Here is a 72,089-nt window from a genome sequence, read left to right as displayed (position 1 = left end):
AAGAGACTTTTACTGGGAGGAAATGACTGGAAACAGAGACTACTGGGCTAATAAATCACTTGGGATGAAATCTTCCAAACTTCTGGGAGTCTGCCTCAGGGCTGGGATTTTCCTCGAAATCCTTTAGACTGGGTGTCACATTCATTGTCTGTTACTGAGCTGCTGCAGGGAATCCAACCTAGTGATTAACAAGGATGGAGAGAGTCCTGCAGCAGCTAAGACAAACCATGGGTGCTCACAGCAAAAGCAGATCATCCAGCAGTAGCCTTGTGTCCCCTGGGCAAAAAGTCTATGTAGCTTAGCAACCATCAGCATTATCTCTCCTTGCTAATGCAAATGCATCCTGCAATGCCTCTGAGGGGATCATTAAGACATTGCTGATGCAGTGTTGTTGCTGTAACACATGACACCCAGCTGAGAGGAGCCTGCAGTGTGGAGAATCTCTGAAGACCTGCAGCCAGGAAGTACTATAAAGCATTACATCATCAGGTTGTCAAGACAACTGGCCAGCCTGCTTCTCTGGACTCCAAAGGTCCATGCTGACAAGTCCTGTAGACAAGGACTGAACCCAAGTGAGCACAGTAGAGAGGAATGGCATGTAGGCCTGAGGCCTCACCCTCTCTATTGAGAGAGGTGACTTTGTTGCCTTGACATTGGTGTGGAGCTGAGTAACATAATGAGCACATCCTCTCCATCCATGATGAAATGAGTGTCCAATTGCCAGTATCTCCAAGAAAATTTTTCATTTGCATCACACAGACAGCCTTCTACTCCTGGGAGCACCTGTCTCTGGCTTCCTTGTCCATTCAAGAATAGAATCTTAGAATCTTGTGTCAGTTTTGTAAGGTTATATAGTCAAGTCTCAAACTGGATAGTTTAAATATTTTCTTTTCTTCTTTTCTTTTCTTTTTTTTTTTTTTTTTTTTTTCTTTTTTTTTTTTTTTTTTTTTTTTTTTTTTTTTTTTTTTTTGCAGTTGTTAAGGCTTGAAGTCTGAAATGAAAGTATCTTTCATGGCATGCGCCCTCTGGAGTCCCTAGAAGTCTCTGCTAGCTCACATGTTCCTTGGATTGCATCAGTACCCAACTTCACAAGAAGTTCCTGTTCTGTATGTGTCCCTCATGTAAGAGTACCAGTCATCTTTGACAAGGACCCACTTGATGTCCTTCATCTGGTTATGTCTGTAAAGCTCTATTTTTAAATGGAATCCTATTCATATGTTCTAGGGCTCAGTGGTTCAGTGCATCTTTGGTTAGGGACATTTTCCCAAAAGTCAGATACAAACTAAACTTGGTCAAACCTATAGGAGTGTTCCCTTGAGGTTGCTTAGGTGATATGGCTGCATTTCTACCCTGTCTTCACCTTGTTTATCTTTTGAGGAACTTAGAACTGCTTAGAACTCAGAATTCCCTTTTCTGGTGTGCTAGCTCAAACTAGCTGGATTTAAGATGACTTCCAGACTGACCTCCAAATAATCTCTAGCTTCGTTATAATTTTGTCTGCATGCTAAGTGACATCCCCACCCCTCCTGATCTCCCCCACTATCACCACCATAAGACCTGGTAGTTGACATGACAGTGACCAGATAGAACCATAAAGGGAGAGGAAATGTTTCTGAACTCCCTGAAAATCTCTGCCATTCCCAGAAAAGAGCTAAGTATTTCTCAGCCTTATTAGGCCACCCCTTCCTCTCTTGAGTCTTCATTCATAAACTCCTGACCCCCTAGACTGAAGAAGTTGGTTTTATTGAGAAGTTTGAGTTTACCTCTCCCCTTTCCTACTCTTCTGACACACGTAAGAGTCTGCCTAGTTGGTGCTCAGTCTTGGTATTGGTTCCATGCTACTGAGGGGGAAAGAGGGCCCTGCTGACCTGGGGTGGGGGCATTAAGAGCAGAGCACGAAGAACTGGGTTCTCCTAACAGTGCTGCAAAATACACAATGCAAAGTCAAACCAAAGCCAGTCTGGTGAAATTGAGCCATAAAGGAGCCCTGTATCCTGGGAAAGTGATTTCAATGCCCTTTACACTCTCCACAGTCTCTGTCATTGCTCCTTTCTCCTCCCTGTCCTTCTGGTAATAATATATGCCACATTGATGGGTTGTTTTGAGCTAACTCATTTTAAAAGAAGCAAATGCAAGAAAAACTGTCACCCTGATCCTTTCTGCCAGAAAGTTGGAAATTGTCATCTCCAGAGGCACAGCTGAACTTTTTTCAGCCTCACTGCCACACTAGAGTATTCCACACAGAAAACATTTACAAGTCAACTTTTTACTGGCTTCCCCCATATATTTGCCTTCCCACTTCTTACCATCTCAGAAATACAAAGTCCTTGCTTCTGTGTGGCCACCTCTATTGAAAGCATCTATGCAGGTTGTTATCCCTACAAGGCTATGTAAACTCATCTCTATGTAAACTCATAGAGATGCATAGTTATATGCATGGGCTACCTGCATATAACTTTTGCATGAGTGGCTTCCTCTTGTTATTCTATCTTTTGTCAACCTAATGCATAGGGCTTTCATAGAGCCCTTTCCAGAGAATCTGAGATGTATAGAGGAAAGGGCCTTTTCCTGTTCCTATATAAAGACACAGAATGTCACCCTGGCAAAAGTTTCTCACTTAGTGAATCACTTGGCCAGAACACTCACGGTGGGATGGGCCTTCATTTGCTCTTTCTCAAGAGACACTGTTCCTGTCAAGTTAGCATTATTTCTACTGTCAGGAACCCACCTGAATTCTTTGGAAAGTCAATTCTTGTGCACTTAAGCAATTGGATGGGGAACTCATCTCTTAGGAGCATAGGCAGACCTGGAAGCCAAGGCAATTTACTCATGGGGCTTTCTTTAAGGAGTGTAGGATGAGGCTCTAACAGATTCTGCCAAAAACATTGCCATTAATAACTAGATTAAGGCTACTGACTCTGAAATAGATTTTCTTTCTGGAAATAAGAATTGGTGAATTCCAGGAGAGACAGGGGTTCTGTATAAGTGAAGCGGAGCTGCAAGAACATTCTGCCCACAGCTAAAGAAAAGCATTTGAGACAGGAGGTTGCTTGCCCATGCCCAACCCCAAGTCCTTCCCAGTCTGAAGTTACATCCCTTCCCAACTTGAATCCAGCTGGGTTCTATAAAAATTCTGACTGCATTGAGTCTGTTGCTGGGTGTTTCCCATATAATCTCATTCACTATGATCTTGTGGAAAAGAAAAACATAAAATCTTGAAATTCACAGTCAAATGGATGGGACTAGAAGAAACCATCCTAAGAGAGCAAAGGATTACCAGCCTACAAATCCACACCACCAGAGAAGTTAAGAAACAAGTAGAACTCTAAAGAGACATACATGCCCCCCCCCCTTAGAAGGAGAAAGAGACAAGAGCTCCTGAGCAAATTGGGAACATGGGAAGGAGGATGGTAGAAGAAAGAGAAGAGGAGAAGAGGAAGGGGGAGGAGAACATGAGGGAACAGGAAGATTGAGTCAGGGGAAGAATACAGGAGAGAAAGAAAAGAGATACCTTAATAGAAGGAGCCATTATAGGTTTAAAGAGGAATCTGGCACTAGGGAAATGTCCAGTGATCCACAAGGATGACCCCAACTAAGAATCTAAGCAATAGTGGAGAGGTTAGCTTAAATGTCCTTCCCTGATAATGAGATTGATGACTACATTATATGCCATCCTAGAGCCTTCAACTAGTAGCTGATGGAAGCAGACACCTATAGCTAAACACTGAGCCAAACTCCTGGTATCCAGTTGTAGAGAGGGAGGAGGGACAAGAAAAGGGATCAAGACTGTCCTAGAGAAACCCACAGAAATAGCTGGCCTGAACACATGGACCCCAGTCGTAAGACTGAGGAACCAGCATTGGACTTGACAAAGATCTCTGAATGTGGTGGTCAGTTAGGAGACCTGGGCAGTCTATGGGACCTCTGACAGTGGAACCAGTATTTATCCCCAATGCACAAATGGACATTGGGAGCCCATTCCCTATGGAGGGATAGTCTCTCAGCCTAGATTAACAGGGGAAGGTCTAGGCCCTCCCCCAAATGATAGGACAGACTTTGATGATCCCCCATGGAAGGCCTTAACCCTCTGAGTGGATAAGGGGTGGGGAGGGTTGGTGCGGGGCATGGGAGGATGGGAAGGAGAGGGAACTGAGATTGATGTGTAAAATAAGACTGTTTCTAAATAAATAAAAAAGACATGTGAAAAGATAAAGTGGCTGAGGTGAAAGAGCTAATCTACAGACATGCTGGAGAAATACCTTCTGTTACAAGGTCCTGTGCATGGTCTCACTTTATACAAGAGACACCCAAGAGCCTCAAAAGCTACATGATATTCTCTGATCATGCAACCAATTGTAAAAACACTGAACTGAATCCTGGGGCATCATGTTGTGAGACATTATTCCTGGGAAGACATGAACAAATAACTACTCGATCCCAATAGGAAACTGACAACATTCCCAAAGAACACACACCACCAAAGTCCAACATGATGAACTAATAAGTTTTTTGGGGGTTTTGGGGTTGAAGGGACACTAGCCCACTAAAGCACATCCTGTGGCTCTGGCAGGTGTTGCCTTTCTCCCCCATTCCTTCTGCCTTGCTAAAAACCACTATATTATATTCCTAAAGCTGGCCATCAAGGTCTATTCCCATATTTAGTCACTCCCTCCTCCTGAGGCTTACTACCCAGAATCCAGTTACCAAAGTATTGAAGTCCAGCAATTAAAAGCCACGCCACCTTTGACTCCCTAATTTACATGCCCAATTAAAATCAAACACCTCATCCCAACAGAGTTTCCCCCTTTACCTTTAGAAGCTGCCATTTGCCTTGGATCATGTCTAGTGTCCCCTCTATCCAGAGGCTGTACTTTGGCCCTCAGGGTCAAATGCCCCCTGCCCCCTTCCCCTTCTCCTTCAAGCACCATCTCCTTTACCACCACATCCTAGCCCATTCTAACACAGACCTCCTCTTCCTCCCCTCTTAAAAATTATACCTACAAGGCCATTTGTTGCTGTTTTTCTGCCTGAGTCAGAAAATAGCCACTATAACTTTTCTTCCCTGCTTAATAAAGAATCTCTCTATGAAAACAGGTGTTTGGGTGTGATTTGTGCCCAATCCAGGGCCTGGGGCAGGGGGTAAGGGTAGGGGCAGGGAGCCCCTGCTTGTGAGATTCCCTTTCAGGGGTTATTTGCAGGAATATAGGTGAGTGGTTAATTACAGGAGGAGAAATGAGTCAAAGACAACAGTCTAACCAAGGTCCACCACGGCATGAGGGACAGATCACAAAAACTGGGGACCTGGCGTGTACTGCACAGCCTACAGGCAGGTGAACAGGTAAGGAGATCGTCCTTTCCAGGTTGCTCAGTTTCTCTAGGCAGCTTGTTTGTGAAGGGGCTGGAATGTGACTCTGTCTTCGATACAAAGCATCTCCATTATAGAGAATGACCTAAAACTGAGTCCAGGAAGTATCCTAGCCAAGCTTAGCCAACCAGCCAAACAGTTTCAAACCTGGCCTTCTAAGTCTAGAGGGACCCAAAGTTACAGGATATGGCTATTACTCACCCCCTATGAATAAGAAGCCCACAATGGGTGGAAATGTTCCTACCCCCTCCAATCAGCATACACCCTACATAAGTACTCCTTGACTCACCAATTAAAACAAAGATTAGCTCACCATGGTTCGAATTCACCAAGTGCCAAGTTGTGGACGATTGGCTCCAGCATGCTGGCTATTTCTGCAGAATAAATGCTCTTTGTGTCTGCATACTATTTGAGTCTGGGTTCTTTCTTCAGTGATTCTTGGACCCTTTCACTCTAGTCTTTGTTTCTTCTTGGCAGTTGGAGGGGGGGGGGTCTCTGACTCCTTCAGGATGATTGGCCCATCCCTACTTCTTCCAGGTGGCTTGCTTTGTCTGAGAGTGACCCTGGGCAGGCTATTGCTTATATATGCCATTTGTGAGTAGGACTTAGTGAATCTGCTCTGTTTCAGGGACTTCTTGAAGCTATTGTGAGTTCTTTACTTCCTGTCTGTAAGGATTCAGGCATTATGCTGGCCTGCCCCTGGCACCTGGCAGAACGTACTCAGGCAGTACCCTGGTCAAGTCACGGTTCCATGATTTCGTAGTCTGTATACAGGTGCAAAGGACCCCTTAAAAGACAGACACCCACCCACTTACGCTCTCTTTCCTGCAGTTCCTCTGGGGCGGATAGGACTTTTCCTGTCTCCCTCTTCTCTTCTGCCCTCTCGCTGTGTCTGTATCTGTGTCTCTTTACCTCTTTTCTCTTTCCTTCCTCCCACCCTTTCTCTTTCTAATAGAACTTCTCACTAAGCTCTGTGTGCCTGGCGTGTTTGTACCTCCACTCAGTCACTCTTGCCTGTCATGGAATCTGCTAAGGTTCCACATGCTTTGCCATAACACTGTCCTTATTAGCTTCCCTCAAGTTGGGAGTGCTTTACCTCCATGTGAACACCCTATCTTAACATATCATGATGTTTCATCTTTCTTTATCATATGTCTTTATCATAAGAAGTTTCCCTTTGAGATGAAAGGCTTTAATGTCAGAGGACACTGCTACTCAACAATCAGAACATGAACTCTCTGCCTTGTAAGACGGTAGTGACTAGAAGACACAGTCACTTCCAGGTCAACAGGGCTATCACAGTTCTCTGATCACTTCGAGGTGAGGCTCTCCTCTATGAGTTTCTTCCAGGGCAGTGAGAGACTGTGTCTCAAAAAAACAAAAACAAAAAACAAACAAACAAAAAACAGAACATGGTAGACGGCACCTGAAGAAAAGCAGTACCCCAGGTTGTTCTCTGGCCTCCACACATGTGAAAACACAAACACACACTTGCATACACACAGACATACACAAACATGCACATGCACACACACACACACAGGTAGGTACAGGAAAAATATTTTTAAAACTTACATTCTGTACTAAACATACAGATTTTCTTCATTGTAATTTTGATAGTTTTTGCATTACTGTAACAAAATACCTGGGATAATCAGTTTAAAAACAGGGTGTGATATTTGGATCTTAGCTTCAACAATGTGTTAACCCAGTTGCTCTGAGGATATTGAAGGAGCCCCCCCCCCACCTCACCCCCTGCATAGCTGGTGTTCCCTCCCAGACTTGCAGGTTTCATTCTTAAGAAGAGAAAAAGGGAAGGTCTGTATTAGAGCTGGGATATGGTGGTATATTTTGATTGGACAAGTTAATTAGGTGAGACAAAGGGGGCTTCTGATTGCTGGGCTTCAGTACTTTGACAGCTGGACCTTGATAGTCAGCCTCAGGAGGAGGAAATGACCTTGTATCAAGGCAGAGGGGATGGGGGAGCAGGGCAAAGCCTGCCAGAGCCATGTTTGCCAGGTCCCCTGCTGGCTACAGTTCCTACAGATGTGATTAGACTGAACATCTTGGAATAATGCATGGCACAGGAGGCATGTTTACCCCAGTGCAGCTGGCAAGTAAAAGAGACAGAGAGGACTGAGGCCCTAATTACCCCTTTATGCTTTTCCATCAACCATCTTCCTCCTTTGCAGCATCACTTCTTAAAGAGTCCCTCACCTCCCAACATCTCCATTATCTTGAGACCAAACCTTCAACACATGAGCCTTTGGGGACATTTCTGATTCAAACAAAAGCATAGGATTTCCTAAGCAATACAGTACAAAAAATATTTCATGTAGCATTACATTGAATTAGGCTTCATAAACAATCTAGAGATGGTTTAAAATATCAAAGGAGAAAATTACAATAATTTAGTCTAATGATCTTAATTTGCTTCCTTTTCAATTCTAGAATCTAGCAATTCTAAATTCCATAAAATAGAATCTGTGTCCCCATGGGCTGAACAGAAAAGGTTGGTTTTATACACACAGAGGGACTAAGGCAAACAGAAACAAGATTTAAAAAAAAAAAAAAACCCTGAAGTGTCACAGCAAAGTTATTTTCTTTGTAAAGAAGGAACAGGGAAACAACAATAAGAAAATAATTGCGTATTTAACAATGGTTTCATTCAGATTACCTCTATTGTGTGAGGATTAAAGTAGAGGGAATTTCATTATCTTGACAAATGAAACTGGCCTGTTTGCAAAATTCCACTATTGTCCCTCTAAACCTGCTTTCTCAGAAGTCAGATACACAACTTAGTTCAGCTTGACGACATGGAACTTTAGCCTCAGTGACTCCATTTTGATTTGGGGCCAGGTCTGTTGGGATTTAGTACATGCATAGGTAAGAGACAATGTCTACTATAGTTTTTATTTAGCAAGAGTATATTGGAGTATATATAGGCTATATGCAAATACCACTACCAAGCCATGAGCTATAAGGGACCAAGGACTTTGGTACCTGAAGACTTGGGGTCAGCAGGAAGATTCTGGAACATCCTCTGTAGCTACTGTAAGAAATGTGCTGTTATGGTCCATTTTCAGTATGAGATGTGCTTAGAATTCACTAGTTGCAGATAAACAGGAGGTACTAAGTCCTTCTCTCCCTTAGCCAGTGACTAGTGCCTGCTTGTCTCCAAACTCTGAGGTGAGTTTGAAATTTACAGGCAGTATTGGGACCTTTGTGGCTTGTGTCCTAGAACCCTGACAAGGGACATTAAGGGAATGAAGTAAGGATAGACAAACAGACACATATACAGTAAAGTTGGGATCAGATGGAGGTCTCCTCCCTGCAGCTGTGAATGTCAGTGTGTGGATTAGATACAGCACAGTGGGAGGGATTAGCTAGACTTGGTAGGAGGTCTCTGTAGAAGAGTAGTCTAAAGCTCTAAACATCCAAGAGCAGGGAGCAGCAGCTGTTAGTCTTTGCACACACTGATAAATCCTTCCTAAATACTAATTTGGGACACCCCCCTCCAAGGAAAGCTTCTACAGGCTGGCCTGTATGGGTAATGGTTTTGTCAATGTCCCATGGACCCAAGGTTTTGGAGTCTACAGCATGGCTGCACCCATGTCAACAATACACATTCACTAGGGACTTCAAATATTTAAGGTTTCCTTTACTCCCTACAAGGCAGACTGGTATGTGACTGAGGCCTCGATGAGAAAAGGGGACAGTCTCAAGCCCCAATTTATTCATTAAATAGTTTTACCTACTAAGTCAATAGGATGAGGACTTTGATAAGGTTGCTATGATGGATTGTGAATTTCAAAAGGACCAGCCAATGGAGAAAAAGAGAGCAGAAATTTCTCATGTTCAAATCAGCATGCCAGCCATCACTGCTTTTCTCTCTACTGGTGTCCCTTCTGCAGGATGATATGCTTAAACTGCTTCAGTTTCACTGGTCTCTTAAATTTGTTATGACCTTATCATACACAATATGTAATTGTGTACTATAAGCCCTCCCTGGGCCGGGTTCTGTGTTGATGGTCCTATGGATGCAATCCAATCTTATAGTCCTGGTCCTCATGGACTGCAGATTTGGAGCTACGAAAATAAAATGTTAGACTTCTGGAAATGAAAACCAGCTCCAAAAGAGCATCATCCAGCTTTGGTCACAAAACCCACATTCTACCTTTGCAGGGGAAGGTATCTGAAGGCATCATCTTGCAGTTGCTTCAGTCTTTTGCTTTGTGGACAGTTAGAAGATGCCCATAGATTTCTCTTCACTTGAAAGGGAATCTCTGCTTTATCTCTCAACCTTGAGGTTAGTTATAAGCAAAGACTAATGAGCATTTAGAGGGTTTCTTTGATGCCTGCAGAAGGCCAACATTTGATATCTGTACCCCATCCTACCTCCCTAACTCTTTGCTGACTCAACAGTGCCAAGGTGAGGCTCCTTTAGCTGGCTCTAGAAAATTGGGTCAGATTTTGTTCAGAAAATTACTGTCATGTCAAATCTTCTTGGTAAATAAAAAGTGTAGAACATATGGGTCGGCACTAGGACTTGAGAAAGAATGATGGGATGGGGGTGGTATATGAAGTAGGTTTTAATGCCTATAAACACAGTCCTTCAACGCAGAGAAAGGGATGGGGAAGGATAAATAACACTGAGAATGTTTGAAAAATCCATAGAGAAGGATGGCTTTGCGGGAGACATTCCTCTGAGTTGCTGTAATACAATATATAAGACTTGAAAAATAAAATAGGCTGCTGTTACTTCCTCTGGTTACCTCCCAGAGGCTGCAGAGGACACCATACATTTCAGACAAAGGATCTGGATGAACCAAACTGAACCTGACTTGGAATTCTCTTCTCAAGCAGGATCAGAAAGTGCTATGTTAGCTGCCAAGGGAAAGAGTCAACGGTCCCACACAGCTGTTAAGTCTATGAACCACAACAATGACCAGCCAGCAAGATAGCCCCAAGAGTGCAATAGTAGCACATGTATCTCAGGATAAGCAACAGATGCCTAATTGGCGTTAGTCAGTTAAGAATTGGTTAGCTAAATAAAGGAATTTGTACCTGTAATGTAAACCCAGCCAACTGTGTGGCTAATGAAGTCAAGGACCCTAGAAGAGAACCTGCTATAGCCATTTTCTTACTTTCTCTTTCTTTTTTTGAATTTAAATTGAAACCAATCTTATTTTCAGGCCAATCTCATCTTCTCTCCCTCTTGTCCTCCTGTGCCCCCACCAACCTCTCATCCTACCCTCCACTCACTCCCCAGGGAGGGTGAGGCCTCCCATGGGGAATCATCAAAGTCTGTCACATCATTTGGGGCAGGGCCTACATGTTCCCCCATGTATCTAGGCTGAGAGAATATCCCTCCATAGGGAATGGACTCCCAAAGTCTGTGTGCTAGGAATAAATACTGGTTCCACTGCTAGAGGCCCCATAGATTGTCCTGGTCTCCCAACAAGAGACCTTGTTCCTGAGCTGTCCAACTGGTGTCTATATGCTCCCATTTCCTCGGGTCAGCTATTTCTGTGGGTTTCCCCATTATGGTCTTGACCCCTTTGTACCACCATTTTTTAAAAACACCTATAATCCCTAGCTGCATTCCACGTATCCCTTATGTCTAAATATATTCTAAGTATGCCCTTATATCCACAGATAAGTAGAGCTCTAAGCCCTCATCGAAGAAGTTTCTTTTACAGCAGATGGAGACTATTATAAAGATCCACAACCAGCCAGGAGGTACCCAATCCTAATTGATACATCTGAAATTAAGGCTCACAGAACATATGGGAAAAGGAGGCAAAAAGATTGTAAAAGCCAGAGGATCAGGACATCTGTGGTGAGATTGTGTCTTCTATACAGTACAGGGAAAATCTCATCAATATCTTTGCCTAAATGAGACTTTCACAATGATAACCAGATGACATGCCAGTGTGGCTGGGGGGGGGTATCTCACACCACCACAGGTGGAAAGCTGCTGGCAATTAATGGCTGCTAAGAGGGAGATGATCAGCTTCTCCATGGATGAAACCCTTGATAGGTTATCTGACCTTGACTGGTCAGCCCTAAACACATATACATGTAAGCAACACTATGTGATGGACTCATCAAGTTGTGTGTGTGTGTATATATATCATACACACTTGCATACATAATACATATGTGTATATGTGTGTGTAAGAGAGAAAAGAAGTATGAATTTGGAAAGGGAAAGGAGTGGGTGGGATGAGAGGAGTTGGGTAGAGAGGGGTGAAAATGATACAAATACAGTACTCAGTAACAAAATTCTAAAAAATGAAAGAGTTAAAGCAGGGAAGAGGTACAGGTGTGCATCCCAGGTGAACCTTGCCTACAGGAGACTTTATCTTAAAAATACAAAGACCCAATAGTTGCCAAACTTTACCTCTCCCTTATCAACTGAAGTTCCATACCATGCAGAATTCAAGGCTCTACCCCCAGAGTTTTGAGTCCAGTAACCCTGGGTGCAGCCTGAGAATGTGCATGCCTGATATTCCCTGGTAAGTTGAGGCTGCTCTTCTCAGAACCTCACTTTGTGGTTCAGACAGTTTGTGGAGAACTTATGGAGAAATATTTGCATTTAAATATGACACTGGTTTTTCCTAGGCTTACTAAACTCCTCCCCCTAGACCCTTGTCTCCCCTGCCTGTGCCCAGGATTACAGTACTCCATTTCATTTCTTTTCTTTCTTTCTTTCTTTCTTTCTTTCTTTCTTTCTTCCTTCCTTTTTTTCCTTTCTTTCCTCCCTCCTTCCTTCCTTCCTTTCTTTCTTCTTTCTTGCTTTGCATTTTCTGTAAAAGAAAGCTAGGTCCTGATGTGGCTTCTGGCTCCAGGTCACTGGCTTCCCCTGCTGCTGCTAATGGTCTCTAGATGTTTCTGGTTGTTGTTGCTACAGAGCATCTTAGTTCAGCTTTTCAACTCCTGGGATTAAACACAGTTTCTTGCAAGTGGGAAATGATCCCTTTTCTCTTCAGTTTCTAAAAGTCTCCTTGCAAAGACAAGGAAATGGTCTGGATAAAGATCCTGTGGTCTTATGCCCTCATTTCCACCCTTGAATCCATGCAATTGATTGAATGAATATACCAGGCATGAGTTTACAGGCTTGGTGTTGGTTCCTGGTCTACTTTGGAGCTTGAGTCTTCCAAAAGATCATATGCTACAAGTTAGGTTTCCAGTTTGACATTATTGGGAGACAGGGGAATGTCTCATGCTGAGGGACTAGAAGGAAGGTCTTAAAGTCAGTAAGGACCCATTCCCAAAAGGGACTCTGGACCCCTAGTCTCTTGTCTCTTCCAACACACATGTACATGCACAGACATACACACGTGCATGCACACACATCTCTTTATAGGTTGATTATCTCAGGTGTTTGCTACAGTAAGGAAAGGTTGGATAATACATTCCTTCTGTGTGAAATGTTCCTCCATAGAGGGTTCCCCCACACACACACAACACACACTAGCACATGCATACACACACACACACACACACACACACACACACACACACACTCTCCCCCCCATCCAGGTTTTCTCTTTCTCCACAGCCACCATCTCCTATGACATGTATCTATATGTTTTATTCATCTATTTATTAATGGTCTGAATTTTACCCACTGGAATGTAAGCTTCATGAAGACAGGGATTGTAGTCCACTTTATTTGTAGCCATGACCTTTAGCAGTGCTTGAGCCTATGGTAATTGATACTCACAAACTTCTGAATGATTTGACCACATTAGTTTCCCCCCACTTCAATGCATACCCTTCACATTTTATCAATAAACTTATGACAATGGATCTCAGCTACAGGCTAGATGTCATAGTTAGATAAAGCTAAGTCATATCTAAATTGTATGAAATATGACCAATACCCACACAAGGTGCTACTTAGCAAGCTTCTCTAGTCTTCCTCCACCAAAACTGTAACAGATCCATTCCAAATCATTAGGGTGACCCCATACTTTTTCAAGAATATTTAAATAAATTAAGCAGCTTTACTCAGTGTGTGCATGTAAATAAACTTTTATATGTGTTTAAAAAAATTAGGAAGAAATGTGAAAAATGTTAACGGTAAAGAAATAAATAGAAACAAGTCAAGGAGAAGATTGTCCAATCAACTGTGCTTGCTAATGTATAAGTGGGAACAAGCCATATTAATGTTGCAAAGCAATTCAGAAAAGATTTTCTCAATATGATCCAAGTAAAGCAATGGAAAAAGATAAATATTTATGAGTTTCACTAATGTATATAAACATTTCCCAAACTATTGACTAAGTTGAGATGACATTAACATGAATTCCTAGTTTATATTGACCTATATGGCTACAGACTCCTCTATAGGATGACAAGCTATAGGCAAACTTCTCCAGTTGGTCTAAAAATATCTAGACTATTTAGCAATGTGCTCGTGATTATTTCAGAGTTTTATGCTACCCCCTTCTTGTCGGGCTGTATCTACCATCTCCATACTCTGGGTGACACATGGTTTATCATTTCCTTATTGTATGATCCAGAGTTACATAACAGTTGAAGAGCTTGTGGGTCCTATCTGAACTGGAACATTCTGTGCCAGACTGAAGGATGAGAAAGGTAGTCATGCTCTGAGTCTTCTAGTTAGACACTGTAGATGAGCAGAGAAAGACACATACAAAAAAATCCACCATTTTTCCTTCATGTTTCACGTCACTCAGCTTAAGGCAACTCATAAAGTGGCTGTCATCAGAATGGGTGCCTGCACATGACTGAAAAACTGAAAAACAATCACAAGCCATAAATAGACTTCATCTCTGATTTCTTGACAACTTTATTGTGCTTTTAGTAGTGACTCTGATGAATTCCATTCAGTGAGAAGTCAGAAAGTACAAAGAAAGCAAAGAAATAAAATACATTTTCTGGCTTCAGTGAAAGTAGCCATAATTTCAGCTGGATGGTGATTTGTGGCACCACACACCCAGCTTCCGCCACAGCTTCCTTGGACTATTTGTTGTCTCCTCAGCACTCTTCAAACATTTGGCTCAGCTGTGCTCATGTCCTGATGTTTTCCTTTGACAAAAGGGCATTTGTGCAATAATCCATTTAAGTGGAAAAGAATGACTCAATCTTTGTTCCCTTTGATGGATGGAGAATAAAAGATCAAGAAACCCTGCCCTCAGGGGAAACACGGTAGAGAGAACATATATAACAGTAGTAAGAAAGAAGAGGTCATGAATTTGAGAGTGAGTGGGGGGGAACAGGAGAGAAGTTGGGGGAGGAGAGGTAGAAACAATATACATACAGTACTTATATCTATAATTCTCAAAGAACTAAATTTTAAAATGCAACAGAGAAAACATTTTTCTTGTATAATTTTAGACTTTGTGTAATTGTGATATTGCTCTCTCTCTCTCTCTCTCTCTCTGTGTGTGTGTGTGTGTGTGTGTGTGTGTGTGTGTGTGTGTGATTTTGAGGCATGGAGCACCAAGATAAAATCAAGAGCCTCCAACATGACAGACATGTATACCACCACTGTGCTTTACCAGTCATCAATGTGTTTTCCTTAATAATCCCTGAAGTACCATGGAAATTAATCTTGAATTGTTTAACTTGTGATCTATCTTGAGCATGTCCCTTTAGTACAAAAATGTATTAAATGCAATGTAATAAATGATTGCATCTCTTTAAGTCTGTCCACTTATTTTATCTTTCCACTTATTTACTTTCATTCAAAAGTAAAAACAAGTGGTAAATAGGGATTTTTATTTATTCGACTTATTTGTTCATGTTAGTTAAAAAAGAAAAAGGCTTCAGTGAAAAGAATTGAGTGTCACTGCAGATGTCAGGAGAGACGACAATTTATGGAAAATAATTCTAGTTACTGCCGTAGTTGCTGTTCTATAGTTGTAAGGAGACATCATAACTAAGGCATCTTTTCAAAGAAAGCATTTAATTTCTCTTGGTTACAGTTTCAGATGGTGAGTCCATGATCATCATGGCAGGATGTGTGGCATAGAGAGCTGAGAGCCCACATCCTAATATGAAAGTTGCAGCAGCAAGACTGGGCCTGGTTTAGGAATTTGAAACTGCAAATCCCACCCCACTCCCTACCTTGATGCTATGTCAAACAGAGCAAGCCCAGTGAAGAGATAGGAATGAAAACCTGGTCCAGATTGACTCCACCAGGCAAGTCATTATCTGCATATTTAAATCACAGTACAATTTGGCTGTGGATCTGTGCATCTGTTTCCATCAGTTGCTGGATGAAGCCTCTCTGATGATAGTTGGGTTACTCACCAATCTATGAGCATAGCAGAATATCATTAGGAAGCATTTCATTGACTTTGTTTTATTGCCATATGTGTTTGGTTCAATCCTGGGTCTTTGGGCTGTCCTGCTTCTGGATCCTGGCCCTCAGGGATGAGCTCCCTTTCACGGTATGGGTCTCAAGGTGGATTAGTCATTGGTTGGCCACTCCCAGAATTTCTGTACCACCTTTATCCAAGCACTTCTCATATGCAGGATAAATTGTAGATTGAAGGTTTTGTGGGTGGGTTAATGTCTCAGTCCCTCCACTGGAAGTCTTGCCTAGGAGATGGCAGGTTCAGACTCTTTTGCTGGGAGTCTTTGCTACGGTTGTCCTCATAGATTGCTGGGATCTTCCATTGCACTAGGTTTCTAGCTTGTCCCAGAGATGTCCCTAGATTCCACTTGTCTCTCTCAGTACCCTCTCCCTCTGTCTTCCCCCAACCTGATCTCTCCTGTTCCCATTCCCACCCTGCATCCAGACTCCTCCCCCATCCAACTTCCATTCTATTCTTTCTCCCTCACAGTGAGATTTGTGGGTCTCTCACCTCCAGTCCTTCTTGTTACTTGATTTCTCTACAAAACCCCACCCTTAATCTTTCTAAAAGAGTTCCAGTAACTGGGGACCAAGGAGTCAAACATACGAGCATATATTTAGAGTTTAATTATCTACAATGAGTTTAGTTCTCATTCAAACCACCATAGTTGCTGAGTATTCTCCTTTTATTGGTCAGGGACATTCAAAGAAACAGAACCAACAATTTCAATTGAAGGAGCTGAGACAACTGCAAGAACAGAAAGTATCAAATCTACAGATCCAGCCATAGGCTAGAAACCCAGAAACCCAGACAGATATTTTGTGCTACAGTTCTGAGAAAATGCCATCATCAGAAACATCAGCTTCCACTCAAGACCTTGAGCTCTCTGGATGAGGTTAACCTATGTAATGGAAAGATGGCTTATTTCATTTGGAGTCTGTCAATTGTAAATGATAACTTTAGTCATATCTGAAAAACACCTTCATAGTACCTTATTGTAGCCAAATTAAAATGTGATATTAGCCACTAAATACTAAAAGTGGGAGTATACTGGGAATTCACTTAAGAATGGGAACTACCTTAATTATTCCTTTACCATAAGGAACAGTACATATCATCAATATATCTCTCATAAGAGAAGACCATTATCCCCAATAATAAACTGTGTATATGTGTGTTTGTAAGTAGGAGTCATCAAAATAAAATATGGCTAAACATATCTTTAATAGCTTATACTTTCCACTGCTTTGATTTTCCATTGTATTTTTATTGTATATTTTATATTACATATACTTTTATTGTATTATTTTATGTGTGTGTTGTTTTCCTACATGCATGTTTGTGTGTCATGTGTGCACAGTGCCCTCCGAAGGCATTAGATTCCCTTGAACGGATGTTATAGGTTGTTGTGATCTGTAATGTGAGTGTTGGAAACTGAACCCAAATCCTCTGGAAGATCAGCCAGTGCTCTTAATCACTGAGGCATCTCTCCAACTCACATATTTTAAAGAAAATAGCTTTTATTCACAACACTTTCTTTTCTAAAGACAGCATATAAGTAAAATGATGATTAACTTATACTGAACTAAACTCATCATAGGTAATTAAATAAACTATATTTTAAAAACAGACACTAAGAATAGAAATGTGGGGCTCATGAGAAGGCCCCACAAGAGGAGGAGACTGTACAAGGTAAGGTTCACATTTATACACCATTTTATTTTGAGGACATTCTCTGGTGTGGGAAATGCAGGATGACTATAACTCACAGGAAGAAACATTGGGTTGGCTTGGGGTGCCAGAAAATTGTGCTCCAAACTATCAGAGAAGCTAGAAATTAAGGGTGGAAGTCTGGAGAGGAGGCAGCTGCAGGACTGAAGGGTACATCCAAATTCAACATCTTAACTACTGCCAAGCCCTTGGATGAACTCTGAACTATGTATGTCCAAATTAAACTACATTGTCCAGCAGGTATTTCATCTGGAAAGAAAAAGGAACTAAGCAGATGTCCTATCAGTGGCCCAGCACAGAAGAGAAAGAATTTGGACATGAGTGCTGTAAACAATCTCATTGTATAGATCCAGACTGTTAAATACTACAATCTTGCTTATTCAATGTGACTATGTTGTGGCTTCCCCTTTTACCCTAGGAGACTTTGTTGCCAACAAAGTGAGCAGTGTGGTCTGGACCACATTAGTGGAGAACTGATGTATTATAATTTGCTAGACCATGAAGAAAAATAACCACCACTAGATTTGCAGTGGTGATCAATTCATGCCCAGAATGATAAACATTTTTATTAGAGGGCAATCTAGTGAAGGTAGTGAGGGTGGGGAGACCAGTCATCCAGTGACTAAAATGGGAGAAAGAAAAATAATAAACATTTAATCGTCAAAATCCAGATTCATATGGCTACTTCTTACTGGGTATCTACAGGAAGCCTAATAGAACACATTTTAGTGAACTAAAACCATGTGCAGAGCATATTTATTAATAAAGACAATAAAGCAGGTAACAGAATAGAACAGAGATTTGTAAGACTATTTGGACATTAAAACACTTTCTTTTTCTTTGTAAGAATTGCAACAGTTGCACTAAATATAGCAAAGTTAAACTTATATTTGAAATGTATCTTATTAATTTATATAAACAATGATAATATTTAGTATTAATGCAAAGTGCACATTTTTGAAGAATTAATTAGTAGCTGGAACACATGGAAGTTTTTCTTAGTGTTTCTTTCCAAATCTCTTTAGCACTTGACTTAATTGAAGACAGAAATGGCTCATGCAGAATTCTTTATAAAATCTCTTGCAATACCATATATCACAGCCACTGCAAATTCTCAATACTCATAGAAAACTGTGAATGAAAATCTTGGAATGGTTATAGAAGTACAATGGCCCTCGTGGGCCATCTGAAATGGTGTCAAGACCCTTTGGGAATCATATTTGCAGAGAATTCACATGGAATATAAAACCCTCATACTTTGAGCAACACAGATTTACACTGACACACTTGTTTTGTGCTTTTCTTACCACCTAGCTCCTCTCCTCCTCTTCCTCTCCTTCCTCCTCCTGTTCCTCCTCTTTCTTCTCAGCTTTAATCCCATTCCCAAAGACTCATTACCAACTTTTCTCTAAGGTTTATAATATGCAACACCTCTGATTTCCTTTTCTTAGCAAACTGACAGATATATAAACTTGAAATTCTGATCCCAGGGGAATTCTCCTTCCTTGCTGCACTTCTGAGCTTTCCCATAAGTAAGTTATAAACTTGTACTATACTATTCTTTTTCAGAGTGGTGCCAACAGCTACATCAAAGTACCTGTAAATAGTGTTTGAGTAGTCTCTCAGTGACACTATATTTATAAAGTAAGGGAATAAAAGTCAATATAGTAGTAGCACCAGAAGTGGGTTGTGCTACAAGGAGGTTGCATGTTGTGTGAAGCACACTGATGCCATCAGTTTTTACACAAACATAATTTAGTAACTGATGATCAAATGTCCTAAAGAATCATTAACATATTGCTTATGATAAATGCTCGATTTTCAAGGCCACTTGAAATATCAATATCGAGACAAGGGTGATTTTGTAACAAGTGAATGTGTATTTTTTTTGTAGAAGGTATGCTGCCCTCCAAACCCCAAATGCTCTGCAGACAGCAATCTAAATGGAACTTTCCACAAGCTCCCCAGAGTGTTGCATTCTGACATAGAGTGTTTGCCCACTATGGACTTCCTTTTCACAATGAAGTCCAAGTAGGAGGCAGAGCTGCTTAAAATGCAGCCTAGTTTAACTGCCCCCAAATGTCATAAACTATTGCCTTCAAAAGCCCCCAAAGTCACTTTCTTAAGTGCTAGCTATTGAGTAATATATAGAAATTTGTTTTTCACTTTAGATGTAATATCCTGACATGCTCTGAACTACAGGAGTAAAGAAATTTCTCTGGGATGACAGACACATAAATTTCCTTGTGGTTTATAGTCTACCATGGACAAGCCTGTATCTCACCAGGTGCTTTGGTTATATGTTGTGTGTAACAAATTGCTCCATAGCTAAGTTGACTTAAAAGAACAACAATTGCTTTCCTGCCTCTTGTGATTATGAGTTAGATAAGCGGTGGGTGGCTAGGCAGACCCCATTCAGAATCTCTTGAGCAGCTGCAGTCAGAGCATGCCTGATGTTGGCAAAGATGGGCTGTAGTAACAGCTCTAGGAAAGCCTTCATCATAGCCATGGAACTAGGTGTAGTCCCTCTATTCCTTCCACTCCTCTGACTTTCTGTTCATACAGCCTGTGAAAGGCCTTAACATAAGTCTTCTGTTGAGTAAATGGAAGTCATTTCATGTCTAATGAAATCAACCTGGTGTGTTTATTTGGTTGAAGCAATAAGAAAAGTTCACCTAGTTAGATGAGGAAACAAGACCTAAGTGACAAGGACATAATCAATTTTTAAAGGAAGTTATATAGAGTTTATATATGGCTGAGACTGTCTGACAAAACATCATCTGACAACTCACATGTCAAGAACAAGGTTCGCTCTATGTATGTGTTTTATGGCCAGTGTGGTTCACAATTTTAAGTTGATAATTGGTCAGAGTGTGAGAGTTTGTAAGGTTGACATTGCCCTAGGTAAAATGACAACAGTACACTGTTCAGCCATTTACATGAAAGCAGTTTTCTTGCATTTTCTATTCATTAGAATCAATTTCTCTTAATTTTGTGGAAAGTGAGTAGTGTGTAGCAACAACAAAACATGGGGATTCTCTTTCATAATAAAAGACTCCATGTGAACTATGACTATACCATGAAGCATCACCCGTCTGGATTACCATTGTTGCTCATTCTCCTGATCCCCCTTCTGCTTGAAGAAATCTTTGTCTTATCTGGAATCAGAATCAGTAATTTAAAATCATTCATTTTTAGGAGTATGCATTCAGTCTATCAGGCTATTGCTGAAATCCTACTTTACTAATTATACGGCTGGCCTTACAGTGTTGCTACGTATTTTCTTGTCATCTATCAAGGGCATTTTGATGTTCTATAAGCCTAGTAAACTAAATTTCAATCTCCAGGATCTCCTAGATGGTAAGCTTGGTAAAGCTGAGCAGGGAATCACCTGTACAGCATCAAATGAAAACAAGTGCAGACATCAGCTACACACAAGTACTTGCCATTGAAGCCTGTACACAGGAAAACAGGCCAAGGCCTGGAACACTGAAACACTTCAAGATGAAGCAGAAAACTGAAGTTCCCAATATTTCCAAGTCACAGAAAATGAAAAGCAAGACAGTTATTTATAAGCATTAACAAATAAAATATTGATTTTAATTCTCTCTGTTTCATATAAAGCAGAACAGTATAGGTAACTCATGACATGTGAAAAGATGGTTTTGTGTTGGTTTGCTTGTTTTAAACCATTTATTGTAATGCTATGTAGTCAAAAATTAAGTAAAAGGCCACAAATGATATCATCCCAGCACTCAGGAGACTTACACAGAAGGATTAGGAGTCTGAGGAAGCATGTCTACACAGCAAATTCCAGGCCAGCCTATGTTATAGATCAAGTCCAATGTTCAACAAATAAATTATAATAAATTTGAAAATGGAAAACCACTGATCCAAGACACATAGAAAGATGCTCAAAACAAATATGAATAAGGCAGTAGGATATAAAAACAATCAAAATCTATACAGATATGATATAAAATACACGTTATACATCCATACATAGATACAGCTGTAAATGTTGTCTTTATTGGACTACTCAGTGTCATTGGGTGCTCTGGTTAGATTTCTGTTGATGTGATGACAAAGACCAAAAGTAACTTGGGAATAAAGGGTGTCATTTGTTTTACAGGTTTGTGTACCATTCATCATTGAGGAAGTTGGGGCAGTAACCCAAGCAGGAGCAGTGACAAGAGCCATTGGAGGGATATTGTTCACTAGCTTGCTTACCTTCTTGTTTTCTAGAGTCATTTCCTTCCATTTATGGGGTAAGTGGTTTTGGCAACTATTAAATGACAAATATATTAAGTTTTAAAAATTAGCAGTGTCCTCTTTTAGATAGAGAGGCATGATTAATGCATAGATACATAGATGTGATGGACTACGAGTCAAGGGGCCATGTGAAACTCATCAGACATTTGTATTGCACATTAAGCTTTCAGCTCAATGTCCAAATGTATAAGATCCTTCTTATAAAGCCAAGCCGTCTCATCTCCATAACCAATGCTTCTATCTCTCATCTCACAGCTTATAGTCTTATGATTAATGTGATGACATGGCATGAAGGATGATTTCTATAAAAATAATTCTAGAAAGGACTTAAAGAAAGAATGTAGGCCTTTTATATTAACTTAGTTTCATTAGCAAACATTGGACTAGGCCAGGTAGTTTTCTTAAGAAGCATCAATCACCTGAAAGGGGTGCACCAATATAATGCATGGACACACAAAAGGTAAAAGCATGTAGGCTGCTTTTCAATAGGCTTCCTTGCTTCCTTTAAAATGAAATTGCAATTGCTGAATGAAAAGAATAGATCTGTTTTTGCCTGAGCCATATTTTGAAGTCATAATTTGATACATTCTGTGCCTTAAGTGTCTCTTTCCCTCAGAGCCATGCATCTTCCCCATAGGCATGTCCTCACTTTGTTAATAAGCAGAGATGATGAATCTGAGAACCTAAAAATCATTTACCAAAATGGTCTCCTGCAAAGACTCTCAAGTAATAACAGGAAAATGAACCTTGGATATTAGAAACCAGGGATATCTAAAATGTTTTCAACATGCTCCTCCCAATTTTCCTCAGCTAGATTATTTCGAAGTGCAATGAAACGCTAAAACAAAATGAAGAGTTACCTTCACTAATCTAAAATAAATTAGATATTGGAATAGTGGACTAGTGGAAAAGTAGACACAGTGGGTAAAGACAATGCTCTCTCCTCCTCCTCCTCTGGAAGCCTAAGTAAAAACTAAAGCCTTTTATATATAAGCTGTTTTAGGTCATAGTGTTTTATCACAGCAACAGAAAATGCTCACACAGCCCCTCCTTCCAAGAGTCCTGGATCATTGTGGAAGAAGAGGATAGAAAGCCTGTAAGAGTCAGAAGCAATGGGTGACTACAAAGAAAGTGTTTCCCAGATATACCAGGGAAATTGCATGCATGGACTCATGGCAGTTGTGATAGTGTGCACAAGACCTGCTCAGGATCAAGGCAGTCAAAAGCACAGCACAGAAAGAGGAAGTGGGCAGAAAGTCCCACCCTTAACTAAAAATCTATTGGTGAGAGTTGTCAAGAGAAAGATAGTCAATTTTCTTTTAAGTGTTTGTCTCTTGGGAGGTCAACCATGCATTGTTGGATGGCCACACACCCAAGAGTATGGGCAACAAAAAAATGGATTTGAAGGGATTGTTTTGTTTGCTGTAATGTTTTGGTTTTGATTGTATAGGTAAGGGAGTATAGATCAGAGAGCATGGAGGAAGGAGTGAATATAATCAAAACATATTGTATGATATGTTTAATTCTTAAAGAATTAAAACAATTACCAAAAATAAAATAAAAACTTCATTTAAACATTTACATTTCAATAAATATTTTACTAATGTTAAGCAGAGATATTATTACAAAATTCAGGAAGGTGTTGATTTCATAAGAATCTTCTATTTACTACATCAATGTCAGGTGGGTTTTGTATTTGCCAATTCATGAATTTATACAATTAGCTACGAAGAAATGGCGAGTAGGTATTTTAATTTTCATTTTCCTCTGTGATTTGCAAAGAATTACAGTGAGGATACTGACCAGTTTTCCAAAATTTTATACAGTGTTTATAAAGAAAATAGAAGTTATTATATTAGCCACTAAATAAAGTAAAAAGACGAAAATTATTAAATATTTCTTACATATGCTATTATTTTGCTTCATAATGTCTTATAATAGTGTAATACTGAGCCTTTTACAATAGAGAATAGAACCAGAATTTGTACTTTTACTCAGGCCAGAGAAGAAATACTTCCTCCGGTTAGACACAGTGGTAGACAGGAGAGATGGCTCAGATGTTAAGAGCACTGGTAGTTCTTCCAGAGGTCCTGAGCTCAATTCCCAGCAACCACATGGGGGCTCACAACTGTCCATGATGAACTCTGGTGCCCTCTTCTGGAGTGCAGGAATACATGCAGGCCCAACACTGTACACATAGTAAATAAATCTTAAAACAAAAAGAAATGGTGGTAGGAAAACACTTTAAAAAGCAAAACAAACAGAAGAACAAAAATATTCACACAGAAAAATGTTGGGATGGAAAGCCATGGTACAAACTGAAGAAGCCTGTGCTTTGGTGAGATTTCAGGAGGTGATACAATTCTCTTTATAGACAAATGAGACATAACAAACGCCAGGAGGGCAGATGCAACTCTTCTGTGTGGCCAACAAGGGCTTCCTAAGAAGTCACACTGGAGGTCATGACAAAACAGAAATCTATTCTTTGGGTATCTCTCAAGACGCTGGCAGGGACCAGTGTCACTGAATGCCTTAGGAAGGACACTTTCTTGCTTTCTTGGTTTCTGGAAATCCCATGTCTTCAGCATTGTTTAGTTTGTACAACTAAGCCCTGTTCTCCAACTCTGTCTTCATGCAGTCTTTTTTCCATGGTTCCTCTGTCCTGCTATGCAAATCCATTCTCCTCCTCTCTCCTGTTGTGGAATACTCCTTTAAACCACATGAACATATGGTTTGCTTTAGTAAAGAGTTGAATGGCCAGTAGCAAGGCAGGAAGAAGTTAGGTGGGACTTCTGGGGACAGAGAGGTCTCAGGAAAGAAGAAAGGCAGAGTACCCAGTCAGACACGGAGGGAGCAGGATGTCCACTAAAGAGTAAAGGTAACTAAGCTACATAAAAAAAAACGTAGATTTTAAAATATGGATTAATTTAAGTTATAAGAACTAGTTAAGAACAAATCTAAGCTAAGGCTACGCTTTCATAATTGGTAGTAAGTGTTTGTGTCATTATATGTGAACTGCCAGTCAGAGTAAAGGCTGCAACCCCCTCCCCCTTCCTCCCTTCTCTCACTACTTCCTTCCTTCACCCTTCTCTCTTCCCTTCCTCTCTCTCTCTCTCTCTCCCTTTCTCTCTCTCTCTCTCTGACTTTGTAGATTTGTAGAACACAAAATTTAATCCACTCTACATAGTAAATAAGCCATAGTTGATAAGGGGCAGAAAGATGGTGAGAATCAAAAGTTCATAGTTAAAGTAATGACAAATGTTTCTTTTAAAAATTGTATTTGTTAATATGTGAGTACACACACACACACACACACACACACACACACAGAGAAAGAGAGAGAGAGAGAGAGAGATCAGAGGACAACTTTTAGGTAAGAATATTATATTCCCTCTCCACCTCTCCACCATGGGGTGTAAGGATTGAACTCAGGTCCATTATGCCTTTTCTTGCTGAGCAGGGAGTGTATTTCTCGAAATCTTTTTTTTTTTTTTTTTTTTTTTTCTATTTTAGTCTAACGATGATTGGATTGGGTTGCTTTGTTTTTTTAATTTAAATTTGAAACAGGTTTGTTTTACATGTGAATCCCAGTTCCCTCTCTGTCCCCTCCTCCTCTGTCCCCACAACCTGCACCCTATTCCCTTTTTGTTCCCCAGAGAGGGTGAGTCTGTCACATCATTTGGAGTAGGGCCCAGGCCTTCCCCTATGTGTCTAGGCTGGGAAAGTATCACTCTATATTGAATGGGCTCCCAGAATTCATTCATATAATAGGGATGAATAATGATCCATCACAAGAGGCTCCAAAGACTGCCCAGTCCTCCTAACTGACACCTACATTCAGGGGTCTCAGTCGGTCCTATGCTGGATTCCAAGTTATCAGACTGGAGTACATGATCTCCGCCTTGTTTAGGTCAGCAGTTTCTGTGGGTTTCTCCAGCCTGGCATTGACCCCTTTGCTCATCATTCCTCCCTCCCTGCAACTGGATTCCAGGAGCTCAGCTCAGAGTTTAGTTGTGGGTGTCTGCTTCTGCTTCCATCAGCTACTGGATGAAGGCTCCAGGATGGCATGTAAGTTAATCACCAATCTCATTATCAAGGAAGGGCATTTAAGGTAGCCTCTCCATTATTTCTTAGATTGTTAGTTGGGGTCATTTTTGTGGATCTCTGATCATTTCCGTAGTGCCAGATTTCTCTTTAAACCTATAATGGCTCCCTTTATTATAATATCTCTCTTCTTGTTCTCCTATAGTCTTTCCTTGACTCAGTCCTCGAGCTCCCTCATGCCTTCCTCTCCCTTCCTCTTCTCCCTTCTCTTTCTCCTAACTCCTTCTCTCCCCCCCCCCATCCTCCCTATTTGCTCATGAGATCTTGTCCCTTTCCCTTTCTAAGGGGGACCATGTACGTCTTTCTGAGGGTAATTCGTGTTTCCTAGCTTTTATGTTGTGTGGACTGTGGGTTGGTAATCATTTGCTCTCTCTGTGTCTTAAATCCATATATGAGTGAGTGCACATGATTTATGTCCTTTTGTGACTGGGTTACCTCCCTCAGGGTGGTTTTTTCTAGTTTCATCCATTTGCTTACAAATTTCAAGATTCCATTGGCTTTTTTCTTCCCCTGCTGAGTAGTAATCCATTGTGTAAATATACCAAATTTTCTCCATCCATTCTTCAGTTGAGGAGCATTTAGGTTGCTTCCAGGTTCTGGCTATTACAAATAATGCTGTTATGAACATAGTTGAACAAATGTTTTTGTTGTATGTATGTGCACCTTTTGAATTGCTGGATCTTGTGGTAGACTAATCCCCATTTTACTGAAGAACCAGCATACTGATTTCTAAAGTGGCTGTACAAGTTTGCACTCACACCAGCAGTGGAGGAGTGTTCCCCTTTCTCCACATCCTCTCCAGCATAAACTGTCTTTGGTGTTATTGATTTTAGCCATCCTAAAAGGAGTAAAATGGTATCTCAGAGTTGTTTTGATTAGCATTTCCCTGATGGCTAAGGATTTTGAGTAATCTCTTAAGTGTCTTTCAGCCTTTTTAGATTCCTCTATTGAGAATTCTATATTTAGTTCTGTATCCCACTTTTTAATTGGTGTTTTGGTAACTATCTTCTTGAATTCTTTGTATATTTTGGAAATCAGCCCTCTGTCAGATGTGGAGCTGGTGAAGATCTTTTGCCATTCTGTGGCTGCTGTTTTGTCTTGTTGACTGTGTCCTTTCCCTTACAGAAGTTTCTCAGTTTGAAAAGGTACCATATATTAATTGTTGATCTCAGTGTCTGTGCTACTGGAGTTATGTTCAGGAAGCAGTCTCCTGTACCAATTTGTTCAAGAGTACCTACCACCTTCTCTTCTAAGAGATTCAGTGTGGCTGGATTTATGTTGAGATCTTTGATCCATTTGGACTTAAGTTTTGTGTATGGTGATAGATATGGATCTATCTGCAGTCTTCTACACACCAGCATTCAGTTATGCCAGCACAATTTGTTGAAGATGCTTTATTTTTTCCATTGTATAAATTTAGCTTCTTTGTCAAAAATCAGATGTCATACGTGTGTGGGTTAATATCAGGGTTTTCTATTTGATTCCATTGGTCTACCTGCCTATTTTTGCACCAATAACAAGCTGTTTTCAGGACTATAGCTATATAATAGAGCTTGAAGTCAGGGATGGTGATGCTGCCAGAAGTTCTTTTATTGTACAAGATTGCTTTGGCTATCCTGGGTTTTTTGTTTTTCCATATGAAGTTGAATAATTTTCTTTTAATAATGTCTGTAAGAATTTTGCTGGTATTTTGATGGGGGATTGCATTGAATCTGTAGATTGCTTTTGGCAAGATTGCCATTTTTACTATGTTAGTCTTACCCATCCAAGATCATGGGATATCTTTCAATTTTCTGTTATCTTCTTAGATTTCTTTCTTTAAAGATTCAAAATTCTTTTCATATAAGTCTTTCACTTATTTGCTTAGCTTAACCCCAAGATATTTAATGTTTTAATGTTGTTTGTGGGTATTGTAAAGGGTGACATTTCTCTGATTTCTTTCTTAGCCCCTTTATCATCTGTATATAGTAGGGATATATACATATATATATATATATGTATATATATATATACATGTATATATATATACATATATATATATATATATATATGTGTGTGTGTGTGTGTGTGTGTGTGTGTGTGTGTGTGTGTGTGTGTTAATCTTGTATCCTGCCACTTTGCTGAAGGTGTTTATCAGCTGTCAGAGTTCCCTATTCGAGTTTTTCGGATCACGGATCACTTATGTAAACTATCATATCATCTGCAAATAATGAAAGTTTGACTCCATTGTTTCCAATTTGTATCCCCTTGATATCCTTATGTTGTCTTATTGCTCTAGCTAGAACTTCAAGTACAATATTGAAGAGATATGGAGAGTTTGAGCAGCCTTGTCTTGTTCCTGATTTTAGAGAAATCACATTGAATTTCTCTCCATTTAATTTGATGTTGGTTGTTGTTTTTTTTGTATATTGCTTTTATTATGTTTAGGTAAGTTCCTGTTATCCCTGATCTCTCCAAGACCTTTATCATGAAGGGGTGTTGGATTATTTTAAAAGACTTTTTCAGCATCTAGTAAGATGATCATGTGGTTTTTCTTTTTCAGTTTGTTTACATGGTGGATTACATTGATAGGTTTTTGTATTTTGAACCATCCCTGCATCCCTGGGATGAATCCTACTTGGTCATGGTGGATGATTTTTATGATCTGTTCTTGGATTAGATTTGCCAGTTATTTATTGAGTATTTTTGCATCAATGTTCATGAGGGATACTGGTCTGTAGTTCTCTTTCTTAGTTGTGTCTTTGTGTGGCTTGGGTAGCCTCATAAAAAGAGTTTGGCAATGACCCTTCTGCTTCTACTGTGTGAAACACTTTGAGGATCATTGGTATTAGCTCTTCTTTGAATTTCTGGTAGAATTCTTCACTGAAGCCATCTAACCCTTGGCGTTTTTTGGTTGGGAGGCTTTTTTCTATTTTACTAGGAATTATAGGACTATTTAAGTTGCTTGTCTGTTCTTGATTTAATTTTGGTAAGTGATATCCAGAAAAGTGTCCATCCCCTTTAAATTTTCCAATTTTGTAGAGTACAAGTTTTTACAGCATGTCCTGGAAATTCTCTGGATTACTTCAGGGCCCATTGTTATGTCCCTCTTTTCATTTCTTATTTTTATAATTTGCATGTTCTCTCTGCCTTTTGGTTAGTTTAGATAAAGATTTGTCTATATTTAATTTTCTCAAAGAACCAAGTCTTGGTTAACATTGATTCTTTGTATTGTTTTCCTAGTTTCTACTTTATTGATTTCAGCCCTCAATTTGATTATTTTCTGCCATCTACCCCTTTGGGGTGAGTTTGCTTCTTTTTGTTCTAGAGCTTTCAGTTGTGTTGTTAATTCTCTAGTGTCATTATTCTCCAGTTTCTTCGTATGGACACTTTTAGTGTTATGAACTTTCCTCTTAGTACTGCTTTCAAAGTGTCCCATAAGTTAAGGTAGTTGTGTCTTCATTCTCATTGTATTCTAGGAAGTCTTTAATTTACTTCTTCCTTGACCCAGGATTGGTGCAATTGTACATTGTTCAATTTCCATGAGTTTGTAGGGTTTCTGTAATTTGTGTTGTTGTTGAATTCTAACTTTAGAGCATGGTAGTCTGACAAGTTATTGGGGGTTATTCCGATTTTTTGTGTCTATTGAGGTTTGCTATATTGTGTGCTATATTGCAGAGTGTGTGGTCAATTTTAGAGAAGGTTCCATGTGGCACTGAGTAGAAAGTATATTCTTTTGTTTTTGGAGGGAATGTTCTATAAAAAAAATCTGTTAAACCAATTGGGTCATAACTTCTGTTAGGTCCTCTGTTTCTGTGTTAAGTTTCTGCCTGGTGGGCCTGTGTAGTCTTGGGAGGGGGTTGTTGAAATTTCCCATTATAAGTGTGTGAGATTTTATGTGAGATTTGAATTTTAGTAATGTTTCTTTTACAAATGTGGGTGCCTTTGTATTTGGGGCATAGATGTTCAGAACTGAGATTTCATCTTGATGGATTTCTTCTGTGATGAATAAGAAATGACCTTCTTCATCTATTTTGACTGATTTTAAAATCTAATATTTTAGATATTGTAATTGCTACACAGATTTTTTTTCCTTGGGTCCATTTGATTGGAAAATGTTTTTCCATCCCTTAACTCTGAGGTAACATCTGTGTTTCTGGTATGCAGAAGAAGGATGGATTCTATCTTCTTATCCATTCTGTTAGCTTGTGTATTTTTTTTTTTGGTAGGTGAGTTAAGACCATTAATACTGAGAGATATTAATAACCATTGATTGCTAATTCTTGTTTCTTTTGAACTTGTTAGTGGTGTTGATATTGTGTGTGGATTTCCCCCCTGTTTTCTTTTGGCTGTTTATAGAAATGGAATTATCTATTGCCTATGCTTTTGTGGGTGCAGTTAACTTCCTTGGGTTGTAGTTTTCCTTCCAGAATTTTCTGTAGGACTGGATTAGTTGCTATGTATTGTTTAAATCTTGTTTTGTCATGCAATATCTTGGTTTCTCCATCTATAGTGATTGAAAGCTTTGCTGGGTGTAGTAGTCTGGGCTGGCATTCTTGGTCTCTTAGTGTTGGTAGACTCTCTATCCAGGACTTTCTGACCTTTAGAGTTTCCATGGAGAAGTCAGGTATAATTCTGATATTATTTGGCCTTTTTCCTTTGCTGCTCTTAATATTCTTTCTTTATTTTGTATGTTTTGTGTTTTGATTATTTTGTGGTCTACTCTATTTTTATAGTGCAAGCCTCTTGTACTTTCATTGGCATGTCATTCTTAATTTGGGTACGTTTTCTTCTATTATTCTGTTGAATATGTTTTCTACATCTTTGAGGTAGATTTATTCACCTTCTTCTATACCTATTATTCTTAGGTTTGGTCTTTTCATGGTATCCCATACTTCCTGGAAATTTTGTGTTAGGGGTTTGTTAGACTTAAGATTTTCTTTGGTTGATGACTCTGTTTCTCCTAGGGTATTCTCAACACCTGAGTTTTTCTCTTCCATCTCTTGTATTCTTTTGGTTATGCTTGCAGCTGTAGTTCCTGATCATTTACCTAGCTTTTCTATTTCCAGCGTTCCCTCAGACTTTGTATGTGTGGGGTGGAGAGGTGCATGGGGGGTTATTGTTGTTGTTGTTTGTCTCTATTTTAGCTTCAGAAATGGAATTCCCACTTGAATCTTTTGTTTTAGTATTTTTCTGTCTATAGCTACTTGGTAGGTTTTAGAGGGAAGAAAGAATTACCAAATAGTAGGAAGTGACCATGGTTATAAAATTATATTCTTAATTTACTGATAAAAATCACTTTGTTAAGATTATTCTAGTAGATTTCTATATTATTATTGCAGAAATTCCCAATATTTATTCCAGACATATTTCTTGCAGGTATGAAGGACAGTTTTCCATCCATTGTCAATTGGATCTACCAACTGACAATCTGGGGTGTGTGACCTCACATTACATCATGAAGAACTGCCAATACCCCAGCACACCTCATCTTTCCTGTAAGCACCTTGCTTGCTGTTTGGATAATAGAGGTGTTAGATTACCTGCATCTTGTGGAAAACAAAACAAAGGACATCATTGATCCTTTCATTCCCATTTGGTCATGTGTTAAAGTGAAAATTCTGTTTACTTATACATTATTATTTATACATGTTCTGTTGATTTATATATTTTAATACTTCAGAAGGTGAGAGCAGCTTGCCAGAGACAGTGAGGATTTGTCAAACTCATTTAAGTTGATATGAACACAAACCTGAGTAGTAATTCTTTATTCAAATGACACTAAATCTGTAATGGGTACTAAATAAGTTCCCAGGACAAGACACAAACTTTGATCTTAGGGTTACCTATGTTACCTATGAGGTCCCAGGCCCTCACCCAGGCCCCTGCTTAGGCAGCCATGACAGACTGCAGAAAAGACCCAGCAAGATATAGGCTCCTGACTCAGCAACATATTCTGAGCTCCTGACATTGCCTGACTTTACCCTCCATGTAGCAAGAAAGCAATCAGAAGTTAGCTGGTGGGTTTTGGATGTGCTTTACCAGTAACAATGGAATGCAGAGCATAGCAACCACCCTAGAAGGGCCCCTAGGCATAGCAACCTTCCTGCAGCTGCAGTTGACCAATCAATACAGGGCAGGTTGTCTAAGCTTGGAGGAGCACCAATCCTGAGACTGTTGCTATGCAACTACCAGGCTCCCAGACACTCCCCCTTGGTCTACCCCAATATATTCCCCACCCCACTGTTGCTCAAGGTCCTGCCTGCTTCACCCACTGTGTTGGATTTACTGGGGAACCTAGTTAACCCATAAAACTAAAGACTGCTTTTGCAGCTGATCAGGTCTCTTGGCAATTTTGGAGTTTAGAGTTTGGGCACAACAGTAGTTTATACCATATTTTTTATAACTACACCAAGGAGAATTTACAGTTTTAATAGACAACTAAGTGAGAAAGCTATTGATATGGCCAACCCTTCCTGTCACTCTTAACAAGATGACATTATAACTTGGTGCCAGCTTTTTCCTAGGCACAACTTCTTACATCGTAAGCAAAGATACTAACAAGAAGTTAGGAGTGACTGGAAACTATAAAAACAAAAGCTGCCTCCCTCAAAGATTTAAAGTCAGAGTTAAAAATGATCTGTGAAAATAAAAAGCTTCTATCTTTGGAGACAGGGTTGAGAATCCAATATTAACTGTCTTGTAATTGTGGCTCATCACAAATCGGACATGTGTAACATTACCTATAGAGACTGGAGATTTCTAACCTGGAGTTCACAGAGGGAGATGGGAAGAACACAGATAGATCCCTTCTGCCAGTTCTCAGAGAGGTTGAAATCATGGTTACCTGACAGGTTAGTATTTAAAACATTGTAACTCTGAACTTTAAGTTCCTAACTTCACACAGCAAGTGTACAAAATGGAGCCTGTCACTAAGGAACCTGTTTACTAACAAGTGGCACAGAAAACAAGCAGATAGCTATGAAACCCAAACATTACTAAGTTCTTCACATTTGGCCCCCTACCTCTGCAACAGAAAATAGTATTTATTTCTGGATATTTTTAGTCATTTTTTCCTTGATAGCATTATTAAAATAGCCTCTTCTAAATGATGGCGTTCCTAAGAGTTATGAAGCATGAAAAAAAAAAAAAAAAAAAAAAAAAAAAAAGTAACCCAACAAACATGGACCAAAACATAACAACTGAAGCTAAGGGTTACTTAAAAGGTTCCCATACAATTCACTTGGCTGATGCAACAATGCTTTACTTTTTGTCTGACCAACAATATAAGTGATGGGCAGCTGTGTGGGGCATTAAGTATGTCTTCCCTTCTCCAGACAACAGATCTGAGAAGAAGTTCCTAGACAGACTAGAAGAGTGAAGTTAGGTATGTACATAATTTTGTAATATCCCACATTGCTGAGGCATCTGTTGGGTCCAGTCGACCTGTCTGGGTTTGTACCTGAGAGGGGGAATTGTGGGCTGAGGAAAGAAACAGGCTAGAGACAAGAGATAGTGTCAGGAGGGCACCTGGTGAATACCAGGATCAGCCTACATTTATTATTCACAGATCTTTTATATCACCATCAAAAGGTGAAGTGAAACAAGGAACAGAGTAATTAATTGCCTCTTCAGTACCAGAAGCACCAGGTAGCTATGTCCTGAGTTAAGTACTCTCTTGTTTAGGGAGGACACGCAGCAACAGTATAGCATCTTAGGCCAAGATCTTAAGCCAGATATCCTGTTGTCAAGGTAAGACACACAATAGCCACACCTTAGGCCAAACATTCTGTTGTTTAACCCTGAAAGAGCAATGATAGGCTTGAACTCTCTGACCTCATGTCTAGGTGGAGTAGTAGGAGTCTGGCAAAATTCATATCCTGCTGAGCCAGGAAAGAAAAGTCAGACTCCTCAGGACTAGCACACTTGTTTACCTCATCTTCTCTTCTTTTTGCCATGCAATGACAAATTAATTAATTAATTGAATGTAATTTAAAAATGAGGAGCATAAGTGTTTCCCAATGCTATCTTTGTACACCCAACACATAAAAAGAAAGATACTTTTTCCTCCTTGACTTTTGGAGAATTCTACTGTACTCACAGAATATCAGGATCAGCTATAAATATCTCACCAGGCCTGAAGCAAAATCACATGGATCCTAGACTGCAGCTAGCCTTTAAAGGGCAACATGCCCAGCACTTTGCTCTGGAAAACTAATGTTAGCCTTTTCCCACTTTGGACTGAAATGAAAGTTATGTATTGTCAAGGTCGTGTACCAAGTAGAACAAGAAGTCCCTGTAGTGTAATGAGAAAATATCTGCTGTCCAGAGAGTGCTTTGAGATGGAGCAGTCTTAAAGCAATGCAATGCAAGACATAAAAGAATTTAAAAATCTAATCCTCAGCCTTGATTGCCTAATTATTTAAATGATCTCCACACATGGTTGCCATGATACTGAAAGGCTCTAAATCTAGTGGGGAAGCTTCCGCCAATAGTTGTTTGACTAGCCTTCATTTTTCCCGTAATGCTCATGACCACTTTATTAGCATCAGCATCGCTAGAGACTTCACGTTCCTACATTGAGTTGTCTAGACTATATTGATGGTGGATGCTCTTCTAGGCTGCCCCAAATCCATAGCCAGCTAGGAGACTGCCATCCTAGATGTTCACTGGCTTTTATTCTGTTTAAGTTCTTAGCTTAGGAAACACCAGTTCACAGACTGGTTGCAATTGTAATTAGGCAATTTATTGAAGTAGTAATTAACATATCAATGACCTGGAGTTAAAAGGAGAGACAATTGTTAGCTTCTGTGCAGACAAAGTAGAATGATCCAGAAGAAATATCACTTAAATGTAAATAAGAAAACAACTGTAATCAAATTAGTCATGGGCCATCCAACTGTAAGAACAGGAGAGGGGATAATTGGGAAGGAGATAAAAAGCTGGGGATAAAGTTCTATTCTCACGCTTCCATCATGCTATTATATTTAAACAAAAGCAGGACCTCCATGGGAATACTGATCAGTGCTGGCTTCATAAGAAAGGCAAAGACCTCAACCAGGAAATCATTTTCAAGAACTCTGAGTAAAATATATCTGGTAGTAAGTGGACCTTTACGTGTTTAAGAAAAGAGTGTAAGGACCAGGGGAGGTGACTAAACAATTGATAACACACACTGCTCTTCTGAAGGATCTGAGTTTGGTTCCCAGCGCCCATGGTGACTCATACTTTGTTGTAGCTTCCACTCCAGAGGAGTTGGTTGGTTCCTCCTTCTGACCTCTGAATAGCTGTTCATCTGTGGTGTGCACTGTGCATACATGAGCGTACACACACACACAGAGAGAGAGAGAGAGAGAGAGAGAGAGAGAGAGAGACAGAGAGAGAGAGAGAGAGAGACAGAGAGAGAGAGAGAGAGAAATAAAAATATTTTAATAAAATATTTGGCTATTAAGCAAATATATAGAGAGTGCTTGGCTCTCACAGTGGATACTTCTTTTTCTACCGCTTTACCACAGGTAGAGGGATTATAGGTGGACACTTTTTAAATAACAAGCCAACTGCTGACCTCAGTCACATTAGGCATCAAAATTCTCACTGAATTCAGAGTTTCATCTTATGGAAGAAAAAAGCTGAGAGTTCAGAAGAGTAATGCTTTTCCAAAAGTTACTCAATGGTTAACTTGACTATCTTTAGCACCTGATTACTATACAAAATGTTATACTTGTGCTATCTGACAGCGTGTCTAGATGTGTGTGGAAGCTGAGATCAATATAAGGAATCTCAATTACTCTCCACCTTGCTTATTGAGACAGTTTTTCACTGAACCAGAGGGACTCACTGGTTAGCCAGGCAGAAATCAGAAGAATCTTCCTGTCTCCATCTCTCCAGCACTGGGGTTACAAGTTGCCACAACTGGGATTTGTTTGTTTGCTTGGTAGGTCTGTTGGTTTGTTTTGGTTTTGTGTTGCTTTATATGAGTACTGGGGATCCAAACTCAGACCCTCACACTTGTGTAGCAAGGCTTGCATAAACTGAGCCACTTCAACAGCCCCTGATTTACTTATTACACCAGTGTTAAGAATGACATACCATTGATATTTCTGTTTTAACAATTATGACAAAGAACAGAGGCATTAGAAATCATGTCCCACTTTGTAACCAGGCTGCAGTGACTAGATTTATGATGGGAGATGTCATTCTGTATATATGTTTCTCATACTGGTTAATGAATAAAGCACTGTTGGCCAATAGGAAAGGAAGATAGGAGGGTCTAGGAGACAAGGAGGAAATAGGAAGTAGTAAGGAGAGTCAGGATGGAGAGCCTGGAGAGAACAGAACTGCCATTCCTCCGCTCTCAGTAAGACCACGTGGAAATACATAGAAATGGGTTAATAATTAAGACAGAGCTAGCTGATAAGAAACTAGCACCTGGCCAATAGCATAGTATCAAATACAGAGTCTCTGTGCATTATTTGGGACTGGCGCGGCAGCTGGACAAGACTCGGTGGCGGGCGGAAAAACCTGTACTCCTTACAGATTTACATCTGGTTCTTCTGATTATAGATATCCTGCACAGCTCTACTCCCCCACCTACACTCTCCGCATTCCAGCCAGCTATGATTACAACCAGCACATAGAAGACTATAGAGTGCCTCCTGGAGTCTTTTTGGTTAAGAACATGGCACATTTGCTTCCAGTTTCCTCAGCCATAGTGGGTACTTAAAAAATGAGTGTTTTCAGGGTGAGCCAGTCTCTGTGGTATTGGTACCTGGAACTGGAACAGTGATCCTGGTCACATGACAAACAAAAAGCTCCTGGCATGAGGGATACTTTTGGGCTTTGCATGTTGCTACATACCCTACACATCTGGACTAAAGAGGCTGAAATGGAAAACAGTGGCAAGCTCTTCTTTATGAGGCAGTAAGGTAAGAATTAACTCCTAGTTGTTATTTGAAGTTCAGCTTTACTGGTGGTGTATAGATCATAAAATTAAATGAGAATATTCTAAAGAATTCATATTGTGAGAAGGAAAAGCTACCACCAGAGGAGGAAGTTATCTTCTGGAGAGAGTTGTCACCCAGTTCTAACAACTTGTCAGACCACTTCACAGGACAGAACAGGAACCTAGACAAGGATGGGTTAATGGTGAGCAGGACCACACCCTGACTGGGTCTGCTTAGATGTGCACATCCTTGACCTGCTATTTAAACTTTGATCTCACTGAGGATACCCAAGATGGGTCTGGGTTTTTGTTTTTGAGGTTGTTGTTTTGTTTTGTTACAGAGTCTTCCTAGAGTTGTCTGAAAATACCTATGTAGCCCTTTGTCCTCAAACTTACAACCTTTCTGTAGTATTGGCATTGCAGGTGTGCCACCATTCCACCAGATTCTTTCTATTATTTTTTATTTTGTTAAACATGTTCACGGAACACAGAGAAAGATGACCATATTAATTCCTTTGTGTCCCTTCCAATACATAATTTAAAGGAAGAAGGGCTTATTTTGGCTTACCGTCATGGAGAGAAAGGTGATAGATCCAAACAGTTGACATTACAGTAGAGAGAACACAGATAATGACAGGAAGTAGCCAAGGATCATTTACCTCTAAGGACCCACCTCCAGTAGCCTACTTCTGCTAGCCACACTCCACCTCCTAAATCTCCCAGAAGCTCTCAAAACAGCACCACCAGTTGGGAACCAACACTCAAAACATGGATTGGCAGAGGACATTTTAGATTCCAACTAGGGAAAAAACAAACAAACAAACAAAAACATTAGTGAATGCTCAGTTTTTAAGGAAGGCCTCTGGCCTGGCTCTCATCTATTCCAAGGGGGATGTCCTCTGTTCCCAGGAACACTTCTTTCTCAGCATCCAACTTCCAGCTTCTCCAATTGCTTCAGAAACCTCAACTAGTCATCCCTGAAATTCTAATCTTACCTTCTTACTTACACAAATGTCCTTGATGTCCATCTATTATAAACACTTCCTAACACTTTCTAGTATTCTTGACCCTGTAACCAATGAGAGCATGCTGGAAAGGATAAAGCTTTGATGAGTGTTGTTTGGTTTTGGGTGTCCTGTTATCACACTTTATTCCCACTTCCCTCACAAGTTGCACACCAAATAACCAGCTTTACAGATGTGTTGAGTCAGCGGTCACTGACCATTACTGTGTACTGTGCATTTCTCTACTTTTCGTAGATGGGGCGCTGAAAACAGTAAAAGCTCCACTTTCCTAGAGAGTGACTACAAAGCAAGTCAGTGTATGATAGATTGTGCTAACCCTTTGGGAAGAAATAAGACTTTGAAAGAAGATATGACTTTTAGGTATGATCACTGGAGGAAACTTTCAAGAAGTAATGAAGAGATGCTTAAATTAAATGGCGCCAGACTTGATGAAATCCAGGAAAAGCGTAAGGCAGCAAAGGAAGCAGGGAGTGTAACATGGGCAAAAACTCAAGGCCTAAATCATTGCATTTAAAGACTTACAAGTCTAGGAGTGAGTGAGACTGGAACAGAGCAGACACCACCCATCCCCTTCCTTTTCTCTCCACTTCTTTCCCTGACCTGTTATGACCTCCACTCTGAACACAGGACAGAGAAGACTCAGTTCTTGAGAGCTTTGTGTTCTTTGTGGGTCCCTGCTACTAACCTGTGCCAGGTAGGATCTTCATCATCTTCCAAGTTCACTTCTTAGGATGGCATTTCTAAGCTTTGCCACCCTCTCCCTGGTCCCTACCTTACTCTGGTGTCACTTGTTGCTGCTTTCCCCATTAAGCTTTCCTTTGCCTTAGCCAAAGACCAATCAATAACCCAAGTTCAATGGAATCCCACTACTCTGCCCAGCTTCCACTGAAATTCTGGAATTCCTATACTCCGATTCTGAACTTACAGCCTAAACTCACTAATGTCTCCTGACTATTAATTCATCATGACCTGATTTCTGCTCCTTCTAAACTTCTGTCACTCAAGATGTCCCACTTTGTCCCCAGTACAGCTAATAATTTTTCCTGACCAGACTTAATTGTTTCTTTTGTGCTCTTTTTCTCTGGGTGTTATCTTCTGGTTTTAAAATAATTGACAGTTGCCATCTTGGGAGGTAGAGTCATGAGCAGTCTGCAATCCAATTTACCATATAAAATCCCAGATTTGTTAGTTATCATGAGAATAGTGGCTATTTCCTAGGACAGTGTCTGCTCAGTTTCCTCACTTACACTTAGGAGTCAGATAGTGTCTGTCCCATATGATTACTACAAGTATCAAGTAAAACAGTCCTTAAGAAAAGCTGACAATGCACTAGCCATGGTAAACACAATAGGACTCTTGTATTGAGACTCTGCTATTCTTTATCTTCTGAGATTATTTGTCCTCCATGTTTTCTTGGTTCCTTTTCACTCTTTGTTTATTCTAACTCTAGACTGGTATAGAGTAAAATAGTAGGGTATGATGCTTTTCTTCCAGGAATTTCAGCTTAAGACCTTTAATCACTTCAATCTTTATTTCGCAGGAACTCATGTTCTCCTTATAAATCCTGGACCCTCTGTTTGTGTTTCTTCCTTCTGTTGAGCTTAATAGGGAACTTAGACATGCCTTCCTTTCTAGTATGTCCCAAACCCATATCTTCAATGCTCAAGCTGTGACCCATAGTACGTCCTTCTCATTGACTATCTTGCTGTGAGTACCATCATCACTGGGTGTGGCTACTTAATCCCCAGTCTATGGGGGAAAGTTATTTCTATATATTTATTCTTCTGATGGGACTTAGAAACTTCTCTGGGGTGCAAAGCTACATGAGGATGATAAGTGCAGAGGCCCAGTCCTGGTACCAACATTTATCTCCTCAAAATGATCACATCAATTATAGACACAGGCTCCCTCTTCATTCTTAGGATTTAGCATCCCATAGGTTAGTTAGACCACTGGGGAATTAAATTCCAGCTGTGACAAGGCTAGCTCATATTCCTGAAATATCCAGGGTCTAGGAGTTATTTTGCTTCTAAGGCCCACCACACACACACACACACACACACACACACACTGTACATATGTTCGTATTTTGAGTGATATCCATGAGAAAAGGCAACTATTGAGGATTTAAGACTTAACTTTTATATTTGGCTTATTTTTTTTTACCCAAACTGAAAACATGTACTTATCTAGATTTGGAGAGGAAGACATACTGGATGTTGGGGGGCAAGGGAGGGAGAGTGAGAGATAGAGGCAGAGAGAGAAAGAGTATCACTTAACTTACTCTAAGTAAAATCGACCCCAAACATGGTAGCTTAGAGCCATGCTCATTTACCATTCTTCCTAAATCTGAGTAGGCTGGAATGTTCTGTTCTAGGCCATCTTGACTGGAGTTGGATGACCAGGTTGGCCTCACTGATGGTGAAGTATATATTAAAAGGTTGAAAAATTAGATGAAGATCAATAGCAAGCATCCTCCTATTGATCTTTATGGCAGGTAAGCATGGAGGAAGCCTTATAACTAAAGTAGGATCAGTACTGCTCTTGTTACTCATCTCTCCATCATAAACAAAGCAGATCTTTTAATAGCTATGGCCAAATGGCCTACTCATAGCAATCAGAATAAAAGACCCTTGAGCCATGTGCTCCAACCCACATGCTCTCTCAGACCTCTGCCTTGACTCTTCTTCCAGGAACTTAGAATGTGTTGTCATTGTTGTGGTCAAATGCCTGGAAGAACAACTTAAAAGGTTCAGTTTCAGAGGCTTCTGTGCCTCCTATGCTTCTTCTAGACCTGTGTGAAGCTGAAATCACGACACCAAGAACATGCTCACCTCATGATGGACAGGAATGAAAGGGGTCCAAGCAATACATACCACTTAAGAGCACACCTCAAATGACACTTGGTGCTGAAGGTTCTAGAATGTACCCCCCCCAAAAAAGGACCTCTGACATGAGAACTTGTGAAAAACATTTCATATTCAAGTTATAACACACTTTTTTTTTATGACCAAATGACCCTTGGATGTTTAAGAGAATCATTTCTGAAAGTAGCCTGTAGGCTGCAAGTACAACCTTCTTCCAATGGTGGGTTAATAGCTACAGTGGATCTTTCAAGACAGAATGGATGATACATGGGGATCAGGTGGGTCACCCACTTTTTGTCAAAATGTAATTTCATCTCTCCCATAAATCATATTTAATGGTAATCCTAGGAATATTTCTTTCATTGTATTTCATTTCCTTCTTTTTATTCAGTTTCCTTATCTACTTAATATATGTAGGTGATATTTTTTTTTTACAAGTCTCTAAGTTGAAATAATGGTAAGAATGGATAAAAAAAACATTTATTGGTAATTTAGTATACACTAGACAGCATGCAGATTTATACAGAATTACTTTTTATTATTATTATTTCACACAGCATCCTCCAGGGAAGCTAGATCATCCTTTTTGCTAGGGAGGGAACTGAGTTCTAGAGATCTATCTCAGCCACATAGGAAGTCAGTCCTAGGATGTGAGAGAAAAGAAGGGGAACCCTTGTTCAGCAAACAAACAAGATGCAAAGCAACTTCTCCTTCTGACATTATTCTAACTGCATGTGCATGTGCCATTGTAGTCTCACCTTTTTTTTTTTTTCTTTAGCCAGAAAGTCTCCACCAGTGCCTGCAGAGGTCATTCACCATCTCTCCAAATCTTCCAAGACTTTCTACCAGTTTTCCAGTCTTGAGTGGAATATGAGAATGGAATAAAACTGAGCAACTATTTAATTTCTCCAAAAAATGGCTTTGTTTATCATATTTTAAAATGGGATATCAGGGACTGATGTATTTCTGTGCGTACGAACATTAATGAGAAACTAAATGGGGGTTTTGTAATGGATGGACCACCTTAACCCATATATTTCACTTCTGTTGTAAACAGTGTAAATTCATCAGAAATGGTGAATTATCTGTGAAAATACTGTAAGCTGAAATCCTAAAGAGCTATTTAGGCTGAAAAGCCTTAAGATTGCTGTTTCTATAGTGCAGGTATACATAAGCAATGTAATGGATAATGTGAATCTAATTGAAACCTGAGTTGTCTTGGATGTGGTGGTACAAGCCTAAAAGCCAGTGTTTCAGAGTCAACACAAAAGATGTCAAGTTGTGGATAGCTATAAAGCTAGATCAAGAGAACATAGAACTAAAACTATGAGGAAAATTTCCTCTCTGTTGCTTGCTGCTGAGTTGTTGGCGTATGTCAGCTAAATGCAGTTTCCCACATCCCAGACAAAGAAACAAGTACATTCTATTCCCAAGACTATTTACTTCCACTGCTTTATAACAGTGAAAAGTGACCTGTAGTTCTTCATGGAAATATCCTGAGAATTAAGACAAATTTCCATTTGAGATGTGTCCGAGCTCAAAAAAAAAAAAAAAAAAAAAAAAAAAGATTCCTCTTGTTTTGAACTGTCATGTTTGGATCTGTTTCTACAGCAAGTGTGCCTAATCTGTATATTGCATACAGTCAGAGTATGATTTGGGATGGCAGCTGGATGGGCTGCAATGGCCCAAGCAGCGTTCTATTGTTGGACATTGTCACATACTACAGTACTGGCTGATGAAAAAGGAAATGTCACACCTTGACTAACCCAGCCTCAGCCAAGCTAGGGAACAGCTTGCACTGACCCGAGGAGCCACAAATTACTCTATCCCTGGGTGAATCACTAAAGGTACAAAACCATAAAGCTGTTCTAGGGTCTTTCTCAATTTTCTAACTGAAGCTGGATAACCCTGAATTGGTTTCCCAGGGCCTCAATTACATTATAAAAGCCAGCAATTTGCTATAATCCATCCACTCATTCACCCGTGTGGTTTTCACTGGCTCCCCAAGCAACAGAGCCACAGGTGCCAGGAAGGGCAGCTGTCTTCATACAGGGGCTACCCTGATTAATGCCCTGTTTTATGGGGGAAATGTTGTCTTTTTTTTTTTTTATCACTGTTGAGTAGTTAAAGACCAGGTGTGCAACAAACACCTATGACACATAGAAGAAGGTTTGCATAGTGAAACAAACCAGAATTAGCAAAGGGAAGACAAATGGAATGGAGCATGATCCAGGATTTCAGACATTTACGACACATCAGAACACTTGCGCTATCGTGGCAAACTAATTCCATTAAGCACAGTGAGGAATCAACACACATAAAACATACTTATGTTAATAAGCCTTTCCAAAGCTTTTTAGTGTATTTGCTACATTATACAGGAGTTCAGGTTTTCTGTAATACTATAATAACCCATCAGACAGTCTGAGACACCTTGTAAAATGACTGGAAAATTAAATGTCTGTTAAGTTGTGTGTGTGTGTGTCAGGGGGAGATTTTCAAATGTCTTAGGAGAACAGAGGTGTTGGCAATGTTTCCTCCTCTTGCCTCAGAATAAAAATGGTTGATTGTACATTTAACAGAAGAATGTGAAGTCAACCTATGAAATGTGAAGTTGACCTATGAAATGTGACATGTGAAACTAACCTATGAAAGATGATGATTCAAATATCTAAGTAAGAACTAAAACGATAAAACTCTTAGAAGTAAACTAAGTGGGGGTCTAAATGGCATTATCTGTGTCAGTAGTTACTTGGGTACCACAACAATAGCATAGGAAGCAAAAGAAAAACTAAAGTGGACTACATAAAAACACTGAAAATATCCATGCATCAAGTAGCATTGTTACAGGAGTAAAGTCTGATTGGTGGAATAGAAGAAACTTCTTATAACCATCTTATAACTGATAATGAATTAATATCTAGAATACACAAGGAGCTCCAAAAATATGGCAAAGGCAAATGAGTTTAAATATATACATATATATGTATGTATATGTTTATATATGACTTGTCCTAGGCAGCTTTAGATGTCAACTTAATATGAACCCAGAGTCATCTGAGAAGAGAGAAGCTACGATGTCTATGGGACGTTGTCTTAGTTGATAACTGATATATGAGGGTCCAGAGCACAGGGCACTGTGGGCAGTGCCATTATTATTCTGGTAGGCCTGGGCTGTTTAGTAAAAGTAGCTGAGCAGGCCAGATGTAGCAAGCTAGTGAGCAACATTCCTCCATGGATCCTTCTTCAGTTCCTTCCCTGAGCTCTGATGTCACTCAATGACAGACTGTAACCTGGGAGCTGAAACAATCCTTTCTTCTCTAACTTACTTTTACTAAGAGTGGTTTATCACAACACTAGAAAGACTCAAGCAGAAATCCAGCCAACAAAACACAAATGGTAGGCTAAGAACACAAGGAGATATTCAGTGATATTAGTAAGAGCACGATGTACCACTTTTCACCTACTGGGAAGGTTATCACACATACACACACATTCATAGATGCAAAATATGGAAAATAAGTATTGGCAAGGAGATACAAAATCATAATACTGGCACTGCTGGTGGTAATATAAAAATGGTATGACCTTTATGGAATCCAGAATAGCAATTCTTCAAATAATAATATCCATAATGCCTCTGGGTATATAACTCAAAGCATGAAAAGCTCATGTATTTTTTGTGCCTATTATTCAGGCACGTGATTTGAAGCAGTCAAAGGTAGAAACAATCCACCAACAGGTGAATGGACAAACTGGATGTGGTTATGTAAATAGAACAGAATACGTGATGTTAAAATTGAAGACTTTCAAAATGGAGATGCTGATATGTAGAACAGGAATGAACACAAAAGAGAACATCTTAAGTAGAAGAAGCAAATAACAGATGAATAGATATTGTGCCCCTACCACAGCTCTGAAATATGCACAGATGTCAATCTCACAGAGACAGACTGGAGGCTATAGGGGCCAGAAGATAGTGAGATGGGGAGTTGTTACCTAATGCCTATTTCGATGTGGGAAGATGAGAAAGTCTTAGATTTGAATGGTAATGATGGTATGCACAACAGTGTGAACAAAATTCATACCACTGAGTTGTATACTTACAAATGACTATGATTATTAAATCTTACCTCACGTAGGTTTATCCACAATTTAAAAAAATGCTTTTAAAATGTAAATGATAATAATATGAGAAATAGATTTTGTTTTGGCTTTTTTGAGACAATGTTTCTCTGTGTAATTTTGGAGCGTGTCCTAGAAGTAGCTCTTGTAGGGTGGTCTAGATCTAGCTGGGATCAAAGGCATGAGTCAGCACCGCCAAAACATTTATTTTTATATAATTATGTATTTTATTTTATATGCATTGGTGTTTTTGCCTTTATGTGTGTCTGTGTGAGGGTGTTAGATCCTCTGGAACTGGAGTCACAGACAGTTGTGAGCAGCCACATGGGTGCCCGGAAATGAACCTGGGTCCTCTGGAAGAGGAGCTACCACTCTTAACCATTGAGCCATAGAAATAGATCCTTAAAAGATCACTTTAGGGGACTGGAAAGATGGTTCAGTGGTTAAGAACACTAGTTGCTCTTGTAGAGAACCTGGGTTCAATTTAAAGTACCCACGTGGTGGCTCCCAACTGTCTGTACCAGGGGATTTTATGCCCTCTTCTGGCCCGTGTAGGCAATGCATGTATGGGGTGAAGAGACAAGCAAGCAAACCACCCATGTATATAAACTAAATCTCTTTTCGAAGCTCACTTCACCCTTAATCACTAGTCAGGAGCTGAAATATTCTCTAGGGATCCCTGTTTAGGGCTGGATCCACAGGCCACTGTGTGGGAATTGGTGGAGAACTTCATGGATGAGGGTTAGTAGAACAAGTAAGGTCACTGTTGAAGCTGCCTTAAAGGAGACATTTGAATTCTGGTTTGTTTTGCTCTCTTTTCCCCTATCTTTTGGGAGTCTAACAGGCCCCTTCTCCATGCACTTCCTCCATAATCTAGCACAATATCCAAACCTACAAAATGATGGGCCAACCAATTTTGAACTCGAGTCTCCCAAATGGTGAACCAAAATAAGCCTTTCCTCTTGAAAACCAGATTCCCTCAGGCATTCTTTTTTACAGTGCCAGAAAGCTATTAAACACTGTCATGTGCATGTGTGTGCTTTAGGACTGTCACACTAGGGATTTAAATTATGCCAAATAAATCAAATATATGATTAAAACTAGTTTTGTTTTGTTTTGTTTTTCAGAGATGTGGTCTATTGAGAAACTTTATTCCCACGAGGAAAGAGAGGCTGGGTGAGCTTGTGGTCATATTATGGAAGTATTCTGTTCTTTGATACCTTCCAGTATGGTCCCCTTTGTGTTTCACTCCTACTGCCAAAACCAAAACCATTGCTGTGACTGTGGCCTCCACTACCGTTGACTAGAACAAGTCCTTGACACAGACTGGGTCAGGTAGAGACCTATACCAATTAATCTGGAATTGTAAGAGAGACAAAATGAAAAGGGGAGAAAACAATGCCAAAAGCAACCTCTGGGAAGCCTCTGTGACTCCCCTCCCCACCCCCAATTGGGATGCATGCCCTCTAGAGGAGGCAGAAGGTAGTAGATAGCTTCCTAAGAAACAGAAGAGGTAAAAATGCAAGATTGTGATTCATCTTGCTCTTGATGTCACTTTCTTAATCTTGTTCATTCACTCATCCTGACAGAATCAAGTGACAACAGCAGGGTCTTGCCCTGTGTAGAGAACCAGGTTGTAAGGAATTTAAAGGGTTCTCAGGCAATGATCCCAATAATCTGCGAGGAAATACATCCTTCAAAATTACCCACGTGAGTCACTTGAGGAGCATGTCTCCCTGGGTGGAGCTTTCACAAGAATCTGTAGCTCTGCCCTAGTCAACACTTTGACAACGTGGATAGGTGAGATTTCGAGGAAGGGATACTCAGATAAACCACACTTGGGTTCCCAATCCATCTAAGTAAGAGGTATTACTAACCTGTTGCTCTAGCTACCAAGTTTTGTATGATTTGTTACACAGTAGTTGATCATTAATATGGATGTACTGAGGTGGTGACAAAAATCAAAACATGTAAGTGTGACAGTTAGCACCATGAAGAGGAAAGAGCAGAAACATGGGTCTTAGTGGAAAGAGGCCAACCAAGGTTCAGTACAGGCAGTAGTCGAAAGCTTGAATGGGGACACTGTGTGCATGCCCTGTGGCTCATCACTTTCCTATTACAGTATCTGCTGCAGTGTGGCTGATTTCATGAATTTTTGTTCTGGGAAATCCCAGATACTTGATCACAGCTCACCTTCATTTCCTTGATTTACCTCATGTAATTTGCAAACCTAACAATTAGAATTTCTAAAGGCAACTAACAATCAGAACTTAGGAGGCAGCATCAAGTTGAGCAGCTGCAATTTTTAAGTCAATCCACATTTGACAATGACTTTGACATTTAAAGAGGCTCTTGGCTCAAGAAGCACCCACATGTTCTGAGCCACTTCTCTTTGTCACAAAAAACTAAAGCAATGTCAATAGCATCAGTTCTACCTACTGCTCAATCAATGGTCTGCAGGTACCAACTTAGAAATTAGTTCAGAACTTGATCCCAGCTGAAAACCATCTGAAACATTCAATATTGTAGTCAACATATAACAAATTGTTACCCTCTCTCCTAAAGAGAGGGTTCTTGCTTATTATAATTTGCAATGAAAAAAATGTATCCAGAGGAGGCATATTTTAATTCCTAGAAGCAGCCCATCTACATATAAAGTAGTATTCTCTTTTAATTCAGTTAGGCCTCTTTGCTGTCTTCTGTTTTAAAGCTATGTCACTACCTAATCACTCATGACCACGATAAAATTCAAAGCAGTTTACACCCTGCAAGCTTGGCAATAAAACAGGTTTTAAAGCAATAAACATCTCCTAAACTATTCATCAAGGCCAGAAAAGGTGCTAGAATTATTTGGGGAATTATAAGTTTGAATTAGAAAAAAATTGTTCTTGGGCTTGGATTTAAACACCACAAATATATGCTCATAGCCAAGTTCATAGCCTTGCAAAATGACCTAGACCCTGCAAGCAAATACAAATGCCACATAGTGGTTCTTCAATACTGGTAGACATGCAATTGGTCTCTTCGTGCACATACCCTTGTATCATCAGGATTTTGGCCTTATCATTTGTTTCTGTTTAACATTCATCCATTCATTGTCAAATTGAGAAATCCAGCTTTAGCATGATTCTAAAGTGTTTGTTCCCCTGCTTCCACTAGTCCCAGGTCCTCAAGCTTAGTGAACATTTCTCTTCACTGAGAATCATAGCCAATACTCCTTCTAAGTCCTAGGCAACCAGATGTGAACAAAGTTGTCATGCATCAGAGAATTAAAGAGAGGTGGAATAAGATTGCTGAGGTCACATTTTGAAGCTTCATGGGTTTGTGTTGCATGCATATGACTGTGTTTGTAGAAAGGTGTGTGTGTGTGTGTGTGTGTGTGTGTGTAGGTCAGATCTAGGGTGTATTCCTCATCCTCAGTTCATCCTCAGTCACATGCTACCTCCCATCTTTTTTTTTTTTTTTTTAAAGCATGAGCTTAAAAGGGATTTGCCAAGTGGGCTATTGTATCTGGCCAGTAAACTCAAGGTTCCTCCTGTCTCCTCCTCCCCTCTCATAACAGCTGAAATTATAAATACACATCTCCTCTTCCAGCTACTTGCCTGGGTTCTGTCCTCATGCTTAGAAGACACTTACTTTGCGTATAAACATCTCTTCAGCCTTATTTAGGGTTTCTTGCAGTGGTGTGTGTGGGGAAGTCCAAGTGGTAATGGTGTGTGTGCACATTCCATGTTAGAATCAAACCAGAAGCCTTGCTTGTGACAGGCAAGTAATCTACCACTGAGATGTAACCCAGCCCACAATTGCACTATGTAATAGCATTCTTCATCCATAGTGGCCATCTTGATCTTCATTTCCTAGTGTATCAATCATGTTGCCACAGTAGGAGTCTATGCCCCATCCAGCTAACAACAGCAAGCACCAGACCTAAAAGGCACCTACCTCAATTTCCCCTTCATTTCTTTTATCCACATTGGTTGGTTTCTAAGTTGCTATTGCTATTATCTACTTGAACCTGAGAAGTCCTGAACTGTGCAACTGTCAAACAAAGGCTGCTGCTTCCCGCTGGCTCAGCCTTGAACCATCTCAAACTGGTGCTCCATAGCCTGTTGAAAGATGCTGTGAATATTTAAGAACAAATCTGGGGGAGGGATATTAGGACAGTAACTATGTAGAGGAGGTAAAGTCCTGCCCTGAATGTGGGCATCACCATCAAATGGACTGGGGTTCCAAATGGAAAGGAGGTAGAGGAAGAAGAAAGTAGTTAGCAAACACAGGCTGCTCTTTTTCCTTCCTGAATGTGTCTGTCTCCACACCTGTCAGCCAGAGATACCAAACTCCATCTTTCTGACCTGTCAGCATGGGCTGAACACCAGTAACTCTCCCAGATCCCCGATATATCATGTGTACTTCTAGAAAAGTATGAGGAATACACAGACTTTCTGTAAATTGTGGTTCTAAGCTTTAATGAAGCTTAGCCACACTACAACTCTCTTGCCCTCTTCTTTGGAGATAATTCCCTCTGCATTATTAGGGCCTTCTATCTCATTAGCTGGCTCATTGCCTCTCTCTCTATCTATCTATCTCTCTGTCTTTAACATTTAATTTTTTCTTTATGTGTACATGTCCATATACCACATTGTATCAATCTGGAGTCACAGGAAGCTGAAAGCCACCCACTCTGTGGGGGTACTAGGAACCTAACCCAAGTCTTCTGGAAAAGCAGTCAGCACTGAGAGCCTTCTCTTCAGGCCCTTCTCTGTATAATTCTTGTCCCCACCCCACCCCTGTATTTTACATGAAATTCTGATTCTCAGCAAGCTTGTCACTACTCAGAGTGTTCATTACAAGTCAAGATTTGATCAGCTCTATATGTCTAATTATCTTCATTACTGTTGGCTTCAGTACAGCTCTCTGCAATACTAAGTACAAAAATAGCCTCCCTCTCTGAAAGTGCACTCTGCACAAATGGCAGCAGAAATTGTCTAAGGTACCTTTCTTCTAGCACCTGTTTTGTCCAGTGTGTGTTTATATCTCATTCCACCCTTAACATCTAGACCCAGAACTTTCAACTGCCATCCTTCTGTCACTATAGGTGCATTCTCCTCCTTCCGGATCCTGCTAGAACCTTACTTCTTCCCTGATGTGGCTTTGTAGTCTTAGATGTGTGCTAGTCCTAGTGGGTAGCTGAGGAGTGGAGGGTAGAAACAACACATTATGTAGGTGAGATTTGATCAATGGGCTATGGAAACCACTTATATCATTTGAAGAGGCTGTTGAGAAACTGTAGTGATGTCTCTTTTGTCGTGCAGGGAAAAAACTCAGTGTGTTTGCTCTCTCTCTCTCTCTCTCTCTCTCTCTCTCTCTCTCTCTCTCTCTCTCTCTCTGCCTCAATCCAATTCTTCTTCCCTGGGATTCACTCCTTAAAATTAAGTTAGCAAAAATAAAACAATGTTTTTTTTTTTATGGAATAAGACTACACATGAACATGTGCATATTTATAGACAAACAGAGAAATAGATATCTATATGTACATTCATGAGTACACACAGGTGTACAGATATGTGCACATTCATGCACAGGCATATACACACACACTTAGTTTTTAGAGAAATGAACCAACTTTTATGCAGATAATTACAAAAAAAATGCGAAAATCAATGCCAAAAAAAAAAAAACAACAAAAAAAATAAGTCAATAATCAAAATAATTCTATCCCTTGGGATTTGTTACCATTCTTCTTTTCTATGTCCCCAGGCATAGTGGCAAGACTGCTTTCATAATTTTTTGGACTGGACATGTATCATCTCACCTTGTCCTGATTTAGGAATTAGGAAGAGAGGCATTGTAGTGTGTGATATATTAAGGAGTGAGGTTACTTCTTCCTTTCACAATTTGTGAGAGTCTACAATGCACACTCTTCACCTAAGAACACAAGAAGCGATGCTCATGTTTCAGCCAAAGGACTTATGAAAGTCAAGGATGTATTCTCCAGCAAAATATTATGGACAGAGCAGATCACACTGGGAAGACTGTAGCTTTTACATGTGTTTAGCTCTGACTAATTAACCCAGTTGGTAAGTTCTTGGTAAGTTCTTTATAATTGTGTTATTTAAACTTGTTTTTAAAATATACTTTATGATGTTATGATAGCAGAGAGCTTTCCTTCAAAGCCAACTCAGACACTGGAAAAGAAACTGCATGTATCATGAGGTTCCAAACATTTGATTGATGATATCTGGAATTCTGGAATAATCCCTAATGGCATCCATCACAACTTGAATGCCCACTGCTTTATTGTGAGGTTACTAGAAAATTCAACAATTGGTTACTTGGAAGAGCAACGTGATTTGAGAATCAGAATATAGTTCTCATGAAAGTAATACCTCACGTGGTGATTAAGTCCTCAAAACAAAATTTCAATGCCCATTTAACCCATTGTGTACTCAAATCCTATTTCAAGATTTTCATTTGTTTATTTGTGTTGTTTTTGGTGAAAGGAAAGGAGAGGAACTAACCGTCCCTTAGACTTCTTGGCATAGTGTCATCCTGAACCATCTGAAGAGGACACTGTTACCTCGGAATTTTTTGCTTTCCTTTCTTCAGCTCTTTTCCAGATTTCCCACCCAGAAGATGTCCTAAAAAGAAAACCCACATATTTCTACACACCCAGCCATCTGCCACTCTATCAAGTCTTCTCCCTTAATCTCAGATTTTTAGAATGTTGTCTGTCCAACTCAGTGACACAAATGTGGGACTAGCTAGTCATATCATCACCCCACTGGAAGACCTGTTCTAAAGACTAGGTTAATACAAATTTAATACAAGAGAATCTGTTAACACACAACAACAAAGAGAACAGCCCAGGGCCTGACACCTAAACAGCACACCTCTTACCCACAGCTCTTCAGACTGTGAGATGGAACCTCTTCTCATCTGAGATGAGTGGTGTAAGTAAATAGGGTCACATCACGTCATGAAAATTAAGCAAAAGAACAAGTTTCAAGATATGAAATAACCAAAAATGAATTCAAACTCAAAAGGGTGGTGAATCTGAGGTGACCCTGGAAACATGCATGAGTGCTGGATCACATAACTTCACTGCAACTTTTATTCTGATAAAACATGCCCAGTTCACATGGTACCAGGGGTGCTTTTGTTCAACTCAAGTCAGTGCTGTCTCCAAATACTCCAGAGGAGGTTTGAAACTATCATATGTTAAGGATTGCAGTGTTTTCACTATATGTGCAAAGGTTTTTAGTGTTTAATAAACAATTGTTTAATTACAGGAAAAACAGACATCTGTTTTCCACACCCATTTCTTATCATGGAAATATTAAAATAGCATATTTTTGTATTCTATTGCATTAAAATATTTGATCTAAAATTTCCTGTTTGGGTTTACAATAATTTCCAGCAATTTCTGAAATGTTCCTAAATATATCTCAGCCATTCTATAAAACACAATCTATGTGACTGACTCTGAGAAATACTGAAGATGTTCTATGTTTTGCAGTACCAAATATTTATTCAAGATTTAATTCTTTATATGAAAATACATAGGTAAGTCCTGGAGAAATAGTTCAGTGGTTAAAAAACACTTGCTGCTTATGGGAAGGAGCCTCTTACTCTAGCTCCAAGGGATTAAATGCCTTCTCCAAGCCTCCACAGACAACCACCTTGCAGCATCCACACTGACATACATCACAGGCAATGATACAAATAACATTAAACAAATAAGCACACACATCTCATTTTGCCTATTGGTGTAGCTGTGTACCCTCAGTCACATGAACTCACAGGTGGAATGCATCCCAAATAGAGGAAGCTTAACAGTTCACCCTATACCCAGTCACATGAGGCTACATGGCCTGACAATGACCCTGAGACTGAAATCTCAGAGCACCAAAATCCAGGATCCAGAAAATAGCTCCCTCTGTTGTATATTCCTTATCAAATGGTGGCCATTTGCTTTGCCAGGATCCTCTTCTCAATATCAGCTACCCAGGAGGATTCCTATTCTCTGTGTCTGCCTCTGAAATTACAAAACTGCTTTATTTTATTTTATTTATTTTATTTTTTTTTAGAAAAAATTGCTGCTGACTGTTGGAGAGATGGCCCAGAGAGCTGGTGTTCTTCCAGAAGATCCAGGTTTGGGGTTTGGTTCCCCGCACCCACATGGTGGCTCACAATCATCTTTAACTCCAGGTCTAGGCTTTCCTATAGGCACTGCACACAAGCCATTTACAGACATACATGCAAGGCAAAAGTACCTATATACATAAAAATTAATAAAGTTTTAAAGAGTTTCAGTCTATGTGTTTCCATTGCCTTCTGTATCAGTAACAGAGCATCAACTGAGAAGTTAGGGCAGGCCTGAATGATACTGGTTGCCAAACACTGGCAATTAGCAACTCTTAGAGTACAGAAAGGCAAACTATGGACATCTCAGTATAATATCTGTTATAGAAATATGAATTTACTAATTTTCCAATGTATTTAAGTAGTAAAAGACAGTAAATTGATTTGCATTAAGTTATAGAGAACAGCTCATCCAACCCTGAGTAAGTCCAGCAAACACAGGAGATTCCAAGGCCTTGATGAAGGCTCCTCTTCCTCTGAAACCCACTCCCCCAACTCCAGGACCCAAAGAAGTACTCTGAAATGTCTTCAGTAATTGCCATAAAAAAGCCATTGTTCTATGGGCTGTGATGTCACCAGAGCCATGCTGATCTGATTAGCTTGTGCTGCTACCCCAAGCTGCTGCTCAGGGATATATCTGGATATATCTGTATTTATGTCTGTGGCCCATGATACCATATGTGTAATAACATAAGAGGACTATCCTGAACTGGCCCTGACCTTTGCTAGCCTTGCAACTCTCTGGATAGACACTGCAGCAAGAGAGCTGGCCCTGACCCTCACGGGAGAGCTGCTCCCCTCACCTGGAAGGGATAACCCAGCTAGCCCCACTCCTCACCATGGGTATGGGAAAACTGGCCCTGATAGCATGGGCTTAGGAAAGTTGGTTCAACCCCTCATTTGAGGGGGGGGGGCGATGGCCCCAGTATTCCAGAATGACCAGCTTACCTACTACCTAGACCCACATCCTGGACCTTGTCTTGGCCCACCTAACATCTATCTCATCTATGACCTGCTGGAGCTCATGAAGGGACTGGTCCTGTGAAATGATACCCACAATATCTCCATGACTCAGGTGGGTGAGGGAATTTTGGTGATTGATCAGTGACGAAACCAGAGGCCTTAAACCAGACCACTGACTCACAGAAATGAATATTTGCAGATAAAGCTGATTGGACAGAAGAATATACTTTGTGACACACCAAGGCTCCCAATGTCACTAAGATGAATGAAGAGGTATTGAAAAGGCAGAAAAGAGAGACACCATCAGGGAAGTTCCTGGAGCGGCTCTGACCACACTAGACCTGCCTATCCACGTGAGACCACTCATAATTTCCACCTGCCTGGTTCCAACCCCCACCACTGGTCCTCTACTGGAGCTCTGGGCCCCTCCCAGAGATCTGCCTATCTCTGCTGGACCACTCTGAATTCTTGCTGGCAGGATCCTTGACCCCCATCTCAGGGCCTCTGCTAAAGAGGCCTCAGTTGGAGAGTGCCAGGACCAGGGTAGATCTGCCTATAGGCACGAGGAACATCCTGAGTCCCAACCTTTGGGATCTTTGACCTTCATTGCCAGTCTTCTGCGGGAGCCTGATCGCTGACCACCATCGCCAGGCTACTGCATGTGGAGAGCCCTCCTAGAGGGCTTGGACCACCCAGAGATACAAATATCTAACTTCTGACCCACTTAAGCCCACTGGGGAAGTACCATAGAGAGAAGGAGAGATCCTAACAACACCTACTGGACGAAGCTATGGGAAGACTGCAATACAAGAAAACACCTAACAACAGAAAGACAAGCATCACCAGAATCTATGTATGGAATCTATACCAACTAGAACGGAACACAACAAAGGAGATGAAACAGAAAAGAATGACTTAAAAATTATCATCATAAAAATGATAGAGGCCCTCCAAGAAGATGTGAGAAAATCCCTTAAAGAAATGGAAGAAAAAACGAACAAAAAATTGGAAGAAGTGAACAAATTTCTTAAAGAAAGTACAGAAAGCCAAGAAAAAACAGCTAAGCAGGTAAAGGAAACAATTCAAGTCTTGAAAACTGAAATAGAGAAAATAAAGACAACACAAACCAAAGGAATGCTGGAAATAGAAAAACTGGGCAATTGATCGGGATATACAGATACAAGCATAACCAACAGAAACCAAGAGATGGAAGAGAGAATCTCAGGCGTGAAACACAAACTAGAGGAAATAGATTCATAGACCAAAGAAAATCGTAAATCCAAGAAAATCCTTAACACAAAACATCCAGGAAATGTGGGACACCGTGAAAAGGCCAAACCTAAGAAAAATAGGCATAGAGGAAGGCCAGGAAGCCCAGCTCAAAGGTGCTGAAACATATTCAACAAAATTATTGAGGAAAATTTCCCAATATGAACAAGGACATACTCATGAAAGTATAAGAAGCATACCAAACACCAAAGAAAAAAGACCCCCTCGACATATAATAATCAAAACACCTACCATACATAATAAAAAAAAGAATATTAAGAGGAGCAAAGGAAAAAGGACAGGTAACATATAAAGGCAGGCCTTTCTAAATTACACCTGACTTCTCCATGGAAACCCTCAAGGCCAGAAGGTCCTGAATAGATGTTCTACAAGTACTAAGAGTCCATGGATGCCAGCCCAGGCTACTATACCCAGCAAAACTCCCAATCACTATAGATGAAGAAAACAAGATATTTAATGACAAAGACAGATTTTCACAATATGTATCTACAAATCCAGCCCTACAGAAAGTATTGGAAGGAAAACTCCAAGGCAAGGAAGTTAACTACGCTCACAAAGACATAGGCAAAAAATAATCCCACTAAACCACAAACGAAGGGTAAAGTAGGACAAATATATTCACAATACCAGTGACAACGACAAATCTAAAACAAACAAGCGTTAAAAATTAATGGTCCTTACTCACCATCAACATTAATGGTCTTAACTCACCTATAAAAAAGACACAGTCTAACAGAATGGATACAAAGACAGAATCCATCCTTCTGCTGCATACTAGAAACATATCTAACACAGCTAAGCTTCAAAGATAGACATTACCTCAGGGTAAAGGGCTGGTAAAAGATCTTCCAATCAAATGGAACCAAGAAGCAAGCAGGTGTGGCTACTCTAATATCTAAGGAGTTAGACTTCAAAACAAAATTAATCAAAAGAGGTGAAGATGGTCATTTCGTATTCATCGCTGGAAAAATCCATGAACACAAAGATTCAATTCTGAACATCTATGCCCCAAATATGTAGGCACCCATATTTGTAAAAGAAACGCTACTAAAACTCAAACCTCACATAAATCCTCACACACTCATAGTGAGAGACTTCAACACACCACTCTCAACTCTAGACAGGACCACCAATCAGAAACTCAACAAAGAAACAAAAGAACTAACAGAAGTTATGTCTCAACTGGGGTTAACAGACAACTATAGAATATTCCATCCAAACACAAAAGAATATATCTTCTTCTCTGGACCTCATGGAACCTTCTCTAAAATCGAACACACTAGGTGGAATAACAAACCTTAACAGATACAAGAGAATTGGAATAGTCCCCTGTATCTTATCAGACCACCATGCTTTAAAATTGGAATTCAACAACATCACAAATAGCAGAAAACCTATAATCTCATAGAAACTGAACAATGTGCAATTGCACCACACCTGGATCAAAGAAGAAATAAGGAAAGAAATAAAGAACTTTCTAAAATTCAATGAGAATGAGGACATAACATACCCAAACTTATGAGACACCTTGAAAGCAGTGCTACTAGGGAAGTTCATTGCAGTAAGTGCCCATATAAAGAAAACAGAGGATAGAAACATTAGAGAATTACCAGCACAACTGAAAGCCTTAGAACAAAAAGAAGCAAACTCACCCTGGCAGAGTAGACACCAGGAAATAAACAATTTGAGGGCTGAAATCAACAAAATAGAAACCAGGAAAACAATACAAAAAAATCAACGCAACAAAGAGTTGGTTTTTTGAGAAAATCAACAAAATAGACAAACCTCTATCCAAACTAACAAAAAAGCAGAGAGAGAACATGCAAATTAACAAAATCAGAAACGAAAAGGGGGACATAACAACGGAGCAGAGGAAATCCATACAGTTTTCAGGTCATACTTTGAAAATGTGTATCTCGCAAAATTTGAAAATTCAAAGGATAGGGACAAATTTCTGGATAACAATCGCTTACCAAAATTAAATCAAGAACAGACAAACAGGCTCCTGTGTCCGGTCCCCATCGAGAGCACCCTTGGAGCTCTGATACACTCCCACCCATACCCACTGCGAGCCTTCCCCCCCCACCCTGTGCCCTACCCTCCCCACGGGCCTGCTGCTCTGATTGAGCACTGTGACAGAGGGTGGAGCCAACAGTCCACCCTACTTCGGAGACTTCTTGGAGCAACTCTGAACAAAGGAGACCTGCCTATCCACGCAGGACCACCATTAATTTCCACCTGCTTGGTCTCTGACCCCACCTCTAGTCCTCTGCTGGAGTCCTGGGCCCCTACCAGAGATATGTCTATCTCTGCAGGTCCACTCTGAGTTCCTGCTCGCAAGATCCTTGACCCCAAATCCGGGCCTCTGCTAAAGGAATAGGCCTCAGCTGGAGAGTTCAAGTTCACAGTGAGATCCAGCTATCCTGCAAAACCTTCCCAAGTTTCAGCTCAGCCTTTGTCCTCTTCCGCCAGCTATTGGCCAGAGGTGAGTCTGGGCCCAATCGGGGCTGCCTCTCCCCTACAACCTCTCCCCGCTCCCTGAACTCCCTGGGTTGGCCCCTGATCCTGCTGTTCTTGTCTCCTGTCCCCATCAAGAGCACCCTTGGAGCTCTGATACACCCCCCACCCATCCCCACCACGAGCCTGCCTCCCCCACCCTGTACCCTACCCTGCCCATGGGCCTGCCTCTCTGGTTGAGCACAGGGACAAAGGGTGGAGCCAACAGTCTACCCTACTTCAGAGACTTCTCGGAGCAACTCTGAACAAAGGAGACCTGCCTATCCACGCGGAACCACCCTTAATTTCCACCTGCTTAGTCTCTGACCCCACCTCCAGTCCTCTGCTAGAGTCCCGGGCCCCTGCCAGAGATCCGCCTATCTCTGTGGAACCACTGTGAGTTCCTGCTGGCATCTTCTACTGGATCCTCATTCTTGACACCATCCCTGTCTGTGGAAAGACCCCATAGAGAGCTTGGGCCACACAGAGCTACAGATATTGAATCTCTGACCAACATAAGCCCACCGGGGAAGTACCATAGAGAGAAAGGGAGACTCCACCAACACCTACTGGAAGAAGCTATAGGAAGAAGGCAAAACAAGAAAACACCTAACAACAGAAAGATAAGCATGACACCACCAGAATCTAGGGAATCAACACCAACTAGAACAGAACACAACAACAAAGCAGAGGAAGCAGAAGGGAACAACTTAATTCAAGAGATGGAAGAGAGAATCTCAGGTGTGAAACACAAACTGGAGGAAATGGATTCATAGACCAAAGAAAATCATAAATTCAACAAATCCTTAACACAAAATATCCAAGAAATGTGGGACACCATGAAAAGGCCAAACCTAAGAATAATAGGCATAGAGGAAGGTGAGGAAGCCCAGCTCCAAGGTGCCGAAAACATATTCAACAAAATCATCGAGGAAAACTTTCCAAATCTGAAGAAGGACATGTCCATGAAAGTACAACAAGCATACCGAACCCCAAATAGGCTGGACCAAAGAAAAAAGACCCCTCAACATATAATAATCAAAACACCTAGCATACAGAATAAAGAAAGAATATTAAGAGCAGCAAAGGAAAAAGGACAGGTAACATATAAAGGCAGACCTATCAAAATTACACTTGACTTCTCCATGGAAACTCTCAAGGCCATAAGATCCTGGATAGATGTTCTAAAAGTATTAAGAGAACACGGATGCCAGCCTAGGTTATTATATCCAGCAAAACTCTCAATCACTATAGATGGAGAAAACAAGACATGTAATGACAAAACCAGATTTTCCCAATACGTGTCTATATATCTGGCCCTACAGAAAGCATTGGAAGGAAAACTCCAACCCAAGGAAGGTAACTACGCACGCAAAAATGTAGGCAACAGATAATCCATCTACACCAGAAATCAAGGGTAAAGCAGAACTAATATATTCACAGTACCACTGCCAACAACAAACCTAAATCAAACAAGCATCAACAATCAATGGTCTTTACTCACCCTCAACATTAATGGTATTAACTCACCTATAAAAGACACAGGCTAACAGAATGGATATGAAGAGAGAATCCATCCTTCTGCTGCATACAAGAAACACGTCTAAGCTTCAACGATAGACATTACCTCAGGGTAAAGGGTTGGGAAAAGATTTTCCAATCAAATGGAACCAAGAAGCGAGCAGGCATAGCTATCCTAATATCTAACAAGTTAGACTTCAAACTAGAATTAGTCAAAAGAGATGAAGATGGTCATTTCATATTCACCGCAAGAGAAATCCATCAACACAAAGTCTCAGTTCTGAACATCTATGCCCCTAATACAAAGTCACCCACATTCGTATAAGAAATACTACTAAAACTCAAAGCTCATATAAAATCTCACACACTTATAGTAGGAGACTTCAATACACTACTCTCAACACTAGACAGGACCACCAATCAGAAACTCAACAAAGAAACAAAAGAATTAACAGAAGTTATGTCTCAACTGGGGTTAACAGACATGTATAGAACATTCCATCCAAACACAAAAGAATATACCTTCTTCTCTGCTCCACATGGAACCTTCTCTAAAATCGCCCACATACTAGGTGGCATAACAAACCTCAACAGATACAAGAGAATAGGAATAGTCCCCTGTATCTTATCGGACAACCATGCTTTAAAATTAGAATTCAACAACAACACAAATAGCAGAAAACCTGCAAACTCATGGACACTGAACAATGTGCAATTGCACCACTCCTGTGTTAAAGAAGAAATAAAGAAAGAAATTAAGGACTTTCTAATATTCAATGAGAATGAGGACATAACATACCCAAGACACCTTGAAAGCAGTGCTACGAGGGAAGTTCATTGCAGTAAGTGCCCATATGAAGAAAACAGAGGATAGTCACACAAGAGAATTAACAGCGCAATTAAAAGCCTTAGAACAGAGAAAAGCAAATTCACCCCGCAGGAGTAGACGCCAGGAAATAATCAACTTGAGGGCTGAAATCAACGAAATAGAAACCAGGAAAAAAAATACAAAAAAATCAATGCAACGAAGAGTTGGATTTTTAAGAAAATCAACAAGATAGATAAACCTTTATCCAAATTAACAAAAAAGCAGAGAGAGTACATGCAAATTAACAAAATCAGAAACGAAAAGAAGAACATAACAACAGACACAGAGGAAATCCAGACAATTTTCAGGTCATACTTTGAAAACCTGTATCTCACAAAATTTGAAAATTCAAAGGATAGGGACAAATTTCTGGATAACAATTACTTACCAAAATTAAATCAAGAACAGACAAACAACTTAAATAGACCTATAACACACAATGAAATAGAAGCAGTCATCGAAAGCCTTCCTACCAAAAAAAGCCCAGGGCCAGATGGATTTAATGCAGAATTCTACCAGAAATTCAAGGAAGAACTAATACCACTGATCCTCAAACTGTTCCACAAGATAGAAACAGAAGGTTCATTGCCAAACTCTTTTTATGAGGCCACAATAACCTTGGTACTCAAGCTTCACAAAGACACAACTAAGAAATAAAACTACAGGCCAATATCCCTGAAGAACATCAATGCAAAAATACTCAATAAAATACTGGCAAATCGAATTCAAGAATACATCAGAGAAATCATCCACCATGATCAAGTAGGCTTCATCCCTGGAATGCAGGGATGGTTTAGCATATGAAACTCTAACAACGTGATCCACCATATAAACAAACAGAAAAAGAAAAACCATATGATTATCTCCCTAGATGCGGAAAAAGCCTTCGATAAAATTCAACACCCTTTCATGAAGTCAGGCATAACAAGAACATACCTAAACATAATGAGAGCAATATACAGCAAACCAACTGCCAACATCAAACTGAATGGCGAGAAACTTAAGCCAATTCCTCTAAAATCAGGAACAAGGCAAGGCTGCCCTCTCTCTCCATATCTCTTCAATATCGTACTAGAAGTTCTAGCTAATGCTATAAGACAACAAAAGGAGATCAGGGGGATCCAAATTGGAAAGGAAGAAGTCAAACTGTCTCCATTTGCAGATGATATGATAGTTTACATAAAAGACCCAATAAACTCTACCAGGGAACTCCTACAGCTGATAAACACCTTCAGCAAATTAGCAGGATACAAGATAAACTCAAAAAAATCAGTAGCCCTATTTTTTCAGACGACAAAGAGACAGAAAGAAATCAGAGAAGCATCACCCTTTACAATAGCCACAAGCAACATAAAGTATTTCAGTGTAACATTTACCAAACAAGTAAAAGCCCTATATAATAAGAACTTTGTGGCTCTAAAGAAAGAAGTTAAAGAAGATACCAGAAAATGGAAAGATCTCCCATGCTCTTGGATAGGTAGGATAAACATAGTAAAAATGCAATTTTGCCAAAAGCAATCTACAGATTCAATGCAATCCCCATTAAAATCCCACCACAATTCTTCACCGACCTTGAAAAGATAATAATCAACTGTATATGGCAAAACAAAAGACCCAGGATAGCCAAAATAACCCTATACAATAAAAGAACTTCAGGAGGCATCATCATTCCTGACTTTAAGCTCTACTACAGAGCTATAGACCTGAAAACAGCCTGGTATTGGCATAACAATTGACAGGTAGACCAAAGGAATTGAATTGAAAATCCTGATATTAATCCACGCACCTATGAACACCTGATTTTCGACACAACAGCTAAAATTATACAATGGGGCAAGGACAGCATCTTCAACAAATGGTGCTGGCACAATTGGATGAGGGTGTGTAGAAGACTGCAGATAGACCCATGTCTGTCGCCATGCACAAAACTCAAGTCCAAATGGATCAAAGACCTCAGCATCAATACAGCCACATAGAACCTCTTAGAAGGGAAAGTAGGAGGTACCCTTGAACAAATTGGTATAGGAGACCACTTCCTGAACATAACTCCAGGAGCACAGACACAGAAAGAAACAATTAATAAATGGGACCTCCTCAAATTTAGAATCTTTTGTAAGGCAAAGGACACAGTGAACAACACCAAACAGCAGCCCACACTCGGGAAATATTTTCACCAATCCTACATCTGACAAAGGGCTGATCTCCAAAATATACAAAGAACTCAAGAAACTAGTCAACAAAATACCAAATAAACCTATTAAAAATGGGGCACAGAACTGAAGAAAGAATTCTCAATAGAGGAAATCAAAAAGGCTGAAAGACACTTAAAGTCCTCCACATCCTTAGCTACCAGGGAAATACAAATCAAAACAACTTCAGATACGATCTTACTCCTGCCAGAATGACTAAAATTAGAAACACCAGTGATGACTTATGTTGGAGAGGATGTGGAGAAAGTGGAACACTCCTCCACTGCTGGTGGGAGTGCAAACTCGTACAGCCATGTTGGAGATCAGTAAGGCAGTTCCTCAGGAAAATGGAATCAGCCTACCACAAGACCCAGCAATCCCCTTCTTAGGCATATACCCAAATGATCCACATCCATGCAACAAAGACATGTGCTCAACTATGTTCATAGCAGAATTATTTATAATAGCAAGAACCTGGAAGCAACCTAGATGCCCCTCAACTGAAGAATGGATAAAGAAAATGTGGCACATCTACACAATGGAATAGTGCTCTGCAGAAAAAAAATAATGGAATCTTGAAATTCGCAGGCAAGTGGATGGCACTTGAAGAAACCATCCTGAAGGAGTTAACCCAGTCGCAAAAAGAAGAACATGGTATGTACTGTCTCATATATGGATTTTAGACCTAGAGCAAAGGATCACCAGCCTATAATTCACTTCACACTACCAGAGGAACCAGGATACAAGGTGTATACTAAGAGATTCATATAAAGTCCCTCACAGAAGGGGGAAGGGACAATTCCCCCAGAGCTCAGGGGAAGTGGGGTGGGTTTTGAATGGAGACAGAAGTAGGAAAAAGAGAAAGGGAGGAGAGTAAAGCATGTGAGACTAGAGAGATTGAGTCAGGGTAGGAATAGAAGACCAAAGAGAGTGTGAGAGGCAGAGAGAGAGAGAGAGAGAGAGAGAATGAACATAAAAGAGGGAGCCGTTAAAAAAAAGAGAGAGGGAGCTGAAAACTGAACCTAAAGAAAGTTCTTGAGACCTATAAGACTGCCGCCAAGTAACAATTTGAGCAACTATGGAAAGGCTACCATAAATGCTCTTCCCAGATAGTGAGATCAACAACTAACTTATCCACCATCATGGAGCCCTCATCTAGAACCTGTTGGATATAGTAGGAAACACCCATAACTAAACACTGAATTGAGCTGGAATCCAGATGCAGACAGAGAGGACAAGACCAGGTTGCAGAAACACATAGAGACAGCTGACTTGAACAAGGAGGAGCTAATGGGCCCCCAGAGTGATAGCTGGGAATCCAGCATGGGACCAACTCAGAGCCCCTGAATTTGGGTGTCAGCTAGAAGGACTGAGAAATCTAAGGGGCCTCAGACAGTGGAACCAGGATGTATTAGAGCCCAAAAAGACCTTGTGGACACAACCCCCATGGAGGGATACTGCCTTAACCTAGAGACAGGAGAGAAGTCCTAGTCCCTACTTCAAATGACTTGACAGATTTTCATGACCCCACCTAGATGGCATTGCCCTACATGTGGAATTAGGGTCAGGGGATGGGAGGGGAGGGTGGTCAGGGTGTACATGAGGGGGAAGAGAGAGTAAGAGGGAGGAAGGGAGAGGGAACTGGGATCAAAATGTAAAATAAAAAAAAATACACACACACACACACACACACACATATATATATATATATATATATATATATATAGAGAGAGAGAGAGAGAGAGAGAGAGAAAGGCAGTAAAGATAGAGGAGTGAAGTAAAGAGGTTTTTTGTTTTATTTTATTTTGGGGTTTATGGGTAAAGGGCAGATATGGGGGGACTGAAAAATAACTTATGTGAAAATCAAAAGGAAACAATAAGGAAATTATGATAAATTTAAAGCAAAATGCTATAGTTGGTATCCCAGTGGTAAAACAACCTGATATAAATAGCCATTGATGTGCCCTTATTATTCTTCAGCTTTGGAAAGAAAGAGACAGGACTATCTCCTACAGCCCTCACCTGTCAGCCATGCAACCAGACAGTACTTTGACCAAAGCTAGTGATATATTATAACACAGAAAGTTTATGACTCTCAGCACAGACAGGTGATGGGGGATATAGCCTGACACTCTCTAAACAGCCCAACAAGAATGCTGCAGTTCAACATCTTGGGGGATGTAGGTTCTCTGCAGAATGGCAAAGGCAAAACAGAGTTAGAGGCTGGATGGAGCAATAACCTTGCCCTAGATCATCAGCTTGAGGTGGTCCTGACAACACTCTAGTGTCTGAGTGACAGGTCTTGCATAGCAGTGTAGAGCAGGTGGATGTGGAGCAGGGAAGCTTGAGATGCTAGTGCAGTGCAGCAGTGTCAAAGAGATATCAGACAAGGCCTTAGAGAGAAAGCCTATGCCAGGGGCCTTGTTTCATGTCAGCTTTTACGTTTCTGAAAGCATTCTAGAACCTGACTTCTCTAGTAATGAAGGGCTCTTCCCATCTATATCTACATTGTCCCTAAATCTTGAGCTCTCTCCTATGGAAATTTTATTTTATTATAAATAACTCAAAGCTGGAAAGATAGTTTGGGTTGTATTATTCACGGTTCTCTATAGTAACAAGACTCATAGAATGGATCTCTCATCCTCCCTCCTCATTCTGTCTGTCTCTTTTCCTCTCTCTCTCTTTCTCTCTCTCTCTGTCTCTGTCTCTCTCTCTCTCTCGTGTGTGTGTGTGTGTGTGTGTGTGTGTGTGTGTGTGTGTGTGATTTGTTGGAATGACATCTATACGGGTGTTACTGGAATGACTTATAGGTTGCAGTCCAACTAATCCAACAATGACTGCCTAATGAACAGAAATTCCAAGAATCCAGTAGTTGCTCAGTCCACAAAGCTGGACTCAGTACGTATGCTAGAATCCTGAATAAGCACATTCTAATGCCAGTGAAGGGATGAACTTGCTATCAAGGAGAGAGCAAGTAGGCAAAGAGCAAAAGTTTCCTTCTATGTCATATGAGCTTCCAAGCAGGTGTGGCTTAGATTAGAGTTGGATTTTTCCAGATCAAATGATCTAGATTAATATTGTGTTTTTTCTCCTTAAGATCCAGATTAAAGGTGTGTCTTTTCCCAGATCAAGTGTTCTGAATTAGAAGTGTCTTTTTCTACCTCAGAGATGCAGATTAGATATGAGTATTCCCACTTCAAGTTAAGCAAACTCTCCTCACAGGTGTGTGCTCCATTTCTGGATCTTGGTTAACTTCAGATACAGTCAAGTTGACAACCAAGAATAGCCATCACAGGTAGTTAACAGCATGTATCACTCTTGCTGAGAAACTTGAGTTTAGTTCATAGCACCTGCATCAGGCAGCTCATAACCACCTGTAACACCAATTCTAGGGGAATTGATACCCTCTACTGGCCTCTACAGGCAGTACTCTTACATACACATACCCACACATAAACACACATAGAATTAAAAAACAAACAATAAACAAATCATTAAATCTGTCATTAAATTTGTATGGGACTTAGTGATGTCCTTTGTTCTCCTTTCAGTATTTATGAGACTTATGGTAAAGTCCCAACATGGCTCACTGAGATGAGAAGATATAAGAGACAGGAGTTCTCAAGAGCCTGATGAGGAATCACCATGAGAACAGGGAGACACTCTGGAGAAAAGCAGTGCTTGATGGTGGGCCTCCTGACAGTCCCAAACTCGTTGCCACCAGGCCAGTTTGACAAAGGAAGTGCTTTTAGATGTGCAATAAAAATAATTGGGTTGAGTGATGCTTACACTATAGCTCTGCTGTTGCTGGAAAGAAAGAAAATAAATCTTACAAAGTCAACCAGATTTAAAAAAAAAAAAAAAAGGGAATATGGAGGTAGACATGATGACCTAGGGCACCAGAAAGATGAGAAAGAGGAAAAGTAGAAGGGGGAAGAGGAGAGGAAAAGGGGACCAATGAAGAACCACCTCCTCGAAAGAAATCCTGAGGAAGAGAATAAATATTACCTATTCCAAGAATTTCAACACAATTAATTCAACAAACACTATGAAGTACCTGCTATGTACTGGGCTCTGTGTGAGGTATGTATACACAGTGTAGGCCATTCAGTGTAAGGACAATGCTATTAGGAAAAGCTTTATCTTTCCTTTAAGATGTTTCATAACTTAATGAGGAGCAAAGCTCATATTTATACTTTAGGAGCAACTGTGGGAGTTTAGGTTAACTATAAAGTTAATAATTGGTCTGTGGAAAGTTCATTCATATATAATGACATCAAACAGACAATGTGTGGCTCTTTTTGAGTCTGAAGACAGACCTGGAGAAGGAATGTGCCCTTCTGAGTTAGTCCTTTAGAGAGCCTCCCTAGTAGCACAGATGGTGCAGTCTGCACTGTCACAATTACTGGTTCTGTTGTTGCAGGCTTTATTCACTCACTCTGTCTAGACTTCAATTTCTGGAGCCTTTAGTGACTCATTTTTCAACAAAATGCAAGTCATTTCACTTTGCTTTGCTTTTAGCTCTATATAACCTAATATTTAATGTGCTCTGAGTAATGTTTTGTATACCTCATCAAAAAGCAGTCTACAGATATCCAAGAATATCATATGATGTTGACTTTGACCATAATTTCACATTAGCCTCTTACTGAAATCTCAGTTTTGTAAAAACTTATATTTCAGGCTCTGTTCAGAACTGTAGTGTTGACCTGGGTACCTTCAACAATGCTTTCTGATTTTTTATTTTGTTGGCAAAAACTCTGAAGGCCATGATTTCATATTTGGTTGAGTTTTGAGCTGATCAACTTGACAGCTGACCATTCCCTCAAAACCTAAGCCATTATCTTAAAAGCCTTGGATGAGCAAATCATAAAGTCTGAGTGTTTGAGGCAGATTACCAGGCCAGACTGTACAAAATCTTGGAAACTGAATGCAGTAGCCACTGACTCGAACTGTGTAAACACATTATGAATGCATATAAATAAGAGTAAGCAGATAGAGTATTGAGCTGCTCTAGGATTCATGAAACATGGGCCTCTCCCTTTACTGCTGCAGATGGTCAATTCTGACTAGTATTAGAGGCGTGGAGTAATGTGGAATAGTCTCATAACTGGCTTTCTCATGGCACAGATTTATTTATGCTTACATCGTGTCTTTATGAGAATAGCCCTGACTCTCACTGTGGGACATTGTTCTCAGACTACTAATGAAGAACACCAGAAACCATTTCTGAGATAATTAAACAATTTGACTTTCCTTAAACATCTTTTTCCCGCTAACCCTCAAGATTTGGGCATGCCTGAATTTCTATATACTTGTATATTGTTTCTAACTAGACTTTAGTCTTTTCTCCCAGGAACATTTCCTCTTATTTATGTTTTTAAATGTACTTATTAATCTCACTTATTAAGATCACCTATCCTTTTAATAAAAGTTTGTTGAGGGTCTGTAGTAAGTCAATAATCTCTCATGGACCAAATAAAGAGTTCTAACTAAAACAAGATCTTTGCTTTCAGAAATTTTATAGAGCTGGGGATAATAATTTAAACTGTTAACAAGTTGAAATCTACACACCATTTCACTCTTTTGTCATATGATTGAGGCATGACTAGTTCTATTTCATAGTGCATGAACATTCTCTCAATTTCAGGGGCTTTAAAATCTCACATTTCAGTTACCTTTACTCTTCCAGGGTCTGTTTAGTAATCCCAACGAACACATAACAGCTACCTAGTCATTGTTCATGATTACTTTTGGCACATGGGGGAATATATGGAATATTCTGGCTTTCCACCTCCCCTTAATTATAGGTTCAACAATTGGAACAACCTTGGTATTTGTTACCCAAGCAAAGACTTGCATGCTTCCACAGAGAAGTCCCACTTCTGCTGCAAATTGATTATTTTCCAGACATACAGGCCAGAGGAAAGAAAGCTTTTAAATTCATTAGGAATGACTTATTTGAGCATCTTGAATCTCTTTCCTGGTTCCTGCTGTGCTTTCTACACATAAATCATACAGATGATTTAAGTCAAGAAAGTAAAGGAAGCCTTGCATCCTCAATGCCCTCCACACCCCTACCAGGCAGAGAAGTTGATAAGCAGTCTGTTGACTGTATTAATGCTTTTCAATGTGAGATTCAGTGTTGTTTGCTGCAAATGTTAACACCCACCCCTTTTAATTTGAATATTTCCCTCCTCCCTCCATCTAGCTTTGCCTCCAGGAAGTGTTGGAAGATGGCCAACACAATTCTCCTATGATAAGTGTCAGACTTTAGGAATTATCACTGGGTTTCAGGAGCCCTGGTTAAGAATATCGTTTTTTTTTTTTTTCCTCTACCTAGCTTAGCTGAATGTTCTTCGGCTAATAAATTAAACTCTGTGAGTGTATGTCTACCACTTATTTGTCAGATTCTGTTAAAGGAAAAGAATGTAATGAATGTCTGATCATATAGGGATCATTTGTATTTTTAGCAACTTTTTTATTTTTGTTATAATTATTACCTTGTGTGCTGGCTAGAATTTTGTCAACTTGACACCAGCTAGTGTCATCTAGGAACCTTTTTTACAAAATGCTTCCATCAGATTGGCCTCTAGGCAACTCTGTGGGAGACTTTTTTGATTAATGATTGACTTGGAAGGGTCCAGCCTATTGTAGGTGGGGTCTTCCCTGAGATGCATAAGAAAGTTAGCAAAGCCAGTAAGCAGAGTTCCTCTATGGTCTGTGCTTCAGTTCCTAACTTCTAGATTCTTGACTTGAATCCTTGCCCTGATAGCTCTTCATGATGTACTGCAATGTCATAAAGGAAGTCAAATGAACCCTTTCCTCCGCAAGTTTCTTTTGGTCCTCGTGTTTTAATTACAGCAATAGAAACAAACTAGGATAGCTCAAATGCTTTTTCTGAAGTAGGGTAGTGTATATTACATATTCAACCATTCCTTTCCCTTCAGATACATTTTCTCTAACAACTTATAAACTCATAAACTTATAAAGTCATCATGCAATGTTGTCATAGATTTCTGATGCTATGGGAGAAGTGTAGCTCAAACAAGGCCATTCCAGTTTGCAACCCAGAATACAGAAGACAAAGAACAAACAGCACCATGGTCAGTGTACAACTTCCATGAAACAAGTTATAACTACTGAATGCTAGAGACACCAAGAGTTACTTACAACTACAAAATAAAAGCACTTTCCTAGTATGTGTGGGGCCTCTGGGGCTGAGGTCATCTGAAGGATAATATTTTCAGCTATGAATTCTACTGCAAGCTTCCAGATATATTATATATTCAGTGATTTAGGATAGGCTTCACATTGTTTTTCTTCCTCATCACTCCAGCTCACCCCACACTTAAGTCCATCTTATATTCATAGAAAATATCTAACTGGAGTATCTTCAAGTGCAAAAAGTTCTTGATGTTAAGAATCCTTAAGACAAGTTGTTGAACAAACAATGCCTTTGATATAGAAAAAATTCTAAGAAGTGGCTTGATGACTATAACCAGAAAAGAGTGTTTCTTCCCATGTTCTAAGAATTATGTGTGTGTGTGTGTGTGTGTGTGTGTGTGTGTGTGTGTGTGTGTGTGTTCCTTGATGAGACTGTAGAAGGGTAAGATACTGTATAGATAGGTATAAGCCCAAGCAAATACAAATTCTGCCAAAATAAATAGATGCTACAAGATCACAGAACAGCAAGTTAGAGTCAGCTCAGGTCAGTGGATGCTCAGAGAAGCTGCTACTGAGTAGTGTATACCTGTATTGTTAGATGGTACTTTCGGACCCAGAGACAGGGGCAAGAGAGCATCATGGGAAGAAGTCTGGGAGAACTTCAGAACAAAAGCACAAATATAGAAAATTAATGGTTGTTTTAGAAAACAGCGAGTCATTCTTTCTAACTGGAGCAAAGCACTCATGAAATCCTGGGAGACAAAACTGTAGCTTTCTGTGTGGGAGCTGAATCAGAGAGATGGCTCAGAGTCTAGGAATAGAAAATGACTTCTGGGAAAGATGTCCTCCATTTTTAACAGAGACAGACATTGGCCAGGACAGCATTCATTCAACCCCTATATAAATAAAACAGAGTCAGATGTGTCAGTTACAGATAAGAAGTGTGAAAAAAGAGCATGACTTTATGCTTATGGTTATGGGCAAAGATATGAGTTATTTTTTCATTTCCCCTGGCCTCCCTTCCCCAAAAAACCAGTATTATAGTATCACAATAAAAGACCAATAGATCTTCACTATCAATAAGAACAGAAAAGAGGATTCTTATTCAGTCAGGGATCCTGGTAAATTTCTGAAAAAGATGGAAAATTGATGAGAATACCTTTGTAACTTACATAAATAAATAAATAAATAAATAAATAAATAAATAAATCACCTTTCCACATCAAAAAGAAACTCAAAACTCTATACTGGTAAGAGATGACATGAAAGGGAAAAATCAAGGCAAAAACCTGGTGGTAGGTGGGAGTTCTATCTATGAAACAGCTGTGCCTGTGTGTCTCTTAGAGTCCCAGGCCTGCCAACATCTCTCATGGTCCTGCCAGGAGTTTAATTCACCTCCAGGCCAAGGCTGGGAAACAACTCTCTAAAAAAGTTCTAATCCACAAAGAGAAGGCTAGTACAGCAGCCCAAGGAGTAAGGCTTTGGCATTTGAATGAAATAGAAAATAAACTCTGGCAACTCTGACAGCATAAAAGTAATGGAGCCACTCTCAAGAGCAATGGGCCAAGCCATATTTCCTTTCCTAATGGGCATCTGGAGATACTGTCTAGGGGTGATCAAGAGAGCCTTGAATATATTATTTAAAACTGCAAAAGTAAACCAAATAAGTTCCAAAATTTATAACTCACAAAAACAGAGAAGTGGGAAGTAAAGTTGAGAAAGGAGGAATTCTTTATCTTCATAATGGGAGCTTACTGGGTCTATTTACATTTTTAAGTACACTAGAAATATTGATGGAGTCATATGATGTAGATGCATTGAAGAAACCACTGGAACAGGCAACAAACAGTTTTTCATAACTGCCTTCTACGCAATGGGATGTGGCTAAGATAATTGACTAGAGAGCTTTAGAAAGACATTTCAAAATTTGCAAGCTTCTATTCTGCCTGGATGTCTTAAGCTATGAATATGTAATCACTGGAAAAATTATAAAATGTGAGACATTTGGATTTGACACCTATGTCCAAATGATAAGGACTACCAAAATATCTTTGCTGACTAAGAACTCTTAAGATAATTACAAATGGGCCAGTGAGATGGCTCAGAATGTAAGGGTTCTTGCCACCAAGCCTAATGACCTGAATTCAATCCATGGAACCCAAATAATAGAAAGTCTGATCTGCCTCCTACAGATTGCCCTCTGACATCCACAACTGCAACATGGCACATGTGAGCGTGTACACATGTAAATGAATGAATGAATGTAAAAATATTTTTTAAAAGAGAGTTCCAAGAATCATTAGTCCAACCTGAAGTAAATTTCCTTCTTTGTATATGGCCTGGGCCCTGACTTACTTATTTTATCCCTTTTCTTTTTTTTACTATGTCAGCTTTAAATTGAGGCTTACAGATGTCAATTTAATTATCAGTATCCAGTTTTACAGATTCCAAGAATGACTTGGACCAATACGTCATCAGCTGCCTAAGCTGTAGATATTGTTGGAGGAGTCCTAGTAAATCCAAAGAAGAAAATGATGAATATTCGGGGTTAAATGTGTAGTTGTACATAAAAATGACTCAAGATGATACCTCAAATTTTAAAATAGGCTAATTTAGACATACATAATTACTTCCATTTCTCTAGCTGGGTTGACTATATACAAAAATTTGCATGAAAGGACCATGAGGAAGGATTTAAATGATACT

The sequence above is a fragment of the Phodopus roborovskii genome, unplaced genomic scaffold, assembly GCF_943737965.1.
Source record: "Phodopus roborovskii unplaced genomic scaffold, PHOROB, whole genome shotgun sequence".
Classification (NCBI taxonomy): Eukaryota; Metazoa; Chordata; class Mammalia; order Rodentia; family Cricetidae; genus Phodopus; species Phodopus roborovskii.
The sequence above is the reverse complement of the archived record's forward strand: the minus strand, read 5'-3'. Positions refer to the sequence as shown.